The sequence below is a fragment of the Epinephelus lanceolatus genome, chromosome 21 (genome assembly GCF_041903045.1).
Source record: "Epinephelus lanceolatus isolate andai-2023 chromosome 21, ASM4190304v1, whole genome shotgun sequence".
NCBI lineage: Eukaryota > Metazoa > Chordata > Actinopteri > Perciformes > Serranidae > Epinephelus > Epinephelus lanceolatus.
This window is the reverse complement of record NC_135754.1, coordinates 25,194,598-25,258,182: the sequence shown is the minus strand read 5'-3', so window position 1 is coordinate 25,258,182 and position 63,585 is coordinate 25,194,598. Positions and strand designations below refer to the sequence as shown.

The following is a 63,585-nucleotide window of genomic DNA, read 5'->3' as shown; positions in this document are numbered from 1 at the left end:
AAATGAGGACAAATGCAAACACGTGTAATTAAATATTTCAATATGAACTAAATCTTTTACTGCATGTGTGTGTATATATTTTGTTATCTTTTGTTACAAGTAAATAGATTCCGCATGTTTGATTGGATAGATAGATAGATAGATAGATAGATAGATAGATAGATAGATGTAGGTATGTAGGATGGTAGGTGGGTGGGTTGGTAGGTAGGTATGTTAGGCAGGTGAGTGGGTAGATAGGTGAGTAGGTATGTAGGTGGGTTGGTGGGTATATAGGTGGGTGGGTAGGTAGGTAGGTATGTAGGTGGGTGGATAGGCAGGTTAGTGGGTAGGTAGGATGGTAGGTGGGTGGGTATGTAGGTAGGTAGGTTGGTATGTAGGTGGGTAGGTAGGTTGGTAGGTAGGTAAGTTGGTAGGTAGGTAGGTAGGTAGGTAGGTACATGATATCTCACTTTTCAGCCAAAAAGTTTGACTGACTTCAAAAATTTCTTTAGCTTTGTTTTTAACCAAGCTCAGGGAACAATTCAGGGGGATGAAGGGAATGTTTTAGAGATTAGACTAATGGAGTTATTAGTTGTTAATAAGAACAACTTTGTGGTTGTCATTTCACCATTCATCAATAATCAAAGTCAGGATTTTTGAAAAATGAAGACAAATGCAAACACGTGTAATTAAATATTTTCAATATGAACTAAATCTTTTACTGCATGTGTGTGTATATATTTTGTTATCTTTTGTTACAAGTAAATAGATTCCGCATGTTTGATTGGATAGATAGATAGATAGATAGATAGATAGATAGATAGATGTGGGTGGTAGGTGGGTGGGTATGTAGGTAGGTAGGTAGGTAGGTAGGTGGGTGGGTGGGTAGGTAGGTTAGTAGGTAGGTAGGTGGGTAGGTAGGTGGGTATGTAGGTGTTAGGTAGGTAGGTGGGTGGGTAGATAGGTAGGTAGGTAGGTAGGTTAGTATGTAGGTAGGTAGGTGGGTAGGTGGGTAGGTAGGTAGGTAGGTAGGTAGGTTAGTATGTAGGTAGGTAGGTAGGTAGGTAGGTAGGTAGGTAGGTACATGATATCTCACTTTTCAGCCAAAAAGTTTGACTGACTTCAAAAATTTCTTTAGCTTTGTTTTTAACCAAGCTCAGGGAACAATTCAGTGAAGGGAATGTTTTAGAGATTAGACTAATGGAGTTATTAGTCGTTAATAAGAACAACTTTGTGGTTGTCATTTCACCTGTCTGTCTTCTTAGCTACCCCTCTAATTAATCATTAACTTTATCTGTTGTCTCATTAGCCAGTGTGCAACCTGTTATCCCTTTATTAACTGACTTAATTAATATTTATAAATGTAAAAATCTGTGACTTATGAGAAAGAGAAAGGCCGTGACTCTTTATAAATCACATACAGGGGCATTTTTACAATTTGGCAACTAAACACTTGGACTGATTAAAGGCTTATTATGTTATAAAGTATCAGTAAATTGAAACTGGTACCCAGACTTCACATTTAGGTTGTTCTGGTACATTTCACGTAAATTCAAATACGTAAATGAACACATTAAATTAATTTTCGTTTGTTATTTTTTTCCTTTCTTTTTTGTATTTGATAATTAAATGTAATAATTTTAGAGTTAATGGAGTAAGCAGACCTTTTGCTATGCCTTGCACCTATTCCCCACTAAAATCACCAGTTACTGCACTAAAGTGCAAATTTAAGGTACTTATACTTAGGAACTTTTACTCCACTACATTGCTTCATGTACTCCAGGGCATATAAAGGCATATTGATATGTGTAAGATGGGAATGTATGTTTAAAATACAGTGAATCAGATGACCAGCATTACCTAAGTATTAATATGTTTATAGGGGGTCCTACATGGAGTATATGAGGTAAATGACTATATATAGTCACTTCAAATTCAAGATACAAAACATATAATGAACAAATATAATACGAAGCATTAAAGCACTTAAACATCTTGACTGGTTACATCAAAATACAACAATAAAACTTACTTTTAATGCTTTTTTGCTGCTTTAAGTGACATTTTAAATGCAGGAAATAATCTTAATATTATGGTACTGCTGCTTTATTTTGGTCACTTCTAGACAGTTTTCATGTTGAACAGCAGATGGCTCTCTGCATTTCCTTTCTCTTGGCTGCACCAGCACTAATCAGAGTGTTGTCCACCTCCACCCACTACTACATCAGCTGCAACTCTCCTTTCCCACTCCAAGCAGAAGCCTCTGAATGCATCAAACTCTTCATATGACTGTGAAGTCTCCGCGGGGGCGTGTCAGGTCACTACGACTCATTGATTCATGTCACATCCTGAAGGTTTGATGTGTCAGTTTACAAGTTGGCACAGGTGGTTCACGCGCCCGACCCGTCATTGGTCCAGACGGGATCATAAGTCAGGACCTCGCTGCTGATTGGCCGGCTGGAGTCAGACGCTGTAGGGCTGCGTGGCGTGAATGTTTTGGGGTTTTCTTTTGAACTGCAGTAACCTCTCCGCCATGTCAGTGTGGGGTGATGGTAATATAATGCAACTTCGCCACACATCACACCACACAGCAGCGTCCTGAGTCATGCTGAGCTCTGCCTTTATAGGACACCATGTCGTCAGGAGGTTAATCAGGCTACAGGGTGCTGACTGACTGACTGAAAACCTCATGTACTAATGTAACCCTACAACAGGTCACTACTCATGATTTCACCTTTTCTACATGAATTCACCCCTTAAATCACTCATTTTATTTTTTTAAAAAAGTCAAGTTTTTTCTATAAAACTTCCATGGTTCACCAGAATTTTTGTGTCAATTTAAAAAACAGCAGTATCATAGAGCTGTAATATGCTAAAAAGAAATGCTAGAAATATTGGCATTATACATTTATGCAAACCATCTGCAGGTGTCATCATATCAGCGTCTCTAAGTTGGTCTAATATATAAGCTGACTTTCAGCATCAGGATTGTGTGTGGCAAAGGTGTAACCAGCAAAGCACCTGCTAATATGTGCTCGCCTATTTTCTCTGGTAACTTCAAATCCAGACTGTCCCAATACCCACACTTCCCCTAGAAATACCCACTTGCACTTGGTTGTGCGCATTCACCTTTAGGCTAGTAGTGTCCCAAAACAGAATTGAGGTACTGGAAGTGGTTTCCAACACTTAAAACCTGCCCTAGATTCCAAGGGAGCCCCGACCCACACTTTGAACGGAGTGGAAGATGGAATTTCGCAGAACACCTTGCTAAGTCAGCAACTTCGGCAAGTTTTGGAAAACAGTTTGTTACTGCACGATCAGAATGTAGGCTACACAAACAACACATGGTTGGACTAGCGTAAACTCATCAGCAACTCGGTTGAACACAGCGTCAACATATTTAAACAAATCGACTTAGCCGAACAAAATCGATCAGAACTAGAAGACGTCGTAGGCGCCTCCTGTTTTCAGCATTTCTTCGCCGTTGATTCATCAGACGGAGAAGAATAAACATAGCACACGCCACAACACAAGCGCTGTAGCCGCCACTTTCAAACCTGAATGACTACCAGTATCTTGTATCGCTGCTAAGCATGATGCATGCCTGCACGTCGGCCACGCCAATTTGCGTGAAGTGGTGTCTCATTTCTTAGGGAAAGATCTCTACCCTGATATTTCTCACTTCCCTCATCAAGGGTTATCTCGCAAACGAGGGCACTCGGTACCAAGTGGAAGATTTAAGGGGCAGAAATGGGATTGGGCCCGAATTATCTGCAGAGTTGTCTTCCTCTCTGAAACAAACAAACTAGGTGATTTAAACTAGTAACAGTCACTGAATAAAGCAGTTTCACATATTTAAAAAAAAAAAGATAAAAAAAAAATCAGTGTTTGGTTTGTCCATTCTAGGCTACTGTAGAAACATGGCAGTGCAACATGGAGGACTCTTAAAAAAAGGACCCGCTCTGCTCAGTAGATACAAACAGCCCATTCTAAGGTAACATGATTCTTATTTTAGGTGGTTAAACATGCAAGAAAACATACTTTTATTATATTCTATATCTGAAGTATTATTTTAGATTAACCCTAATGAACTCATGACAGGCTAGGCAGCCATGAAATTTAGACAATGAAAACAGTTTTCACCAGATTCAACTCAGTTCCTTTGGCTCGTACCAAAGAGTCTTTGAAAATAATGGGAACAGTAATGAATGTAACGCCACGAGCTGCAACCTTAAAGTGATGCTAACACGTTTGAATCAATAAGTTATCTGAAATAAATGTGCATAACGAGCACTTTTGGGTACTTTAAAGGTCCAGTTTAGGATTTCGGGACATCTGTTGGCAGAAATGGAGTATAATATTCATAACTATGTTTTCATTAGTTTCTAATCACCTAAAAATAACAATCATTGTGTTTTCGTTACCTTAGAATGAGCTGTTTATATCTGCATACAGAGAGGGTCCTCCTTCACGGAGTCCGCCATGTTCTACAGTAGCCCAGAATGAACAAACTAAACACTGGCTCAAGACGGTGCAATGCCATTGTTCATACGGCCCAAAATTCAAAGCCCCATCACTCCAAAAAAAATGTCCCTCTGGACTGAAAGCCCATTTTTCCGACAGCCTGTTATCCCGAAAACAAACACCCATTGCTCCGAAGTTTTGTTTCAGTTTAACTGCAGCGTTTGAGCCTTCGGTGTTTTTAACTGACCTGTCCCTGCTTTTCCACGACTCTGTGCCATGTAACATTGGTGTTTTAAGCCAAAACGAGATCTTTTCCTAACCACACATTCAACACAATGCTGCTGACAAATGTAACATATCAGTGGTTTACAGAAACAGACAATGAGACAACATTTATTCTGGCAAATGAGTGTTTATATTTGGAATAATGAGACTTTGGAGCAATGGGCTTTTGTTTTGGGGATAACTGGCTGTTAGAGAAATGGGCTTTTCAGCCAAGGAGACAGATTTCGTACAAACTTGGCGTCGAAATTTTGGATCGTCAGAACAACTGGCAGTCCCCTTTTAGAGAGGACGATTCGAGTTTTGATGTCAGCCACCATTGTTCTCCAATAACACTTGGCACACAGGACAAGTTTGAGTTCTGCAACTTCACCACTAGATACCAATAAATTCCACACACTGGACCTTGAAGTATTTTTTATGGTGATACAAATTTAGTAGTAGAGGAGTACTCCTATAGCATGGTATTATTACTTTTGCTTTCTTTACTTAAATACCAAAACACTTGAGTACTTCTCACGTTAAATGAGCAGTGTGGTGGAAAGTAACTACTCTGAACCAAAAAAATTATACACTTCTGTCTTTTTAGATCCCATTTTTCACAAGACTTTTTATGCACAGAAAAGACAGCAGCACTTCTCCCTCTCCCTCAGGTGTGACATATCAAGATGCTGATTAAACAGCATGATTACTGCACAGGTGTGCCTCAGCCTGCTCACAATATAAGGCTGATAAAATGTGCAGTTTCTCCTTGACAAAGGACGTTTATAAAGCACTCTGAACTGTGGATTTCACGAGGGTACTTTAGCTCAGTAAAAGTGGCATTTTTATAACATCCACATCCACATTTATAACATCAAACCAAACACGAAAGAGTCTGATGTAATCCAACTAGAGACTCTCTGGTCTGATGTAATATAAACTGGTCTCCAGTCAGCACACTGGTCCCACATTCCTCTCTGCCCTGTGTAAACCATTTATCACATTTTGAGAATGCTTTATTCATCTGCAGCCCAGAGCCAAGAGCTGCAGTATTAAATATATTAAATAGTTGGGATATATTTGCCTTGCACTTTGTGTCAGCAGCAGACTGGACGTGTTGAGTTCTTTACCACAGAAGGTGAAAAACTAGCCAGGGAACAGAAAATCCCCGGACAAGTCCCAGTTGGATCATTACCAGAAAACTGCAGATTGTTATCCTTTGAATTCTCACACTAAACTGAGTGGAGGGGGAAGTAGTCAAGTTATTTAGCTGAGTAAACATGGCAGTACCACAGAGTAAGACTACACCATTGAAAGCAAATTTATATAGTATTATCAGCAGTTCACCCCCAAATCAAAAACACATATTTTCCCTCTTACCTGTAGTGCTGTTTATGAGTCTAGATAATTTTGGTGTGAGTTGCTGAGTGTTGGAGATATCGGCCATAGAGATGTCCGCCCTCTCTCCAGTATAATGGAACTAGATGGCACACAAAATTCTTTCCAGAAATCATGACCCGGTTACTCAAGATAATCCACAGACTTTGTTGTGAGCACTTTCATGTAGGAACTATTTTCTTTCTACCAAACTACAACCCCCAACTGTATCAACACTCAGAAGGAAAGGTGCATCTACTCATGGACGAAAGGCACATGCTTGTGACAGTGCAAGATGTAAGCATTAACTGTAATGTTAGCTAGCTCATTGGTGCTAATTGAGCTAGCAGTAGATGCAAATCTGGTCACACTCCAAAGTCGCTGAAAATCCGGGCATTGACTTGCTTGGCGGCGTTGGGGGGAAACGCGGCAGGACACGAACAACAATTAAGGCGACAAAAGTCCAAATAAGGTGGGTGAGAGTTGTGGTGGATGGGTCCAACAAACACGGACTTTCACCCGAGAGAGTGGTTGTCAAGGTTTGAATGTGACGTTGTTTCTTGTTTTATTTTGAAAGTCTTCCCTTTGCTCTCTGCTAGATTGTCTTGTCCTTCGTGTGAGCTTTCTGGTGTTCTTCTGATTGACCTTTTTTTGTATTTAGACCAGTGAGGGTTTGTCTGTTGATTTGGATACCTCTGCCTGTGCTGACGGCCTTTTGTGTACTGACCCGGACTGGATTGCAAACCCTGAACCTTGGATTTCATCTCAGTCTGCATTTGTGAGTCCACCATTGTGTCCGTTAGTGGTGTTTGCGTCCCGCAAGATTATAAAGCCAAACCCTGTTTTTTCCTAAACCTTACCATGTGTGTTATTTGTTGGAGGCAAAAAAAACATCAATTTGCGATGTTGTACTGACGTAGTGCATTTATTTTGAAAGGGACTGTATGTAAAAAGTAAATTTCCCATGAAAACGGAAGTGTATTTTGAAAGAAGACAATGTATGTAACAGGCAGAACCTGACACAGCGTCCCAGAATGCAAAACACCAACGCACCAAGGGTACCTTTGATGTCGTATCTGGACATGGAAAGTCCATGACCAATTGTCGATATGTGTCGAGGTTGGAGTGAGAATGTGTTGTCCTACATGAAACTGCTCACATTGTCTATGGATTATCTTGAGTAACCAGGTCATGGTTTCTAGAAAGTGACATTTTTCAAATGTGATTTTTTTGGTGCTTTGAGCACCACAAGCCAAGTATCGTCTAGTTCCATCATATGTGAGAGAAGGTGAAATGTGATGATGTGCAAGGAGCACTTTTATGTTGTGTGGAGCTCTTGGTTACAACTTTAATGCAACATTAATAATACAGCTAGATCATGTCTCACTTCTGACTGATCTGTCCATCAGATAACATACAAAAACCCAAATTAAGGAGACAATGGAGTCAAACTGCTGCTGGGTTTTTGTGGTGCTCACACACACTACTGTGCTTATTCCACATGTGAAAGGCTCATTGCATGGTTGGAACATGATCTCACAACTGTCTTTCAAAAACAACCCAAGGCACACTGTAGGATTTGTGCAAAATTGAAATGCCTTTATTTTATGACAATATATATTAAAAAAAAGTCGGCGTTGCAACCAACTTTACAGGTCTTCATCAGGGTCATTGTCAGCAGATGTAAAACAAAGGAAGTGCGCATTGGATTGTTCTTAAAGGAGACTTACTCCATATACTCCAAGTGCCGAACATGGCATATTTGGCATCCTAGGTATTCTGCTTCCCTCCCTAATTGAAAGGAAGATCCTGATGTCAGAATTGTGTTTACATGTGTAGCTGAACCCAATTTTAAAAGCTGTACCTGTGTTTTATCAAAGCCTTCTAGTGGAAATTTAAAAAAAATATCACCATCTGGCATAAATGTTGAGGGGTACAGCCAGTCAGCAGTTTTCAGAAAACTCAAAGACTGTGCAGTGCAGATTTATATCAGAAAGACACTGAGACAAAGAAGAGCAACAACTCTTAATGGAATTACGAGTGTATTGAAAATATTGTGAATTTTTATTTCAGAATAGAATACAGTTGACGTTATCATTCAGACCGACAACCTCTTGATCCTCCACGTCATTGTTAGGAAAATGTTGATTTGGGCGCTCTGGGCTGCAGGAGTTGTTTTGCATGGCTTGTGGATTTTGTTGGGGTTTTGGCAAAGTGCTCTGACGACGCTCTCACGTCCCTCACGACAGCACCTTTGTTGGATCGGAACTACTTGGCACATGAGCGCCTGACCTGTATTTTGCAAATTAAATCTTGTGATTAAACATCTGCACCAGGCGTTATCTAAATAGTCGACTGTGAACCTCGAGCATCTGATTGCATTTACAGTACCTTGTTGTTGTCATGCTACCGTTTGCCTAAATTAAAATGTTATCAGAATAAAAACAACGCTTCGGCCTGTAAACACGGTCAGATCTGTTTTGAGCCTTTTTGTCTTCACTGACAGGACGTGAAGAAAACCAGGAATGGATGCAAGTCATAAGGCATTAGGTTGAATCCTGACTCTTGGGGAAAACAATTTGATATATTTAACCGCCAAATCTTCTTCAGGTTAGAACTTTTTTGGTCAACAAGGAAAAAAACTAAATAAATACATATAAATAACACAACATAAGCATTCCGCGCGTCTGAATAGAAGATGAGCGTAAACATCAATGCACCTGAAGCTTTGTGGGACGCCGAAGGGAAACCAGACCCCGTCTCAGAGATCACCACGGCAACAGTTCTGATGATCCAAAAGCGATGCAGCTCCACACTTAACGTTACAAAAATAGACACAGCTCTGCCATTGGAGTCACTGATAAAACACCTCACTACAACACCGACTACAGAACATCATCATGCACGGGTTGTTTTTGTAACACCAGAACTGTAACGTGACGTCGGCCAATGAGATCTCTGCTTGTTTCTGGACGAAAGGATTGTGGATAAGTGGGGTAGAGGACGCAAAGCCACTGATGCCACCATGTTAAAAAACTTCCACAATGAGTGAAGAAGCAAAATCGACTCAGGTGTGCTCTAAATATGTCGACAGTTGGCATGCTCTTGGCACTATGATCATTAAAACACAAAAAGAGTCAATTAAACGCTGCATGGTTCTGAGTTAAAATTACATTTATCTGTATTTATTGTTGATATTATACGGCAGTTTTTATTTGACGATAAATGCATCTCTTCTATAGTCTTTGAGAATACTTAATCCAATTACTACACCGACTTAAAGTTTGGTTTTCTGCATGAGACAACCAAAATAGACACCGCAACATGCTCTGTTTCCATACAGTTTTGGCGTACCAGCTCTCAGTACAGTTACAAGGAGAAGGTCTGGGTTCCCTCACTCTTCCATCATGTGCCACGTTTCATTAAAGCCAGCAACTTTTTAACAAAAACCCTCATCCTTTGTTTTCTCCAGATCTTAAAGCGCTCAAAAATTGAATTAACTGTGTATCCGAACGGTAAAAACTTGCTGTAAACTGCAATAAAGGCAACCGTCTCCAATCTGCATCGTACCTCATCACTTCCTCCATGTTTTTCAGTGCTTTGTTTCTTTTCTGTTTTGATTAATAATTGAGTAATACTTACATAAATAATGATCGGCTACATGACTGACCTTGCATGAATGATGCACACAAAAGTGGCAAAAAAACAGCAGAGAATGAAGTCGACTTTTTTAAAATGAATCTACTTCAAATCTAATTCATCTTTGCAAGACCTTGGCCCGACCGGACAGTAGAAACCAAGGCCAAGAGCTTAGCAAAGTGTGTTTGGTTTTTTTTTTTATCCGTCTCGAACAATTTGTTAAGTTACAGCTACAAAAACCACAAAAACAAGCAAAATGTGGTCAAGGCCCTCATGAATCCTCGGAGGATGAGAAATGTATAGCTGTCAAAGGACTGTGAAGCTTCTTCTGTTTCGGTTTGTTTAAGCCTTTGAAGCTGACCACAATTCGTCAACCTTAGCCACTCCGGTGGCTTCCGTCGCCTGTGCGCTGTAATCGGGCCAGGACCACCTCGTGGGACACTCTCTTGCGGTCCTTGGCCAGGCCCAGGAGGCACATGGCGTCGATGAAACACGTGGTAAGGTTCAACTTGCAGCCAAACTCGCTGGTTGCATAGTCAAAGGGGAACGTGTGGTGGTAGTTGTGGAATCCCTCACCTGTAAGGTAAAAGACAGAGTGGTGATAAATTCATACTGAAAGCAGGAAACAATTAATTGGACGTGATCATTTTTGTTTGGTTAGTTCACAGGATATCTTGCAAACTAATTAACAGACCTCATTTAAATGTAATGGAAAGATAAGCCATGGGCCAAAAATGATTAGTTCCTGGTGTGTAAACTTTGCCACATTTCATCAATGTTAATTCCATTGACGAAAACTATGACAGAAAATTCCATGATGAAAGCGTTGACGAGACGAGACGAGACGTGACGAAAATGTTCGTGGTGGACTATCGGACATTGAAAGCCAAGAATGGTTTGTAATTATCTTCAAATGCTGCATGAGTGACAGACTGGTCAACTGCGCCAGGATGTTTCGGTAGCCAGCAAAAACACTCACACCTGAGCAGAGTCAGCCGTTGGAGCAAGTTGTGAGCATTAATTCAGCAGTTAATCATCAGCCGTGTGTCTGAACGTGGATGGTGGAGCTGCTGAATGGATTTGTGGAGTTTGTTGGTTGCAGCAGTGGCTGATAGCAGCTCTGCCTGCCGCTAAATGGCTGCGGAGCTAGCAGCCACTTGCTGTTGGACCTCACATCCAGACTGGAGAAGGTTTATGGTTTAATGCTCAGTTATCTGTGAATGTAGCTGTGCTGTAAGGACTAAAACTATGGCTCATGACACAGAATCATGGCCCAAAGTTGGCCTAAGAGTTAAGTTCTTGTAAACCCCTGCAGAGACCTACAGTAGGTTTCAATTCAAACACAACAAACACAATTGGTCTTGATTCATTAATGTTGTTTTCCACAAACAGAACTGGGTTGTGAGGCAATTTTGTTGAAGTGGCCACATAGAGAGCTAGTGCACAGTCATACATGAGCGGGTCACTGTGGCAATATTCATGATGAATGTGGCCTTATGTGACAGACATGCAAAGCTACCTTGCTCGCTAACGTTGGGAAAAATAGAGATAGACTTCTGCGAGACAGGGCCCTGAGGGCACACTTCTCGCACGTGACGAGTTCATACCTATAGCGCTGAACGTGACGAACTTGTTCTCCCTGGGGTTGATGTTCTTGTCATAGGGCCTGTTTCCCCACATGTGAGCCGCGCTGTTGACCAACCAGGTGGCGTTCAGCACCAGGGTGTACCTCAGCAGAGCCGGGATGAAGTATGCCACCCACAGAGACTCCCCCCACAGGTACCAAGGCACGAACATGGGGACGAAGAAGCACATCAGCAGCACAGACGGCTTGTAATACCTGCAGAGGAGACGGAGTGGGTGGAGCTGTTTACTCAGTACGACATGAATATTGAACAATAGGCCTGTTCATTATCACTTTCCCTCTACATGACAGTTTTGAATGAGGCAAACCTTGAGTCACTCTCAATGTGCACAGAAGACATGTTAGTATTGTCACCTTGTTAAACCTGAATGACCACAATTTCTGAAATAAAATTATGAAACTTGATTCTACTTGTTAACAGTCTACACCCCCTGCCAAAGGAGTCACGTGCATATTTTTTTGATTAACTACTTGAAGTGAAGAGCAATCATTGACTGAAGCCACTCACTTCCTCTGAAACATTACGACTTTGTCAGCCGTCAGGTCGCTGAGTTCCAGCTTGCGCCCTTTCTCAATGACGTCAGGGTGTTTGCGCACCAGCAGCCAGCCAATGTGAGCGAAGAAGAAGCCCCGGACGGCGTTGTGAGGGTCAGCATCTGTCTCTGAATATTTGTGGTGAACCCTGTGGTCTCGAGCCCACTCAAAGATGTCATTCTGTGGGTTCGAGTAAAGACAGAGATTACACACACTGTAGGCACAATGTGGTACTTACACGGTAATGAAAACTGATATTATCACGACGGTAAGCGTGCGCTTGTGTGGCTGCAGGTCTGTGTGATCTGTCTGTTTGGGGTACCTGAAATGCCATGGAGTTAGCAACACCGAGAAAGATCCTCAGAGGTAATGAGGCCTTGTAGGATCTGTGACTCCACAGGCGGTGAGCTCCTGCTGTGACTCCTAAAGCACTTATCAAAAAACAAAGAACGGCTGTGGAGAGAAACAAATAAAAAAGAATTAGTGCTGCTAATTATAATACGGCACCTTCAAAGGTCTGTGTATCAGACTTGTACTGTCAGTGTTGGGTGCTATTTCGCAAGGGAGTCATCTATAATACATTATTATATCTGTGTTAATGAAGGTGGGATCACCCTATTAACTGGTAAATAGACTTTTGAAACACATAAATTATTAATGTACTACAGCATTTGTTCACCACACTCTAGTCTACACTGCCTTTCCTTTTCATCAAAGGCAACAATCATCCAAATTTGCCTCTGACTGCACTGGTTTGTCCTGGCCTACTTGTTTCACAGAAGCTTAAACCACCATGAAGGAAGAAGGGCATGTTACATGGACCTGTGACTCTCTCTGGGTAATGTAATTACATCATATCGGATGATGACTGGACGGATAACACTACATCATGATTACATGTATGGTGAGACTGAAAGTCTATTTATAGATGCAGCCTCTGTGGTTTTGGTTCATGAGAACTACACATCACAATGGATTCTGACGAAATGTTATGAGTAATAAAGCAGCATACAGTTTGTTTGATTACTCTTGATTTGCCCTACCATACTGTTACTTGATAGGCTTGAACGTTATCTATTCCGTAATCACATTTTAGCAAGGTATACGGTATATAATGGTCTTTGCGTGAAAATAACAATAATGTGACGTTCTATGTTGGGCTTGACAGTTGGAGAAGTAATAACCTGTGCAGCATCTTTGTACTCAGTATGGGAAGTTATTGCATCGTACACTGTAGCCTGTGATTCAGTAGGTGCTGTCATTGTATAGTCTACGTACATCAAACGTGATGTGGTACCCAAGTTTATTCCTAAATTTATAGGATTATGAGACTGCTAAAATCTTGCAGCCCGTAAGGAGGCTAAATGTTGTCCCCAACACTCACAGCCACCATCTATCTCAGCTCAGCTGCCTGCCCTGCTGGTAAAGACTGACCTCTGGTGGTGATTGCTGTGCACTACGTTGACTCAATACAGCATCTCCTTACAAGTTTAATAGAAAGACGAGCATCTGTGTTTTTGGCAGTACTGAACATTATACCGTCAGGATGTCTAAAAATCCTGGTAAACAGTAATGCCTTGATACTGCCCAAGCCTATTATTTAATTTAAAAACATGACAGTTGGTCATTTTTTAGGAAGTACTGGTTATTTTTCTGACAAGCACACACCTGCCTGCGGGACAGATATGATGCCAGGTGGCTCACTGACCATCCTCTAATTCAAAATAAATTGATACACAGGGAATATTATTTGTACTTTATATGTAAATAAGATGTCATTTTAAAAAGGCATCAAAATAAAGCTTGTTTAGCTAAAAAATAGTTGTCAACAGAGGTCTGGGCTAAGCCCTGAATGTCCTCGAATCCTAGGGAGATGTCCCCGTGTACACCTGACCTGTGTGGGCTGCTGCAGTGGATTTGCCTCTTGTCGAAGACTTGTGAGGGCAGTAAACAGGTTTTATTATATGTAGGGGAGAGTGGGGTCAGTTGGGGCGTTTTTGTTTTGAGGTGTAATAACCCGCTATCACTCAGAGACTACTTGAACAGTAATTAGAGTGAACAGATTTAAGGGTCAGCTAACAATTTATCACACAAAGGAGAAAGACACATTTTGTAAAATGTAGCCTACAAGGAGTGCATTTTCCCAAAATTCAGCCTCTACTGGACGGTTTGGACAGACAAACATGAAATTAAAGTGGACGACATGACAGCTTCCAAAAAGTGAAGCCAAAACATCTGGATGGCCCCCTGGTGGCTGGCTGCAGTATAGGTCATAAACCCTGCCCCTTCCATGTTTGTGGATGGGACATGGGCCAAACTAAAAAATCTCAAAGAACACAACAACTAAATTTTACCCAAAGACGGTTCCTGTCATTTTAGGTAATCCTTGTCACCCTGAAGTACGTTCAAGTGTTTGTTTTACTGGAGTTTAGTCTTAAGTAGTTATTTGATGCTATAAAAAGGGGATTTGACGACATGATAGACAGCCCTGTGGGCCAACTGGTGTGCTTCAGTGATGCTGCACGCAATTGGCTGGACAGGTGTGTGGGCGGCGACCGCAGACTCTGGCTCCAAATGACATCACGAATGCAAGATGGCAGCAGCTGTATCCGTGATATTTGGCTTCAGTTTTGTACAGTGGGACTAAGTGGACATGCATTGTCCATCTTTACATATTATGTTTTTGGGACATCTTATATTCTGGGCTAAAAATGTTTGCTTCTGTTCAACTGATCTCAAGTTCGCTTGTCCCGTAAGTGCGGTTCGCTTGGGAAAATGTTGCATTTATCTTGCAAGTACAATCTTCTTCAACATTTTCTTTATTTCCTGGATTTTTCTCACATAGAAATTCGGGCCAACCAAGAGCAGCTTTATCAGGTCCGCTTGTAACACAAACCAACTCTAGGCAACCATGCAACTTAGTCCCTGATTCAGACCAAAGTAAGCCAATTCTAGTTCTGAAAGCACCCTTATTTTTACAGCGTCACACATTTCTTTAAGGAAACGGAAAATATTTGCAATTTTTTTTCAGAAATTACTGAGATATGGTATTTGGCTGTCTTCCAAGTCTTCATTTCAGTGGAAACTATCAGCTCAATGTGGTAACCACAGGCTACATGTAGGTATAGGTTTATGTAGGCCACTGATTTTGTGTCATTTTGCATTTAAAAAAAACTCAATAGCAACAACCTGAGAGTTAAATAAAGTTTGCACTTTAAAAACAGAACTGCAGGCCTGTATGAAGATCATGCCTGGGCAAAGCAAGCTGAGTATCCCTGCTGCACATTTTGTAGCTTTAAATAACACGCTGTGACATTAAATCTCCGGTGATATATGCCCTCCTCTATAATCCCACTACATGCAGGATACTGGGAGGAGCATGCACAGGCAGATTTTTGCATGCAGCAGCGATGACATAACAGCTGTGGTTTGGCTTGAATACTGTACGTACAAAAAAAAGCCACAAACACTAGGCATGTGCAGAAAAAACAAGAACAGTAACAGGTTTTTGTACTTACACCAAAGCAAGGTCAGAGAATGTGCAGAGGGGATGAGGAACACGCTGTACAGGGCACCTATATGCAACAGAGACATCAGAAAGACATTTTTCCATACGATGATAGTGGGAGGTTTGGGGCCTTCCTTCTCTTTGTATGTGTGGTCAAACACGTCTTCTCTGGGGGCTTCTGCTGGGAGAACATGTCCGTTGCTGGAGTTGCGCTGCTTCTTCTCCAACGCCTCCGCCTCCGCCATCGTGGCTGCGGTCCGGTGATGCTCTGCTGAGCGGTATGAATGAGAGAAAACGGTAACGTCCCTGTTTTGGTGACGAGCTAACGACAAACAGGCTAAAACGGTGGATGTGTTAATTATTTTTGCTAGCTAACTATTTAAGCTAGCTGGTGAGGAAGAGGATGGTAATGTAACGATGATGCTGACTTCTAGCTGACACGCGACATTTGCTGCGTTGCGTAACACTCGTATTACACCTGTAGAGGAAACACGTAAAAAAATAACTCACCAAAAAGACGAGTGTAAAGAGAGTCCGGCTGTTAAAGGTGAAGCTGCTGTATTTCACCCCCAAACTACTGTAACCCAGAAAGACAGACGAGTCGTTGGCTCCGCAGCGCACGCATCAATATGAGCTGGAGCTCGAGGTGCGACTGGCCAATCAGCGCTCGGATGCCGCCTCAAGCTCGGGCTGTGATTGGCTGCTGGTTTATCTGCTGTTCACCTTTTATTCATTCTGCAGCCAGATGTATATTTACCACCTCTGGAGAGCCGCCGCAGCTGTCTAGACATGTAGTGAATTAGGCTGCGCGCGTAGTTGCGTTCACGCGTGGATTTCAACAAAAGCGACACGAGTGACGAGGCGTTAAAAAAAAACGAGCTCAGTGGACATCAGTATCCCAGCTGCGGAGTGCAGAGGACCCCCGCCCGTCCACACACAGGGGAGATACAAGGATGCTTGTTCTGTCACGTCATCCTTACTCCCACCCTACATAAGTTCTTATGAAATAAATAAGTAAATAAATAACTAAAATAAAGTAAAATAAAATAAAATCAGATTAATTTAAATTAAACAAAATAAACTAAAAAAAAAAGATAAAATAAAAAATTAAATTAAATAAAAAAAATAAAGTCAAATAAAATAAAAATAAAATCAGATTACATTAAATTAAAATAAAGTAAAAATAAATAAATAGAATAAAGTAAAATAAAATTAAATCACATTAAATTAAATGACACAAAATAAAGTTAAAAAAGATAAAAAAGTAAAATAAAATAAAATCAGATTAAATAAAATTAAAATAAGGTAAGAATAAATAAATAGAATAAAGTAGAATTAAATTAGGTTAAATTAAATTTAACAAAATAAAGTAAAAATAAGATAATAGAAAAATAATATAAGATAATATAAACATTCAAGCAATATTAGACCCAATAAAAATACTATAGCATTATTTTTGTATTGTGTGTCTTGTGTGTTTGTTTATTCATGTATTTATTTATGAATAAATAAACACACAACTTTTGCAACTTTTTTATCCTCATGCCCCCCTAAAAACTATTTTAAAAGGGGAGAAACTCAAATAATAGAAAAATAATATAAACATTCAAGCAATATCAAAAATAAAAAAATAAAGATAATATGAAATAAAATTGAATAAAAAATAATAGCAAAATTAGACCCAGTAAAATACTATAACAGTATTTTTGTATTGTTTGTCTTGTGTGTTTATTTATTTATTTATTAGTACAACTTTTTCATCCTCAGCCCCCTAAAAAAAATCATTACAAAAGAATTTTTAAAAATCAAATAATAGAAAAATAATATAAACATTCAAGCAATATTAGACCTAGTAAAAATACTATAACATTATTTTTGTTTTGTTTGTCTTGTGTTTATTTATTTATTGATACAAGTTTTTCATCCTCATCCCCCCCTAAAAAATCACTATAAAAAAGAAAAAAAAATCAAATGATAAAAAATAATATAAACATTCAAGCAATATTAGACCCAGTAAAAATACCATAACAGTATTTTTGTGTGTCTTGTGTGTGATGTGCTTTTCTGTGTAGTTTTATATTGCATTGGCTGTCTCATGTTCCTCTTTGTATCACTTTATATTGTGTGCTTTGTATTGTATTGTTTGTCTGCTGCAATATTCTGTGCAATTATTCAACTATAGATTTGAAAAAAGTAATCTGAAAAATATGAAGAAATACTGTAATAAAAAATGTACAATATATATGAAAACAATTTTTTTTAAATGCAGTGCTTTTTTTAGACGTGTGCAGAAATGTGAAAAATATTGTCAAAGGAATGTGCAAAAATTCACAGTATTATGTGTACAAGGAATGTGTATTATGTACTGAGATAATAATATATTGATTTATCATTCATTATCTGAACTCCAGTCTGCATCTACAGCTTGGAGTAGTAAAGTACAAAAATATCAATTGTGCAGGAAAAAGGTGATGTTGAATGAGGTCACAGATATACGTCACAGGAACCAAATTATAAAACAAAAAAGGAATGACAAATCCACCAGTTGTTACCCTCATGACTTACAGGCAGACGTTTTGTCTCTATCTAGTGGAGAAATGAAGCAGCACAGGGAGCCCGCACATGTTCATGTTGTGCAAACAGGGTTTACGTGTAACTATATTTATGCTCTTTATTGAACAAGAAACTGACAAACAACGAGGCAGGTTGAACACAGTTTTAAATAAGGTAATGAATCAAGGTGCTTAGTGTAAATTTTTATATATTATCTTCAGTTAAAATAAAGGTTGGTATATTCATACTCTATTTATTTGTACAGTCTTACACCTCTTGCCAATTCCTTTGCAGAGTATAAGGGAGGAGTTAGGGAGGATACATACTTTCGGAAGCTACACTTAATTATAGAAATCTAGATGTAGTGGTTGGTTCACTAAAGTTACTTTGAAAAAGAGAAAAAGAAGACTGAATTGATAATGTACATACAAAATTAGGACAAAATACAGCCTAATACAAAAAGGTCACATGCAGCAAAAAATGCCACTCAGTTGAGTTTATTGCAAAACCAAAAATGAATTAATAAAACCCCACACTAATCATAGGAAAGTGCTAGTTTTGTATACAGTGTCCATTAGTCAGTCAGTCAGTTGCCTTCAGACACCAAAGACAGGTGGGAGGTTACATCAAGTTAGCCAGGTAAACTTCTAAAATAGTGTGCAACAACTAAACATTTGTAAATAAATAGTAATAATCAATACGTATGACAAATTGTGTCCAAAGGGTGTTCAATTACAATAGAGAAATAACTGCAAATAAATAAAATATATTATAAATTAAATGAAATTGAAGTAAATTAAATGAAAATAAAATAAAATAGAATAAATAAAATAAAATTGAAGTAAATTAAATGAAAATAAAATAGAATAAATAAAATAAAATTGAAGTAAATTAAATGAAAATAAATTAAAATAAAAAAGATAAAATAAAATAAAATGAAATATAATGAAATAAAATAGAATAAAATAAATTTGAAGTAAATTAAATTAAATTAAACTAAATTAAAATAAAATAAAATAGATATAATAAAATAGAATGAATAAAATCAAATAAAATAAATTTGAAGTAAATAAAAATAAAATAAAAAATAATTCCTGTCCCTTAATTGCCCAGAAGTGTTTGTAGTTTCAGTAGTTAACTCCACAAAAACCACTATGCAAATATGAATGTAGCTGAACTATAAGCAAGCTGCTGCAAAATGTAGTTAAACTTCTAGGTTAGTAACATGTAGTTCATTAATCCCCAGCACAGATTTTAAACATATAACCAAAATTATTTCAGAGAATTACAACAGCCAAGGCAAAATTTGTTACAAAAAAGCTTAAAATGTGTGGGATTTTCATAAAGTTGTCTTTGTGTCGATAATAAAATCATGTAAACTGTGTTGATTAAAATCTTATCCAGTCCATACATGACACAACATATGTAAAATTCCTAATATAAGAGTGACAACAGGAAAAGTGGTTTCAATATCTGCAAAAAGGAAAGACATTACTCTCAAATCTAACTGCAAGGCATTGGCTGGAATAGTAAATAGGCTATTATTGATTAATTTGAAATTAATTTCTGTAGCTTTGGGTATTTTAAAATCATGTTAACATTCAGGTTAAATCTATGTAGTTAAAAAACACCCTACTATCAGTTAAATTGGTTTGGGTATGTTAAAAGTCATGGGCAGTATATCACCAGCATCCCCAGCTGCCAGAGGTTTGCAGCAGCAGCAGCAGCATCCTCAGCACGTCATCAGCAGGCGCCTGTATTTACTTCTGGTCCAGTTCGCCCGCTGCTGCCCGCTGCAATGGAGGTAAACAGGGACGAAGCGGAGCGCTGCATCGACATCGCGACTGCGGCGCTGACCAACGAGCAGCCCGAGAAGGCGCAGAGGTTCCTGGAGAAGGCGCAGAGACTCTTCCCGACAGAGAAAGCCAAGGGTGAGTTAAGATGGCCGAGCCCAAGTGAGGGGCGCTTCAGCTGGGGAGGATCGCAGCATCATCACCTGCAGCATCACCTGCATCCCGGATGAGCTCTGCGGCGCATGTAGCCGGGCCTGTGGTGGCTAACGAGCTAGCTGATGTAGTTAATGTGTCCATCATACCAGCTCCTGTTTGTCATGATGTCATGGATTAAACTGTAGAGCATAGCTATGAAATATAGCATGAAACAGATGTGTTAAATGTGGTGTATGTTATTATATAAGATGGCTGAGGCTAGAAAGTATGTCAACTAAAGGGCAGGAGTGGGAGAGTTTGTCACAGACCTCTGCATCCCAGAGAGCCAGCTTCTTATGTGTTAACATTACACTCACTGGCCACTTTATTAGGCACACCTTGCTAGTAGCAGGTTGGACCCCTTTTGCCTTCAAATCTGCTTTATTCTTGGTGTCATAGATTCAACAAGGTGCTGGAAACATTCCTCAGAGTTTTGGGTCCATATTGACATGATAGCATCACACACCACATCCCAAAGGTGCTCTATTGGACTGAGATCTGGTGACTGTGGAGGATGCTGGAGATGATTTGAGCTTTGTGACATGGTGTGTTATCCTGCAGGAAGTAGCCATCAGAAGATGGGTACACTGTGGTCATAAAGGGACACGGTCAGCAACAATACTCAGGTAGGCTGTGGTGTTTAAACCATGCTCAGTTGGTACTAAGAAAATCTCCCCCACACCATTACACCAGCAGCAGCAGCCTGAACTGTTGATACAAGGCAGGATGGATCCATGACGCCAAATTCTGACCCTACCATCTGAATGTTTCAGCAGAAATCCAGACTCATCAGACCAGGCAACGTTTTTCCAATCTTCTATTGTCCAGTTTTGGTGAGCCTGTGTGAACTGTAGCCTCAGTTTCCTGTTGTTAGCTGACGTTGCTGCCACGTGACTGGCTGATGAGCTATTTGTGTCAACGAGCAGTTGACCAGGTGTACCTAATAAAGTGGCCAGTGAGTGTATGTCCCTAGACCCACCCCAAGAGATACTAGACAGAACCGGCTCGCCAAAGGGTCCAATCCTGCCCACTATATGACTTTGCACACCTAATATTGATGCACTTGTGAAGGCTGAGAGGTTTCAGGAGCAACTTAAACAGTGAGTACATACTTGTGACCAAATAATTCATCCATCAAACACTTTCTTTGATTGAGGAGCCCGTGTCACAACCTCTGCTAATGTGTCTTAATATGTTGCCTACTACTGCAGGGAATTCATGTGTAATACCTGACTGGCTCATCTTAGTCGGATAAAAAGACAGATGTTCCTTTTCAGCCATTCCCATGTTGGATGCACGTCTGAATGTTTCATGTTCACCACGCTGATATTGTCTCTCCTCCAGTGCTGCTGGAGCTGATAGCAAAGAATGGATTCACACCTCGACAAGGCAGCGGCCACTCAGACTTCAGCGGGGGCTCTGGGCCTCGACAGCGGCAGACCAACAGCGAGGACACCAGACCAGAAGAAAAGCCATCAGACACCTCAAAATCCTACTCGGCAGATCAGCTGGAGGCTGTGAGGAGGTAAGGGAATAGTTTACTTTATTGGTTTACTGGAGATGTGGTTGACGCTGACACTGAGAATTGTGTGTTCTCTACGCAGGATAAAACAATGTAAAGACTTCTATGAGATCCTCGGGGTCCAGGCAGACGCCTCCGAGGATGAACTCAAAAGATCATACAGAAAACTTGCTTTGAAATTCCATCCAGACAAGAACCACGCTCCAGGTGCTACGGAGGCATTTAAAGGTGACAGAGAGCCCAATTAGAGGTCATAAGTACGGTGTCTATTAGCCCCTCTTTGTGATGATTTGACATCTTAATTTTCCTTTCCAACAGCTATTGGGAACGCGTACGCTGTTCTGAGTAACGCTAACAAGAGACGACAGTACGATCAATGTGAAGAGGAGAGGAGGCATCCCTCAAGACACGGCCCAGACAATGGAAACTTCGAGCCAGATATTTCACCTGAAGACCTCTTTAACATGTTCTTTGGAGGAGGTTACCCGTCAAGTTAGTGTCACTGCTTTGTGTTTTAATACCAAGCTTGTGATATACTTATACTGTATCTTCTGCCTATCCACCAGAGTATAATTTTGGCATTATACATTCCTGCAAACCACGCCACATTTGTATGTTTCATATACATCATATCATCATTTCTGAAGTGAAATACAACATGTACATGAGCTGAGTTTCTCATCACCAAGCCAAGACAGCTGTTAAGCAGCAGACAACAACAGACCACTGTATGAGACAGGGTTTTGTTAACATGTTGGACATTTCCAGCCGTGTTCATGGCAACAAAACCAGGTTTTTGTCAACAACTTGTCGAACATTTCCAGCCATCTTTGTGGTGAAAAAAAAAACAGGTATTTTTTAGGAACACGTCAGGACATTTCCAGCTGTGTTTGTGGCAACAAAACCAGGTTTTTGTTAACGACATGTCGGACTTTTCCAGCAATCTTTGTGGTGACAGAACTGGGTATTTTTTAATGACACGTTGGGACATTTCCAGCTGTGTTTGTGGCACCCAAACTGGTTATTTTTTAATGGCATGTCAGTATATTTCCAGCTGTGTCTGTGGTTACAAAACTAGTTATATTTTAATGGCCTATCGGAACATATCCAATCGCGTTTGTGGTGACAAAACTAAGTATTTTCCATCAACAGTTTGGGACAACTACAGCTGTGTTTGTGGTGATAAGACCAGTTATAGTTTGAGAATGCGTCGGGACATTTCCAGCTGTGTTGGTGGCAACAAAACCAGGTTTTTGTTAACGACACATCAAACACTTCCAGCCGTGTTTTTGGCGACAAAACCAGGCATTTTTTGTGAACACATTGGGACATTTCCAGCTGTGTTTGTTGCAACAAAACCATTTTTTTAACAACATGTTGGTATATTTCCAGCAGTGTTTGTGGTGACAAAACAGGTTATTTTTTAATGGCCTGTGGGAACATGTCCAACCGTGTTTGTGGCAACAAAACTGGTTATTTTTTTAAGATTATTTTTTGCCTTTAATGGATAGGACAGTGTGTGAAATGGGGAGACAGAGAGAGAGAGTGGGGACTGACATGCAGCAAAGGGTCGCAGGCCAGACTCGAACTTGCGCCTGCTGCAGTGAGGCAATGCCTCTGTACCTGGGGCGCCAGCACTATCCACCATGCTACTGAAGCCCCGTAACAACTGGTTATCTTTAACGGCATGTCAGGACATTTCCAGCTGTGTTTGTGGTGACAAAACTAAGTATTTTTTATCGACAGTTTGGGACATTTCCATCTGTGTTTATGGCAGCAAAATTTGGTATATTTTAACAACAGTTTGGGACAACTACAGCTGTGTTTGTGGCGACAAGACCAGGTATAGTTTGAGAACACGTCCGGACATTTCCAGCTGTGTTTGTGGCGAAAAAAACAGGTATAGTTTGAGAACGCGTCGGGACATTTCCAGCTGTGTTGGTGGCGACAAAACCAGGTTTTTGTTAACGACACATTGGACACTTCCAGCCGTGTTTGTGGCAACAACACCAGGCATTTTTTGAGAACACAGGAAATTTCCAGCTGTGTTCGTAGCAACAAAACCATTTTTTAACAACATGTTGGAATATTTCCAGCCATCTTTGTGGCAACAAAACTGGGTATTTTTTTTTAATGACCGGCGACAAATCAGGTTATATTTTAAAGGCGCTTCATAAAGTTTCCAACCACCGACCAAACCGGTAATTTTTTAATGGCACATTGGAACATTTCCAGCTGTGTTTATGGCGACAAAACCGGATTTTTGTTCACAACATGTCAGGACATATCCAGACATGTTTGTGGTGACAAAACAGGGTATTTTAACAACAGTTTGGGACATTTCCAGCTGTGTTTGTGGATTAAGCTTTTAAAAATTTAAGATTTTAACACATGATCTCTTTCTAGTGGTTTTGATGCCTTAATCTAATCACACGCTAACCAAAGCGTCGTCACAACATAAATTGAAACCTAAAGAAATGTAAATATTCAGCATACCTGCTACATATGAAACATAAAAATGTAGTATATTCATGGTTTGCAGAAATGTACAGTTCCCACATTTATTTTGGCGACTGGGTTGATTCATTGTAATACTTGTTATGATCTGTCTGTTAAGTGCTCCATGTGCTCCATTGATCCAGGTAATGCTAATGTGTACACCAATGGGCGGATGCGTTACCCAAGGCGAGAGAGAAGAGAGCGACAACGGGATGTGAGTTTGATGTTATTATTAGAGCTCCTGCAGATGTGAAGAGATATTGTTGAACAGCAGGGGGAGACAATGAGTTGTGTGTGATTTTATCTTTGGCAGATGTGTTTGACTCAGCTGTGAGGTTTTGACACTGCATTGTTCTCTCTGCAGGGAGGCCTCGCTCTGTTCGTACAGGTCATGCCCATCCTCATCCTGGTCATTGTGTCGGCCCTGAGTCAGATCATGGTCAACAGCCCCCCTTACAGCCTCAGCTTCAGGCCGTGAGTGTGATCCCCTGATCTGTATGCCTGCCTAAGAAGGATGTTAAATAACAGGGCTAATTGTTGTTCAGCAAAATTTCAGTAGACTCAGACAAAAGATTATCGACACAATCCCAGCACAAGTCTGTTTCATAATTGTTGTATTTTCTTATTTTTGTACAAGCCAGAGAGCGAAGAACAGTGTTTGAAGTGCCACTGCCCCAAAGTAGATTTACTTTCATAGTATTACATCCTAAGACAGATCCATTGTTTTGACTTTTCAGTTTCTTGTTTGATTCTGACAGCATCTTGATGCTGCCTCCCAAATCCCAAGTAATCTCAGACCTCTTCTGTGTTGCTGGCTCCATTCATCTGGCCTCCCTCCACGCTGCCTGCCTTTGTGTTTCAGATGCACTTATCAGCCATGAGTCATGTTGACAGAGACAGGCGGTGCCAGATCTGTCATCTTCGTGCTGCGGTCGGTCACATGATATCTCTCCCACGCTTTGTCCTATCTCCACGCAGGTCAGCAGGTTACACGCAGAAGAGGCTGACGGAGAACCTGAAGGTGCCATATTATGTGGGGGAGCACTTCTCCAGGGAGTTCACTGGCCTGAATCTGAAGAATCTGGAGCGGACGGTGGAGGATGATTATATTTCCAACCTCCGCAACAATTGCTGGAAGGAGAAGCAACAGAGTATGTTTGCCAAGAAAAACAAATTACGCTTATTTATTTATTTAACCATGAATATTGACTGCTCTTTCTGCCGTTATCAGCTCCGGGGAAATGATTAAAGACGCATTTTGATTTATATCACCCCTCATATATCTTTCATGAATTGTTTCTTGTGTTTCCTGCAGAGGAAGGCATGCTTTACAGAGCTCGCTATTTTGGAGACACTGATCTGTACCAAAGAGCGCAGAGGGCTCGCACACCAAGCTGCGCCAAGCTGTCTGAGATCTCAGCTTCATTCCATGGTTGATGCTGCTTTCATAATTAAAAGCAAGTCCTCTGCATTTTTCTCATTTATAAACACATTTTGTAGCGACTTCTAGGCTTGGGTGGTATCATGTTTTTTTGATATACCGAATTTAAAAATCCTGAAGGTAAAAATACAGACGCTCATCTTTCAACAGCTCTTTTTACACAAAGGTTAAAATGACACACCTATCCCACCCATGGTCCCGTCCTGCCGGCTGTCCCAGTGCTGTTACCACCTCCGTTGCCTGCTTAAACTGGATTTATACTTGTGTGTCAGCTCTATGCAGAGCCTACACCGTACCCTACGCACGTGGCCTACGCTGTTGTGAGCATTTATACTTGTGCAGTGGTGTTTCTGTGTCATTCTGCAGTTACACCTCCAAAACATGGTGGAGGTTTCTGTGGAGTGCTGTAAAGTTTAGTTGATTCAAAACACACATTAAACACACATTAAACATGGCTTAATAGAGACAATTTCAAACACAAGTACACAAATCAGCTTCACTATAACTCGCAGCATTCACAGACAAACACTTGTCTTTAACTAGACACGTTTTCCCCACAAATACAACATGCTAACGTTATTAGCACAAGCCTATGGCATTTTACATTTTATAAATTAGCCTAGTGGCTAGCAGACTTTTCCTCTACTTATATGAAGCCAGGAACAACAGCAACATTTAACAAAGGTAACGTTACAAGCAGCAACGCAGACCTCCTGTTTAATTTTTGTAAGCAGAAACCATTTCCCTCATTGGAACCAAAGTTTTTATTTACTTTAATTTCACAAATAAGTTAAGTCTTCCCAGATAGCACACATACATCTGGCCGACGTCGGCCCGATGTATCAAGTTTAGATCGTTAAGACGTAGCAGGGAGAGCGTTTGCTCATTGCCAAGACGTCGCTGAGACGTTGGCCTTTAATCGAAAATGACCACCACGCGACGTTCAAACGATCAATAAAATAAGCTGCGCTCAGTAGGCGTTCCTTCATTAATATTCATATGCTTTGTTAACTACGACCTTTATTCATTTAGGTCGGACCTTTCAAACTACAAATATTTCACCATCCAATGTGAGAAATCAGTGCTAACATTCAAAAATAGCTGACTGTTACCCTATTTCATGTGTAAGTGTGCACAATGAAGAGACGAAAGTCAATTTGACAAACTTTATTTTCAAATTTCCACAAACAATATCTGACGGCCAGTCCACTTCTCCTGGCAGCCTGCAAGACACAGAAAAGACGATGAGCACATAACTTCAAGAAACAAATCCCAACTTCACCACTGTATTTTTTTTAGCATTTCAGCTGTCTTTTAGCCAGATTGAAGGCTTTGGGTCCGTCACTCTGCTTAATTTAGTGTTGAAACGGTTAAATAACAGGATCCGTTAACTCCGTTAACTGTTAACAGCAGCTCAACAATCAGTCCTTCATCTCGGAAAAACTGTGGTTTCAAAAATGCTCTATTACCTGTAGCCACCGGGTCAGTTTGCTTTGCAGAGGAGGAGACCTCGACTGATAAATTGCCCATAAAATCACATTAACAACATACTGAAGGCATCCTTAAACTTCACTATTTCACCTCCGCGCTCCTCTCTGCTGGTCTCACCGACACTTCAGCACCCGTTCTGGGATACACAGTGTCGGCCCGCCCCGCCTGACCTCTGTGCTCCTCTCCGCTCCTCTCCCAGACACTTGAGCACACGTCCAGGGCCCCGGAGTGCTAATTATGTGTGCTAATTAGCCTAATTTATACAATGTAAAATGCCATAGGCTTGTGCTAATAACGTTAGCATGTTGTATTTGTTTGGAAAACGTGTTCAGTATAAGACAGTTGTTTTGTCAGTGAACCTTGTGAGTTGTAATGGAGCCGAATTATGTGCCGTTACCTTTGTTAAATGTTGCTGTTGTCTCTGGTTTTATATGAGCAGAGGAAAAGTCCACTAGCTGCTAGGCTAATTTATACAATGTAAAATGCCATAGGCTTGTGCTAATAACATTAGCATGTTGTATTTGTGGGGAAAATGTGTCCAGATAAAGACAAGTGTTTGTCTGTGAATGCTGCGAGTTATAGTGAAGCTGATTTGTGTACTTGTGTTTGAAACTGTCTCTATTAAGCCATGTTTAATGTGTGTTTAATGTGTTTTTTGAATCAACTAAACTTTACAGCACTTCACAGAAACCCTGCCGCCAACTAGTGTTTTGGAGGTGTAACTGCAGAGTGACACAAACACCACCGCACAAGTATAAATGCTCACAATGGTGTAGGCTCTGCATAGAGCTGAGGCATAAGTATAAATCCTGCTTAATACGATTACATTTCTTGACATTAACTAGACTGAAAAAAGAGAGCTTGCAAAATGAAGCAGCTTATCAGTCCGGGGGTTAGTGTGTGTAGCTAGCGCCACACACAAATACCGACATACCCCAGTGAAATTTCAGGAAGGTGTTAAAAAATAGATATCGCCCAAGCCTAGTGACTACCTGCATGTTCTGTTTCATTTTACAGCATGATTTTTTTCCCTTCTTGTCTCCAGGTTTCCAGAATCAACACAAAAGATTATCGGCTGTAAATAGATGAGCTTTAACAATCTGGAGACGGAAGATGATTCAACAAGCAACACAAACAAACCAGCACCAACCTGCATCAAAGTGATCACACAAACTGGTTTAAGCCATTTCTGCGGACTTTTAGTATGTTGAATTAAAATATAATATGAATATAATGTTTTGACATGGAAAAAAAGAAAAACACTTAAAAAAGCCAAGCCCCAGTTATGACTGGGAGCTATGAAGCTGGCAGAGGTCACTTCACGGTTTCTGTGAGAATGCAGTATGAAACCAGACTGTAGCAAGGTTAGATATAGTCATACGGATGTTATTTATGTAGCAGTTTATTAGGTACCACAGAGAACGCTTCCTCTTTTATTTCACACGGTCAAATCAGCGGAGTGGACGAGTTCGGTTTGACTTCAAATGCACATTCTGAAACTATGCAGGAATAATGTGAAACCTCTGATGAATTTATAGTCATAACGTCCAGGGTTTGTCAGACACTTGAACACCTGAGATTTGTCTTCTTCTGCTGTGTGTGTGAGAGATAACAATTAGGAAATGTCCTTTTACACTTTGCCTCTTTTAAATGTAGTAGGGATAGAGTTATGTATATTAACATTATGGCACTTCACAATAAAAGCCAAGGGAATGAGAGATGTGCCTACCCACAAAGTGGGACTTTAACAGGTTCTAGTTTTTGAGTACAATGCCTCTGATGAACATCTGTTGGAAGAAGCTATTTTTGTCACACCTTTTGAGTTTATAGTATGCTATTTATGTTTTAATTTATTTAAAAAAAAGGATTATCAGGCTAAGACAACAACACAGTTCTCGCTCACCTTTTCCACCATGTTTTTACTCCCGGATGAAAAATAAAATATGGATGCTTCAATCGTGTTGGACGTGACTCATTGCTCCGAGCAGAACAAGCACAGAACATCAGAGTCAAAAGCTCAGTCAGCACATTCAGCTGAGAGGCTGGCTCGCTGAGAGTGGGAACTGGAAACATGGCTTTGCACACGATCACATTTTAGAGGACGTGCAGCACGTGCCGGCAAGAAGTACAGCGTCACATTCTTTCACCGCAAATGTTCTCAGCTGTTGTTGGCGGATGCTGTGCTGCAAAGAGTTGTGACTCGTCGCAAAACTTTTCCGAGGATGTGGTTGATCATGGCTGGCTCACTTTTAAGTGAACATTGTTACTCTCTATGACACTTATCTTAGTGTTCTGAGATAGTTTGTCAAAGGATGCAGCTTCATATAGATGTTGTACATTTAGCAGAATCAAGCACTTGCATTTTTGCTTCGTGCAGAAACTTTCCTAAAGTTTCATAGGTGTAGATTTCTCATGATTTAGAACAAAATAGACAATGTATACACCATAAGTTGATGCACAAAAGGCACAAGTTGGTGCATACAATTCACCAGAAGGCAGGAGATAAGTGTTTGACTGTCAAAGCACCCCCACAAAATGTTAAAATGAAACCTACACCCCTGCAAATTTCCATAGGACACCTGAATCTGCATGCAACGCTGCAAATGCATGACCCAAAGCTGAAATAAAATGGCAGAGAGAGAGAGCTGTTAAAAAAAATAATTTATTTGCAGTCATGAAAGTACAAAAAACAGTGCAATGTTATGAGTATTTGAATGTCAAATAAATAAGGTGAAAGCAGGACAGGTCTACACAGATACAAGATCAAATTACACTTGAAATCTTAGCTGCAGCTTGCACATAAACTGCACAATGCAAGCAGTGGTAAGCCTTTGCTCATGGATTCAAGCAGTCACTAAGGTCCCTAATGGTTTGCATGGTGTACAGTTCGTCACTTGGTGTACATTACAACTTAATGCCATGTATAAAAAAAAAAGAAAAAGAAAACACAATGGTCTTTAATCATATAGCTAGCTGCCGTTGTGTTTCAATAGAAACTGAGGTACGCACTTCCGCAAAATGCCGGTTTATCACATATATCATGATGTACAATGTAATTGGAAAAGCAACACTTGCTCCAGATACCATGGACTCCCTTACAATGGGAACAATGGGCTGCATCGTGACAAAGTCCATCCGTACACTTCTGAAGGCATCATATACATGTACTAATAGTCATAAGGCCCTTCTGTGAGCTTTACTGGGCGTTTTAAAAACGCAGAAAAACATCAGGTCCTTTACATTTCTTAACATTCCTCAATGAGCAGTTCCTCGGAACAATACAGTTTCTTCTTAATCACACGGAAACCGGTGCTAAGTTTAATAGCTTGTCTCACGACTGGAGTGGAAGGGGACTTTGTACTAAATAGTCCTTGGATCTTTGGCCACAGCCCGCCAGACTCCAGCCTCAACACCAGAGTCAGCTGGAAGGTGGGGACAAGGTAGGGGTCCACGGACAGCTGTGCCATACTCTCGCAGGAGGCCCCTTGCTCCACACAGAGGTCGATGAGAGCCCCTCGTAAGCCGCAGGGCTCACTAGCAGCCAGGTGAAGGAGCTCCTGTCCGATGTGCTCCAGAAGTTTCTCGGGGATGAGCAGTTTGGTACACCGCAAGGCGCAGTCTGAGTCTTTGGCCTCTCTCAGGCTTCCTGCAATAAGGTCCACGACTTCTTTCAGGATTGTCTCCTCCATTGGATCATAAAACAGGTCCTCATTGCAGGGGGGCAGGTCACCGGAGACATCTGACCCTGTTGAGAAGACACAATGAGTTGGAACCATGAAGAAGAGGAGAAGCTAGTTTGAGTCTGATTCATTAATGATTGCAAAGTTGTTTACCTGAGTCTGAGAGGTCACTCCGGCTGCCATTGTTGGACCCTGACTCCATGCTGCTGCTGGCTGATGTGCTGAAATCAGCCCATCTTTGCACCAGTTTGCCCCAGGACAGCCTCCTGGGACTGCTGTCCACTGGGGACGGGGGTGGGCTGCCCATATCAGTGGGTGTAGATAGAGCAGGCATAGTTATCCTCTTTGCAGTATTCAACAGCTCCTGTGGTTGGTCAGCTGTTTGTGAGGAGACAAAAACAACAGATAAGCACTCAAACTCGACATGAATGACACTAATTCAACATTAAACATAATTAATACTAAAACACAAGTGTCGTTTAAAGTGTAGTTTGTAAGGGAATATATGAACACAACAAGTACAGCAACAATAGTTGCTAGCTGCTGTTAAACTGCTCAAATTAGCATGTAAGATAGCAAAAATCAGCAATAATGACGTAATACTTACAGCTTAATCGATAGCGTTGACGTTCAAGTCCGTTGTCGATGCTCCAGATATTTATTCGACTGGTTATTATCTGCAAAAACAACCATCTGGCAACTTCTATCCTCAGAGCTCCTTCTGTCACACACCAGCTGCCGAGCTCTGCGGGTTCGTCCTGCAACAATGTTTATATACTCCCACACTAGGCCACGCCCACACGCACCCAGCCAGCCAATCAAAAAGGGAGGCACGCCATCGGAGCTGTATCTTGCCTGGTAACATGCCAGCAGAGGAGAAAGACAAACAGGAGGAGGAGAAGGGGGGCTGGGGGTGATGAATAGCAGACCCCAGTGTTATGGAAATGTACAGGGGGCTTGCCTGGACTTGTCATATTGTATGTCTTTGTTTCTTATTATTCAAACGCATTAATAAATGGCTGTGCTGTTTGTGCATGGAGCGCACTGGCTGCATTGATTAAAGCCCCTGTGCAGGCTCGGCTTAGCTGGCTCAGTGTTGCAGTGTACATTACGTCACCTATTTTTGCTCAAGCATTACATCAGAATTTTTCATCTGCCTCACAGAGGTGCAAACAACACAGTGGGCTGCATGAGAGGACACAGTGTACGCGATCAAAAGATAATAAATAGGTGTTATGATCGTGGAGACGTGCATCTTTCTACATTTGGGGCAATAAAAACATTTAGAGGAAAGGAAATGCACCAGCACAAACAATGCTATTTAATTATTTGATTTGATTTTTATTTGTCTCAAACAAGCACAAGCATAAAAACAGGCAGTATATGTAATAGAAAAAAAAAAATGGCACACTGTGATAACGTGCAAGTTCGAGAAGGGGCTGAAGGAAGCAAAGCTTATCATGTTCAGCCCCCCCCTTACACTGTCATATAAGCACATACATAATCGATAAATCTGTAAAATCTTAAAAATTTAAAACATTTAGTCTTTAATATGAAATAGAGCCCTGCTTATAAACACACAAGGCTAAATAAAATCCTTTCTAAAAAAAAAAAGTATAAAGTACAAAATAAGCAGTCCAGTTGACTAAGAGTGATTGTTTGTAGTTGTGTTTAAATTGTTTTAAGTTAATGCACATTTTTGTGTCCTCTTCTAGTTTATTCCACAGTTTTACACCACAGACAGAGATGCACATACTTTTCAGAGCTGAAAGGATGGTAGGATGTTTAAAATTGTGATTCCCTCTTAAATTGTATTTTCCCTCTCTGACCATGAACATCATTTGAATGTTGCTTGGTAACAATTTATTACAGGCTTTAAACAGAATTTGAACAGTTTTGAATTTAACTAGGTCCCTGAATTTTAAAATACCCGATTTTAAAAACAAAGGATTAGTATGATCAAGGTACCCAGCGTGATGAACCATCCTTATGACTCTTTTTTGTAAAGTGCAAATCTTTTGTAAAGTGCTTTTGTATGCATTTCCCCATACCTCAACACAGTAGGACAGATATGGATCAATAAGTGCATAGCACAGAATTTGAAGTGATTTCTGATCTAAAACGTGTTTAGTTTTACCCAGTATTCCAATGCTTCTGGATACTTTGGAGCACAAATATTTGATGTGAGGTTTCCAGCAGAGCTTATGATCAATTAAAACACCAAGAAACTTAATTTCGTAAACTCTTTCAATTTCAATATTTTCAATTTCCAAATGTACTTCCTGCTTAATTTGACGATTTCCAAATATCATAAACTTAGTTTTGTTCAGGTTTAACGATAATTTGTTTACATCAAACCAACACTTTATTTTTTGCAATTCACTTTTGACCACCAATAATATTCCTCATGTGATATAGCTGTCACAATATATATTCTGCTGCTATCAGTGTTTTAAAACATTAAAAACACTGCACAGGGAAAATTAAAAGAGTGAATTTGCAAGTGAGTCACATGCCAAATCATGAAAAACTTGTCATGCAAAGCAGAAACTGTCTGAACAGTACATCACATACATAATATGTGCTCAACACAAAAAAAAAATATTTGGAAAGCAGCCAAATATACTGTGGTGCTACACGTGAGGGGGATGGACTGTACTTTAAGTCAGAGAGGAAATGAAAGACATAAACACGTGTGGAAGGCACAGCATGTTCTAAAGGGGGGTGGGTGTTGTGAATCGAGAGTCATCCTCGGAAAGTTTCAACTGAGGAAAATGTATTTGTTCCTTTTTTTAAACACAAAGAATGTGGACAAAAGTGAAAGGCTCCAGTAAAAGCAGACATTTCAGAGCTATGCGCAAACAACTCCTCCAAAGTGGATTCCTAGAAAGTGTGATGCAAAGCGACCTTTTGAACTCCTCGGGAGGAAATCTAAGCTGCAGCCTGGAGGTGTGTCTTGTTATGTCCAGGGCCGTCCTTAGACATTTACTCCCAGAACAGTACATTCTGTACGCTCCCCACCCGTTTGTTTGAAAACATCCATTCACTGAACAAAACAGCAGCGTTTCCTCGCTGTCAACACAGCAGGGAAGTGACACGGAAACAAATCGCATCAGTGGGCATCGGAATCAGAGAAAAACTGAACAGTCAACATAAAACAAAGATTTAGTTGCCTATCTAGAAATTAACTCAGTGACGTTCGTGGGACAAACAACAGCAAGAGAAAACAAACAGTACAAGGAATGTGACAAGTATATGACTTTATTCACAAGCTCTCTTTGTTTCGGGTGCTGCTGCATAGAGCAGCGCCGAGGAGCAGGCAGCAGGTTTTCAGATTTATGAGTTACAGTGCAGCCATGTAGAAACACAATGCCTCACTTCAAGGGATTTATTACCAAAGATATTATTTCCCTGTTACACTGAGGCAAAGGGCAGATTGGAAAACACGTGACAGCCTGCATCAGCTGAAAAATATATTAATAATCTATGACAACATTGTGAATTTAGTTGAGAGTATAAAGAAGACTGGTGACGGAGATTTGTTGCTGTACGCTTTAATAAGTTGCTTTAAAAAAGAGAAACCATGCTCATACAATAGTCATAAATAAAACATCTCACATTCAGTATCTCCAGATAATATTTAAGATATAGAATAAAACTATAAAGACGGAATAGAATATTTATGAACCAAAGGCATCTGGGTCTGTTTATTTAAGACGGTGTGAATCCCAGTAGCTGTTCTATGGGTTTGTACCGCCACTCGTCTGCTTCCAGCTCCTCCACCAAGCTTGCGAGTTTCTCCATCCGTGACACTTGTTGATCTGCGAGAACACACACAAGTGTTACTTGATTGAGGGCGCCAGGTTTGCACGGATCAGCCAAAACAAACATATTTTGCATGAACAGTCAGCGACTCACCGTGTTTAACCTGTTTAAGTGTGGAGGCAACTTGGTAGCTGAACACGGACTCGCACAGAAATCTGTCAGAGCCGTCTGAAAAGAAAAACATCATGATTAGCTGAATATCTTACTTTGATTACAATTAATGAATGATTATTTTGTTTTTGGTTTTTGCCCTCATAGTTCCCTGACAAGGTTTGTACAGCAGATATGCTATGGACTATTAAAGCTGGGATACTTTTTGATTTTAAAATAACTGAAGGAAACACACACAGATGAGCTATTTATGATTTTTTGTTGAATATTTCAGGATTGAAATCAAAGCTTGTAATGAAAATGTCTTACGAAAAGGTTGCATTCTAGTTTTAATGTAAAAAGGAAGTTCTCTTAAACAGTATGAAATAAATAACTTTGATAATGCCATGTCAAAAATAAGAACTAACACTTGCTTTTTACGACATGAGTTGTGCACGTTTTGCACCACAGTTTGGTAAAAAGAAATATTTGGCATGGTGTGTCTTCTGTCGAGACTTTTAAGGAGGTGTTTAAACCCACTGTGCTCCACTGTAGCTATGGGAAACATGTCCCTCGTGATGTAGTAGGAAATGGCGTCACTTATTTCTTTCCATTTTCTTGAATCTTCATATTCAGCAACATGAGTCACGTGACTACACATGCATTGCTATGTTTTTAAGGGGACAGTGCAAGAACAAAGACGTCGGTTTGAGGCTCTGAATGTCGGTGTCGATTATTTTTCGATTAATTGCCCAGCCCTTTGTGCAGCAGGTAGTGACACCTTTAATTTAGGGAGGGGGTGGAACGAAGGCGGTGATGCTGATGAGACAGGTGCACATCTCATCCCATGCTCACGTGTTGGGAAGACTGGGGCGGTGAAGTGCAGAAAAACCAGTAGGCCTAAAGCTGTTGTAATCTGTGTGTAGTGAGTTTGAGTGTTTTTCACATTTATTGTTTCAATGCACTTCAGACATGCTTCCCTGCTGGGTTGAAGGCGGCTGGTAGTCGGTGGGAAAGTAGATTGGCATACCAGGTGTTTTAAATTTTAACCATGTAGTTTAACATTTTTGTGTATATATATATATATATATATATATATATATATATATATATATATATATATAAATATATATATATACTCTGTAATAAAGTGTTTAAGATTATCCATTTGTGTCTCTACAGAGCATCAGTGGTCCATTAGCTGCACTTGCTGTGGGACTGTCCGGTCCACCCTGGCACATGAGCTGGTAACGGGAAAAAAGATGTTTGTTTGTGTTTGTTTGTTTGTTTGATCTGCCTACTCCCCTCACTAATTACCAACTCGCTCAGGTTGACCCCAGTCAGACAGTCAGGGCAGGCTGAAAGTGTCCCGTGGTTGACTGACAGCGAGGATAATCATGTGTGGAAACTTTGGAAATGTGTTAGCACTTTGAGTGCCAGACGTATTGACTGCAGTGTGCACGGGTGCGAAATCAGAACTTAAACCCTGCCTTGTAAGTGATAGCTGGGGGGCAAATCCTGAGGAGGGGGAGGTGGGAGAATACAGATTGTATGTCGAACTTCTGTAATAAAAAGACTTTTTTCTTACTTCATCCCCTGACATTTCTTATACTAGAGCCCATGTTAGTTTATCAATGAAAACGTGACATAAAAGAATGTCCTGAAGAATGAATCCAGTCACCACTTACTTGTTCATTCGTTCTCTCCCTTTTAAATTTCACTTCGCCATTGCCTCTTAAACAGATGCATGTGCGCTCGTGATTTAACTCACCAATGCACATGCAGCACTGTCATGTGCAGCTAATATAGTTCGGTTGCCTACGCTATAACACTTGGAATGACCATGACCTGGATGACTGAGAATCTTCACCAACAGTCTTAGTCTTCCATCTGTGTATGTATTTTCAGGATAATTTCATGCAAGCAATGTTTGTTACATGAGTACAAGCTTCTAAGGCCGTTGAATGTATGACCCTGTTATGTAACTAAAAGATTTCAATGGTGGTGAAGCCTTGGTGTTCACAAGGCTAATAGAAAGTCAAAATGGTGCTTTAGAAGCTACTCCTGAAAGATTCGTTCAGGTTAAAAATTATGCAATTTTCAGCCGTCAGAGTTTTGTAAATAAACAAAGAGAAAAGTTTGAGACCTTCGGCATTTCTGCAATCCAATTCATCCCTTTATAAGCTGTTTTTAACCTTGTAGCACTCAAAAACTAACCACATGAATTGGTGTATTTTGAAGCGGAGGTGCCCGATTGCCTTTTACCTGCACCTGCACTGGTAACCTGGTCACTTTACAAGGTAGCTACTTTGTTTTCAATTGTACTGTGCAGTGTGTATGTGCTGCTTCTGTTATGTTAGGCACACGAATTTACTGTAGTCTGCACTGTACCTTCAATTTTATTTTCATTTACTGCATCTACTTGTTACATGTAGGACTACAGATGGAAATAAGCATTTCTCTAAATCTGGTGCAATCATGTTTTCATTTCTTGTAAATGATTAATGACACTGCACAATGTCCTCTTATAAATCAATAAACTTAACCAAATGAAAAGATAAATGACAGCCAAAATTTTAAAAAGCTGGCAGCCGTAGCTCAGAGGTGGAGCAGGTCGTTCACCAATCAGAAGATCGGCAGTTCGACCCCTGTCTCCTCCAGCCTACATATCTGGCACCTTGTATGGTAGCCTCGGCCACCAGTGTATGAATGTGTGTGAATGGGTGGATATGACTCGTAGTGCAAAAGCGCTTAGAGTGGCTGGATGACTAGAAAGGCGCTATGCAAGTGCAGGTCCATTACCATTTGGTAATCCATTTTGGCATTTCCAGCTTCTTCAAAGGCTGTGGCACAATAACAACGACTTGTCACTAGTTTTCAGCTGTGACTGTTTCAGCTTTTTTAGTTCTAGCTGTCAATGTTTAATTTTGGTGATTCAGTGTAAAAGGAGATCTTTGTTGGCTTGAGCAGCTTGGGAAATGGATTTAAAGGTCTTTACTGTGCAGCCCACCAATTTCATTTCTTCATATATCATAATCTTGTTGCTCCAGCCGACAAAAGAGGCTTTGAGGAATTTGGAAATGTCTTCACAGTAGTTGCAAGACTTGCCAGATCTTTTCAGAGTTGGGCTTGTGTGAATCATTTAGAGACCTGTACTTAAATTCAAATGCACACTACTACAATCTAAGTTAGTACAATAATTGCAAGAGAGGCACAAGCTACTTTGAACTAACTTAGACGGTCCAGCACTTTAACATACAGTGTGTTGTCAGTCTGATTCCTTCAGCCCCTGCTTTGGTGGGAAAACAGCTAAGTAGAGATGCCTTTAGCTGCGTGTTTTCTCATCTCACCTTCCATCATTTCACCTGCTCCTTTAGGATATGTGTACAGGACTTTCCTTGGAGGGATGAGCTCTGAAGCACTGAACCCAGAGCCAGTCACCGAGCTGCCGCTCACTCCTCCCGCAGAGGAGGACGAAGAAGACGCTGCCATCGCCTTGGAAAACTTTAAAACACACACACAAGAAAATATGTTGTACTGCTGCTACAATCTACCAAGCATACATATGGAAGACTAGCATTTTAGTTATCACTATAGCCACACCAGCCCAAGAAAGCTAACGTTAGTATGTTAGCTTTCCTGTCTTTCAGTGATAGCAAGTTATTAACTGCGACTTCTATGCTAGGTGGCTAGCAAAGAAGCTAACTACTCTGGTGGCACCGATGTGCGCAGCGACCATTCACTATTAACGTTGCTAGACACAACATGGCAATAAGTAACCTTAATAAAACAATAAAACGTACCGTCTATGTGCTAGTATTACTATTATGGGCTCAAATCCGCGCAGTTGGTTTTGTTGTTTATATGTTTCTGCTTGCCACTATTCACGACAAAGAAGGCGGTTTACGTTTGAAGCGGCGTCACTCTTGCCGTAGAGTTGAAACTAATGGGGACGGGTCGTTTCCGTTAATTTCCGTTTGTAGATCTACTGAACATGAAACGCCGCCGCTGTGTGTCGTAAAGCAGGGAAACCAACATGTGAACGTCAACTGACATGTACGTTAGGAGAAACTAGCTAGCTAAAGTGTTTAAAAAGCTACAAAAGCTAATTTATACGTCGTGTAGCTAGCAATTTAGAGGGTTATTAGTATTGTTCGGTTAGCTTAAGTTCAGCTAACGTTAGCTAGTTGACACTGGATGTTTAACGTCCAGCTCTTTTCAATATAAATGAGCAACTAGCCAGCTAAAGTGTTGAAAAAGCTACAAAAGCTAATTTACACCATTTATTTCGTGTAGGCAACTTGTTATCGAGCAATTTAGAGGTTTATTAGTCTTGCTAGGTTAGCTTAAAGTTAGCTAACGTTAACTAGTTTACACTATGGATGTTTTACGTCCAGCTCTTATCAATATACATGGAAGAATATACCGGAGGAATGTCATTAAGGAAGAACATTATGAGGAAGAGGAAGATATGTCTTACATGGGACCACCAGGTATGTGAAGTCCCAGGCAGTGCTGTCAAGCTGTGGCCACAATTTCCTATAAAAGAAACTAATAATTTATCTGTATATTTGTTGTTTCTTGACATGTACAGAGAGTGAAGACTTGGCAGAAGATGAATCCTGTGATGCCAACTTCATTGAGCAAACTGATAAGGGATACCGCTGTGCCATTGATGTGCCAAGTGTCCTTTACAAGTGAGATGTTTCCAAAATAAACATGCTGTGATTGTTTTGTATCTCCCCCAAGTTGAAAAGCACAATATGTTTTGTTTGTAAAGAGCATAATGTGTTTGTACTGCAGATACATCATTGGGAAAAAAGGAGAGACACGCAGACGCCTGGAGTTTGATACAAAGACATCTATCAGCATCCCCAAACAAGGAGTGGAAGGACAGATAGGTGTGGCATATAATAAGAGCATCATTTAAGTCAGAGAGCACACTGTGAAACAAAAGACTTTCTCTTGACTTTCTTCCTTTGTCTGACAGTTATCACAGGTTCCCACAAATCTGCGGTCTCATCTGCAGTCACACGAGTCGAGGTCCTCATTGAGAGTTTCCGGAAGAAGCAGCCTTTCACGCACTTCCTGTCATTCCCTCTGAACGATCCCAAAATTCAAGAAGGATTCCTGAGTTTTAAAGACGAGGTGTTGAAGCAGTGCTCACAGGTAGTGTCAAAGGAATATGAAAGTGTAATGATGGGTGACAGTGGTGGCCATGTATTGGTTCAGATCAACACATTACATCCTAAATTAATTCACAGTTTGTTCTGAATTGTGTAGGATAATGGAATAGATGGAAGCATCTTTCAGAACGCCGCAAAGCTTCACCTGACCATCGGCACCCTGGCTCTGTTGAATGACACAGAAGTGAGAAAAGCATGTGAACACCTTCAGGAGTGTCAAAATGTAATCAGGTAGGGGCCAAATAAGGTTATTATATCACGCTAAGATTTAAACTGTGTAACTAAAAACAGCACAGTGGTGCAGTGGTTAGCATTGTGCCTCACAGCAAGAGGGTTCCCAGTTCAAATACAGGATGGGAGGTTTGCATGTTCTCCCTGTGTCAGCATGGATTTTCTCCTGGTACTCCAGCTTCCTCCCACAGTCCAAAGACGTGCAGGTTAATTGGTGACCCTAAATTGTCCGTAGGTGTGAATGTGAGAGTGAATGGTTGTCTGTCTCTATGTGTCAGCCCTGTGATAGTCTGGTGACCTGTCCAGGGTGTACCCTGCCTCTCACCCAATGTCAGCTGGGATAGGCTCCAGCCCCCCGCAACCCCCAACACGATAAGTGGCTATAGAAAATGAATGAATGAACTGTTCTGGTTTTATTGAAGATAAAAACAAGACTTGATAGAATAAACCCAAAAGGATTGCTGTTGAGAATAAATCTGGTGGTATTCTATATTTTATTAATTGTTGAAAACTTACAATGACTTGATCCTACTAACAAGTCTGTGTTGCATGAGCGTGATGTAACTTATTCCGTTGTGCCAAACACACCTCAGTGAGCTACACTGTTGCACCTGGGGACATGTTGGCACTGTAGTTTATTTTTTTAGTCAGTCCTGTGTACACTGTCCTTCATCCACCTATTTCCATCCGCCTATCCGGGACTGGGTCACAGGGGCAGCAGGCCAAGCAAAGCACCCCAGACGTCCCTCTCTCCAGCAACACTTTCCAGCTCCTCCTGGGGGACCCCAAGGCATTCCCAGGTCAGATGAGATATGTAATCCCTCCAGTGTGTTCTGGGTCTGCCCCGGGGCCTTCTACCAGTGGGCTCTGCCCTGAACACCTCTAATGGGAGGCACCCAGGAGGCATCCTAATCAGATGCCCAAACCACCTCAGTTGACCCCTTTTGATGCAAAGGAGCAGCGGCTCTACTCCAAGCTCCCTCCAGATGTCTGTGCTCCTCACCCTATCTCTAAGGCTGAGCCCAGCTACCCCACGGAGGAAACTCATTCCCACTGATTGTATCCGCGATCTCATTCTTTCGTTCACTACCCAAAGCTCATCACCATAGGTGAGGGTTGGAATAAACTGTCCTGCTGCTGTAAATACTTAAAGGGCACCAAATCTACGGCAGAAAGTAGTTACAGTAGTAACAAATACAGTGTTTACTTTGAATGGATTCTGGACTGAGTGCCATAGATGAGTAAATTAGGTACCAACACATTTTTTCCTTGGTTTATTTAAGGGATTTGTTGACAAAAAGCAAACTATAGAATATTACAGGCCAGTAGTGTTTCTGTAATCCTTCTGATAAACTAACAAACAGCACCAAAAACGTCATCAAACCTCCCTGGCAGAGGTAATAAGTAATCAATTTATGTCATTGTACCTTCCAAAGGTTGGATTGAATTGGATCTGAGTAGACTGAATTATAACGATTGGATAACAGGATTACAAGTTAACTCAGTTTCACATACACAAGAAAAAGTTCTTGGAGTACAACAACGTTTTTACAAACAGAACGTTGTATTGCTCGACATTCAGGGTCCAAAAAATATGACAGTAAAATCTAAAAGCAGCAGGATTCTACTCAGCATGTAAAGGTGTGGACTTTGATTTTAGTTATTTCCAAGTCTGGTTCAGTATTGAAAAAAATAAAAGAGTGCAGAAAACTATTTGTGTTTTCAGACTGTTGCCTCTATTCTGTTTTCTAAAATGTAAAATTCAAATCTCTAAAAATAATAAAATGCTTATACAAGCTGAACGTTTTTCATGGCGTTTGGAGCAGGCAGCAGTAAAAATGTTCACCACTGTTTGAGAGTACAGGCCAGAGTGAGCTTGATGTCGTCAAAAGAAGGCAGGAAGTCTGGCGTCTGACTGAACGCACACTCCTACACCTGCAAAACAGCTCTGCCTCAAGTGCTTAATAACTGAAACAAATCCAGACAGGAGGAAAAAGCAGGAATATGTTTAAATTGCACAGATACATAGCACCACAAATGACCAGATTTTAAGCTTGTCTGAACATTTATGATTTATGCTGCAATCAGAAAAGTAAATGGACTGTGTTTACTGCAATTCCCTTTTGGTTCTTATTTATAAAAGAGACCAAAAACTATGGGAGGAAACTATGATATAATATTTATTCAATATGTTAAGAGAATATAATACAGGCATGGGTAACACTGGTTACTTTACTTCCTCTTGGAGCAGGGGTTTGGTCTTTCATGGGCACAATTTTTTGGCAACATAATTGAAGACATTGTCAAAATGGAACGTACGTGTCAATGGTTGGATTTTAAAACTGTTTATTTGCATAATAAACATCCAGCAATTTGTACTCAGATGCCAATTATGATCTAAAAAAATTATGGAGGACTGAAAATTTGAGTCTGGAGAAGTAGGGAACTTTGAAATGGAAAATCTGGAGGAAACTTGTAAACCTGATGTTCCAGGTGAGTCACTGCAATCTGCTTTTTACTGTCTGCCCTTAGGGACATCACAGAAGGGAATCCACTGCAGGTGGAGGTGACGGGTATAGAGTACATGAACGATGACCCAGCCATGGTGGACGTCTTGTATGCCAAAGTCAATGTGAAAGACAAGTCAGACAAGTAAGTGGATCAGACACAAATTCACACTTAAATGAATTTACAAAGTTACTATGTTTTTTTCTCTTGCTGCTCTTAAGGCTGCAGGTGATTGCCGACCGGCTGGTAGAGCACTTTGTCTCAGCGGGGCTGATGGTCAGAGAGTGGGACAGGGTGAAGCTGCACGGCACTGTGATGAACACTCTGTTCAGAAAGGACTCCACAGGTAAAAACATTACATGCAAAAGGCGTATGTGCCAGTAGCTTGAGTAGAAACAAAGTTATTGACGCAGTACCTCCTGTCCTCTGACCACATTCGTACCTCCTGTCCTGTGACCACATTTGCACCTCCTGCCCTGAACCTATGTGACAGTGTCCCCTTATTATCTTTTGGCATGCACCTGAGCTGCAGTGACGACAAAGCTGAATCTTCAGCAGTTACAACAACAAATTCCTGAAGACAGGCATCTGGCAGCTAGTTCTCTGTTTGGCCACCGCTCTGTTTACGTGCACCAAGCGGCGTGTTTTCCAAGTACTCTGACAATGGCCTCATTCATTCTGGCCGTGGATAAAGTCCAGCCCCAGTTCTCAAATTTGTACTGAGCTGACCAACAACACAGCACAAGGGAGGGGCCGTGTCACTGCCGACCACGTTTGCCAGACTGCTGAAGATTAAACTGCAGTGTTTTTCCTCCTCCTTAGTCCCTGTTTCACAACTAAAGTGACCTTGACTGTCACCTTACAATTGCCCACTGTTGCAGCAAGTCAACATGTTTATTTGTTCAGGAGTTAACATGCATGTCTTTGTCCTGTGCTACATTGTTAAGCCTGTCTTTTACACTCCGGTGTTTTTCCAGTTGAAGACACGGGCGTCCCCGGAAGACAAGCCTTGAGTGAAAGAGAGGCTTTTGACGCCAGAAACATTTTAAAGGTTAGAGGAAATTTACTCCTGCCTGCCCTTTCTCATACTGCTGGATTATAGACACTCTGACCTGTTCTCTCTACTTGATATCACATAATTACACATGAGGATTTTGAAAGATTTTTTTTCTGTAGGCCAAATGAAAACGTAAAGGTAAGCTTGATTAAAAAAACTGGGCAGTCAAACTTTATTTGTATGGCACCTTTCATACAGGTTAATGTAGTTCAAAGTGCTTCACAGATGTCAGATAGGCTGGTAATAAGACAGAAAAAGTGTAAAAACATAAAGGCAATTTAACAATTTGAGAGAAAATAAAAGAATAAAATCATGAAAATCTAATAAAAATAAATAATTTAAAAGCTATAATAACAGTGATAATAGTAAAACAAAGTGAAATAAAACATTAGATTAGAGAACTAGATAAAAAGACAAAACAAGAATAAAAATTATGACAATAAAATACTGGTTAAAGCTATAAAATTTAAAAAAAAAATGAAATATATAAAAGCCAGACCAAAAATGGCATAAAATAGATTAAAAAGGCTAAACAAAGCAAAGACAAATAAAATCGGTAAGAGGGAAAAATATAACAAAGAAATAATAAAAAAAAAATAGATAAAATAAAAATAATAATCAATATTCATAGAGAACTTTTCTCACAAGAGATGTAGCTCAAAGTGCTTCACATTAAATATGCAACACATTAAAACTAAAGCAAAAAGGCCAGAAAAATTAGACAATAAAAAGACAGTAGAATAATAAAAATCAGAATAAATAATAAAATAAAATAAAACAAAACGAAATAAAATAAAATAAATAAGATAAAATAAAAATGAAATGTATTAAAAGACAAACTAAATAAAAAGGTTTTCAGCTGTGTTTTAAAAAATGTTAAATGTTCAAAATAACAGAAGAAAATTTACAACATAAGTACAATAAAGTAGGTGAAAAAAAATGAATTATTTTTGCTTAAATCTAGAAAAAATAGGGAGCCTACTATAAGATATATAAGTTTGACTTAATGTTTAACTAAAATATATGTGGAAAATAACTAGCTTCTGTTTACTGTATTCATGCACCTGCAGCAGTATTGCACCACACCTGATGCAACACCGTCTGCACCTTCAGCACACTGTGTATAGGTTTTCAACTGTGGTTACATCTGAGTCTCATTGGGACTCGAGAGCTTGCCGATTAATAGGTCTTAAAAATAGATGGATTTAGTTGTTTGGGGGGGAACACTCTGACAGCACTCGAGCATGCACAGAGGATAATCTGGTTAATTTCGGGGCCGACTCACTGCCACCAATTGTAATGGTGTTATGATTTCAGGCGGGCACTAAATGATTGTGTTCCCAGACCAGCTGCGATGTGTAATTAGACGGTAACCCACCTGATCCACTCAGAAGCCACTTATGGTCGCCCCACTTTCAAATCACAAACACGTTGAGTATTTATACATATCCCCAGTGGGTAATCTGTGTGTGTGTGATGTTCTGTTTTGGGTGTAACTAATAAATAGGCCTTTTTCACAGCAGGCATTTTGATTCGTCACAGTAGGCAAAGCAGCAGTGTAGCTAACAACATTAATGATGTCTCTGTTCTATTAGAGCGTCCCAGTAAGGCGTGATAGCATGACAGCATGCACAACACCAGTACTCTGAAACTGGTGCAGCTAAATTAAATTCAGCCATCTTTAATTCTTTTCTTTACACATGAGCTTTTCCCACTGTGACAAGTCAAATTGTCTTCTGTAATTGTGTAAGTCACATTTCAGGTAAGAATTTTAAGACAACTGCTGTTTGCTATAGGTGCCTGAACAGAGTTATCACAAGTCAGTCAGATCCTGGTCATTCAGGACTTATTATAACAGTAATCTAAATAAATTTTGGTTATAAGGCACTTTTAAAAACATAGTTACAGAGTTCTTTACATGGTTGACTGCAGTGACGCAAAATAAAAATCAGGAAATTTAAAAAGTAATCCAAAAATAAAACACCCAACAGTGATGAGATAAAAACAATAATCAGAATCAGAGGTACTTTATTGAACCCCGAGGGGAAATAGTGATCTGTTACAGTCGCTCCGATGTGAAGAATAGAGAATTAAAAGAAGTAAGAATAAGAGTATGAAATAGAAATATGTAAATATAAAATAATAAATTCAATAAAATCAAAATAAGAATGTCCGTAAGTGTGTAAATACAAATATGTGCATTGTGCTACATTAACACCGTATAAACTAATAATACAATTATTTCCAGTAACATAAAAAGTGTGATATGCAGATCCCTTTGTTATGTTTTAAATTTTACTTTTAATTTCAGCAGTGCTGGTTTAAACATATAATATGTGATATTTCCACTTTTAATGGTGCATTTCATTTTGTCGCCTCTCAGTGGCGCCATAAAACCTTACCGGAGAAACACCAGCTGATATGTATCAGAGTGAGAGAGGAATCATACAAGGCCACAGAATTTTACTCAAACAGTTATACAGTATTTTTCTCAAATGTTGTGCTACGATGCTACTCCAGATGTGCCATGGAATTTTTTGATAACCACACGTTATTATTGCAATATTCAACTGGGCCTATACAAAAAGTTAATTTTTAAGTGACTGTATCAGCATGTTGTGTGCCCCTGTTCCTAATAAAGAGGCAAAGTCTAGCTAAAAAAGTATAATTGAATTGAATTTAAAAAACCTTCATTCACGCGTGGGCATTGTAAGTGTGTGACACATTAAAAGCCTTGATTTGGCACAAAAAGTTTGGAATCCACTGCAGTAGAGATTATTTATTTATATGATATTTCAATATCGATCCAGCTTACTGTGATGTGCTACTATGACACGCTGCTTATGCCAGCCACCAAGCTAACACACACGGTAACATAATAACATTACAACACTCATAAAGTTATTTCTAGTATTATTTTTGCCACGGATAACAACGCTGGGCTACCACAAGATTGAAGTCAGCACACAACTTTACGGCTACAGTAGCTGTAAGGGTATTCAACTTATCTGAACTTAATGATAAGTTAGCAAGTTAACATTGCATTAGCTGAAGTTAAATGCAGCTATTTAATTGGACTGAAGTGACATGACGTGAATAAAAGTAATGTATACAAAACTTCAGTGCATGTCCTCGTCTGTGAGCATAACGTCTGCCTCACGTCAGATTTTAATCGGTAGTAGTAGTAGAGTGCCACGAGAATGAGTCCTAAACCACAGAAATGAGTTAGCATTTTAGCACTCTTGGTTCCTTCGTCTCAGAGTCAGTGGGTTTTTGAATGAATGAATCCCAAAGGTTTTTTAACAAGGCAACCAGGGTGACACTAAATTTTGTGTTGGCCTACAGAAAAACGCCTTCCCTGTGACTTCTCAACAGTAAACACAGCTCCCACAATCCCATGCTACTTCATCATGTCATTTAAGTCTTCTATTATAGTTTTGATTAAGAGACCCCTAGCTGCAGAAATTACATATGGTGCATTTAAGATTTCTACAACCAACAATGCTGAAAAACAGGGTGTTAAAAATCTGCTATCTGGTGGTGTTATCTGCTGAAGAGTATATTGATTAAACCTGTTATCTGAGGGAACAAGAACACTCCTGTACAGCTCAAAGAGTTTTGATTGATTTTTTTTGTTAAAGCAGCACTTGTCAGAGTGAGAGTGTAAAATCTTCCAGGTTCGGTGTCTTTGTGTGTGTGACAACTGAAATGTGACACCGAGTTGACACTGCAGATAACAAAAAAAAAAGCTCTGAGATTCAGCCACCTTTCTTCTGCAGTGCAGAGAGAAAGTCTTTGTTTGAATAACAAAATCCTTCATTTTCTCCTCTCTGAAAATGACACAAGGGTGCCGAACAAATGCTCGGTCGCCCGTCACCATGGTAACACCATGTTTGTGAGTGACAGGTTATTATTTTTCTCCACAAAGTTTAACAAGTTCACTTTTAAAGCAAAGTGCTGCCTATTCTAAATCATTTAGTGGTTAGTTTGTTGTGTTTTTTTTAAATCAGGAAATATTGTTATAATGGAAAAATAATGTGTAATCAATAAATCAGTCAAACTTTATTAGTATAACACATTTTAGGTTAGTGCAGTTCAAAGCACCTCAGGCCAATAATAAAGACAGAAAAAGTGTAGACTGTAAACATAACAAAAAAAATAATTCAAGACCAATACACGTTAAAAGACGATAAAAACTATGAAAATATGAAACAAAACATATAAAAAGCTATAATAACAGTAATGATAGCAAAACACAGCAAAATGAAAACTATAAAAGGCAAAACGAGGATAAAAAAGACAGCAATGAAACACAATAGAATAGATTTTAAAGTTATACAACAATAATAATAATAAAAGTTTGACAAAAAGTAGATGAAATAAATTAAACAGACAAAACATAGCAAAGCAAATTAAATCTATGAGTGAAAATAGTAATGATTATAATAATAATAATAATAATAATAATAATAAAACTGAAATAATTAATAATAATAATATAATAATAAAAGTTAGACAAAACTAGATAAAATAGATTAAACAGACAAAACACAGCAAAGCAAATTAAATTTGAGGGAAAATAATAATAATAATAATAATAATAATAATAATAATAATAATAATAATGATAATAAAAAACTGAAATAATAAAATAATAATAATAATTATAATAATAAAAGTTAGACAAATAGATTAAACAGACAAAACACAGCAAAGCAAATTAAATCTACGATGGATAAGAAAAACCTAAAATGATTAATATTATTAATAATAATAATAATAATAATAATAACAGTAATATAATAGTAATAATAATGATAAAACTAAAATAATTAATAAAATAATTATTATAATACTAAAAGTTAGACAAAAACTAGATAAAATAGATTGAAAAAACAAAACACAGCAAAGCAAATTAAATCTTTGAGGGATAATAATAATAATTACAATAATGATGATGGTGATGATAAAAAGAAAAGAATAAGTAAATAAAATAAAAGATTATAGTAATAAAATAAGGCAAAACTTTCAACATAAAGACAATAATGTTAATGAATATAAAGTAAATAAATAAATAAATTAATGTCTATAAACTATTCATGATAAAAAGCCCGACTGATAAGTAGGTTTTAAGTTTAAAAATGTCAGCTCTTCCAGCGGCTCTCAGATCCTCAGGCAGATTACGACTTTGTAATGATGATGAAGTTTTGTATCATTGAAGCTTTTATTTCATTATTTTAACGCTTTTGCTGTTTTCCTTACAGAAATTTGGCACATATCATTTTGGAGAGTTTGAGCTGAACACTGTCCTGCTGTCCCAGAGATACTCGACAGATTGTACAGGCTACTACACCTCCGCAGGAAGTGCCAGCTTCTCATGAGCTTCAGCAGGGCTGAGCAGACTCTCAGGTGGGGTATTAATAATTAATGAAGTTTCTAGGTTAGCAGAACACCAAAGCGCTGTCGACCACTAGGTGGCAGCATAAGGTTTGGGTTGTATTCTTTTCATTTTTCTGCCTGTATCTGAACCAAAGTCTTTTTGTAAAATCCTCTGGCAACAGTTTATGTGGAAAAATCAAATGATCAGAGTGCAGAATGATTGAAAATTCCCTCAAAAGATGAAACATGCAAAGTCACACTGAAATGCTCCAGGTAGTCAAATTTGTGTTTTTGTACTTCAGTCTCCATACAGTTGGTGTTCCTCAGGGAACCTGAGTCAAACAGCATCAGAATAAATGACACATAATACATTTTAATAGAACAATCAAAAGAAAACTTGAATAAAAAACTTGAAATTTGTGATTTTGAAAGTAGAATGTGTTTACTTCTTTTGGGAGATTGTATTTTGGATGGCAGTCACAGTGTAATTATGTTACGTTAGAGGAGGAGATGATTGACTGACTGTGTGAAATTGGATTGTTAAAGATGTGAAGACAGATGAGAGGGTTTAGATCAGTCCTGGATCAGGTTGTATCAAATATATAATAAGTGACGCTTTGTGGACAAATGACATTTAAGTACAATCTGAGATACTTGTACATGAGTTAATTCATTTGATATAAGTTTGTTGTTGTATACCTCTACTACATTTAGGAGACTGTTTTTCCATCTCTGCTGCTATTACATCTTCTTTATTACTACGTCTCCTTCTTCTTGTTTACTACTACTACATCTTATTCTCCTTCACTAATGCCACTTCTCTTTCATTTTCCTCTTCACTACTTCTTTTTCTATGCTACTATGTCTTCTTCTTTACTACTTCTTCTTCTTCAATGCTGCTTCTTTGTTACTAAGACTACTTCGTCTTTGTCTTCTTCATCACCAGCACTGCTTCTTCTTCACTGCCACTGCTTCTTCTTCTTCAATACTACTACCTCTCAGTCTACATCTTCTTCTTCTTCTTCTTCTTCTTCACTACTACTACCTCTTCATTTCTAAGACTGCCCCTTCTTCTTCGTCTTCTTCTTCTTCACTACTACTACTACTTCTTTGTCTTTATCTTCTTCTTCACTACTACTACTGCTTCTTTGTCTTTATCTTCTTCTTCACTACTACTTCTCCTTCCTCGTCTTCATTGCTACTACTCCTTCTTGTTCTTCTTCACTACTGCTACCTCTTTGTCTTCTTCTTCTTCACCACTACTGGTACTTTGTCTTTATCTTCTTCTTCACTACTACTTCTTTGCGAAGACTACATCTTCTTCTTGCTCCTCTTCTTCTTCATCGTCACTACTACTTCGTTGTCTTCATTGCTACTACTCCTTCTTCTTCTTCTTCTTCTTAACTGAGACTACATCTTGTTGTTCTTCTTCACTACTGCAACTTCTTTGTCTTCTTTTTTCTTCTTCTTCACTACTACTACTTCTTCGTCATCTTCTTCATTGCTACTTCTTCATTGCTAAGACTATGTCTTATTGCGCTTCTTCTTCACTACTACTTTTTTACTACTACTACTACTATTACTACTGCTACGATGTCTTCGTCTTTGTGGTCATCACTAATATATCATCCTCTTCATCTCTACTACTTCTTTTTTTTATTTATCTTTTTTGAGAACTTTCTTCCATCTCTGGATGATCATTTACTTTTTTTATCACCTGGTAAATATCACCATCCAAATGCAGCGTTACCCTTAAAGTTGTCTAAATGCCCTGACTTGTTCACTCTCGGGAGATTATTGGCTAGTACATCTCATATACATTCAGTCCAGTCTCACAGGAAGTCAGTATTAATGGCAGATTATGAATAATTTAAGGAGTCCTGCTGCACCGTCTCACCTGGTGACCATGACAGCTGAAATAGCTGATCAAAGTTTTATAACCGTTTTTCAGCTGATAGTTCGAGAAACTCAGACTTTCTCTTGCAGACTGTGAGACTTTAACGTTTATAAGGAAATAATTTCAAACTAAATCATAAAAACTTTCATAACTGTCCAAAATTCTGGTTTCACCCTGACCATTAATAAGTATCATCCACTTCCTTTCATCTTACTGCCTCATGAATGTGTTAATGCGTCACTGACATGATTTATTACACCAGTCTTGGTTTTTTTTCCCCTCCATCTTTTTTATCTGTGCCCTCCCCGCATGAAGCCGCAACCTCGTTCCCACTCCCGTCTGTCGGGTGTGTCAGTGAATACAGACATCGGACAGAGCCTGTGCCACTTGCTCCTGCCATCAGAGCTTTTTTCAGCCCTCCCCTCAGCTGGCGATGCGCTCTGCTTGGCATGCAGGAGGGCAGTTGCACAGCGGCCAAAAGTTACACTGATGGAAACTGAGGGCGCTTTTTGTTTGTCAGCTCTGCCATCCCTTGCTGTCCACCCTCCCATTTCAGCAGTGGTGTGACTTCTTTTTTTTTCCCTGTTCTCCTGGAGCCATGTCAACAGACGCCATTAGACAGGGACATGCAAATTTCGTCATCGGAAAACAGCCAGCCAGCCAGGCCTTCCATAAAATTTATCTTTTCAGACCCAGGAAAGGTCTAATTATCCACTCCCTGTCTCCTGAGAGCATGCTTGTTAGTGGGTCAGGAGTACACATCCAGCCACAGAACGCCACTCTCAGGTAACAGTGAGGGCTCTGGGATTTGCCGATACTATTGTTCAAAAGCACACGCAGAGCGAGAGTGAGAAGATCATTTGCAAGTTAATGAAATTCATTGAGAACGTGCATCCTTGTTTGTTTTGGCAGTGACATGATTAAGGATGCGCTGGGCAGATGTCTTCACTAATGATGGTACTGAAAACACGTGGAGGAACATACATCATCTGCAGACACACTCAGACACCGAAGACATTTAATTTGTCACCAGATTTCTGTATAAGGCGTTCAGATTACATGTTTATTTAAGTGACCATATGTGTGTTTTGATGCATAGATTAAGAACATGTTGGACTGTAGGGCTGCAACTAATGATTATTTTCATTGTCGATAAATCTGTGTATTATTTTCTCAGTGTATTTGTTTTTTTGACTATAAAATGTCAGAAAATGGTGAAAAAAGGCGATCAGTGTTTCCCAAAGCCCAAAATGACATCCTCAAATGTCTTGTTTTGTCAGTCTCAATCTCATTACTCAATCAGTTATCATATTAGTTGGTGATAAATTTAATATTTGACAACTAATCAGTTAATCATTTTTAGCAAAAGACAAGCATGGTAAAAGTCAGGCTTTTCAACTATTTCAATGGTATTTAATCTTCTGATGTGAAAGGGATACTTTGCTGATTTTCAACCAGGTCTGTGTCACCTCAGTCTGGTGAGTGTGTGCAGATGAACAGTGTTAAGGCGTCCCACATGCCGCCAGCTCTCAGAGTCCACCACCTATCCACTAGCCAAATCTGCTGGATGATGTAAAATTATGGTGCATTTTTGCTTACAGTACAGATGGGGACTTTCTGGCATTGCTTGCACGAGGGAATGCCAAACACGGTTCATCTGTTTTTTGAAATTGGTTTGTTTGCAGCTTGTTTTTGCAGTCTTATTTATTTTTGGTTGCACAGCAGTCTCTACAGGTTGTGCTTGACCGTATATTCACGATTATTTCATTAATGGAAATTCACCGCAATCAACTTATTGAGTTTTTTTCATTGCGATCCCTGATAAAATCATGTATCGTTCCATCCCTGTTTATAGATTATTTAATAATGCTAAGTTCAAGGGTGTCAGCTGGGATAGGCTCCAGCCCCCCCGCGACCCTCAAGAGGATGAAGCGGTTAGAAGATGAATGAATGAATGAATGAGTTCAAGGGTGTCTCTTTAATCTAGTGGGATTTATCAGCAGAAATGGAGTGTAATATAAGTTTCCCTCTGTGTTTTTGTTACTTTAGGATGACCCGTTCATATCTACATAGGGAGCAGGTCCTTGTCCATGGAGTCAGCCATGTTGCACCACCATGTTTCTACAGTAGCTCAGCACGGACAAACTAAACGCTGGCTCTAGATAGGTCCGTGTGCGTTTTCACGTCCGGACTGTAGTTGGCAACAAGCAGTGTTGGAAAAACAGATTTTTTTTAAACATAAAACTGTTATATTCAGTGTTCATTCCAGTTTAAATCACTGGGTTGGTTTGTTTTTGAGATTGACAGACCTCTGTGGATAATTCGGCTCCTGGTAAAAACCTCATGAAGGTCTGGATGTTAAGTTATCTAAGAAAACAGGTAAGCACACATTGGCAGGTGTAAGGCTAGCTGCCAATCTGCGACATGCCAGACAGTAATATGAACATGTAACTGAAACTGCTTTATTCAGTGTTTTTACCAGTTTTTAATCACCTGGTTTGTTTGTTTTGGAGAGGAAGAGACCTCTGTGGATAATTAAGCTCATAATAAAAACTTCCTGAATAATGAACACTGAAGGAATTTTTACCAGGAGATGTTTCAGATCGTTGCAATATGCAATCCTCACCACTAGATGCCACTATATCCCCCTAAATCTCACACTTTGTTCCTTTAAATACTGCTTGTCAGTGCTACGTGCGAATGGGTCTTTAAATCACTTGTTTTGTTCAACTAACAAAATAAAAAGTTATTTAATTTACAAAGATATAAAACAGAAAAAAATGGAAGATTTTTACATCTGAGGAGCCAGCAAATCAGCAAGTCACATTTTATCAGAAATCAAAGTCAGAAATTAACAAAAATACTACATACAGCATTTTGTTTTTTCTAGAGATCTTTTTACGGTGTGGGAAATGATTTGGATTGAACTGGGTGAGCACGCCGCCCGGCATACATATTTTTCTGTCCCTGCCACATCCCTCACCCTAATTAGTCAGCTTCGAGCTTCCTGCTGTGGGAACTTCCAACCTGACCCTTGAGATTTCGAGACTAGCATACATCCCTTTCAATAAGCCGGATAAATGAGACCTCAGTGTCTGTTTGTGTTACGGCAGACCCATTTCCTCTGTGGATCTGCATCCTTATTTCTGAAGATCGGAGGAGACACAGGAGCTGGGTTTTAATTAAAATGTTAAACAGTTTAGTTGTCTGTGCAGGCATGTGTGCATATGTGCTTGTTTACATACATTGGTGAGCCTTACGATTAAATAAAACAACAGTTTATTTACTTTTTCCCCCTTGTGAAAATTGTAGAAAGAAAAAGCTGTGATTTTAAAAAGAAGTGAAAGCAAAGAAATCACTCCAATAAGCTCGTAAAGCTCACAATGAACCTCGCAATAATGAGAATTAATTCATGTTTGGTAAGTCTTGTTTTATCTCAAGCAAGTATTGTTTAGGCCTCCATCCAATTTGCATATTTAATTTCATGCCAGTTTTCACAGTAGCCATTTTTTATGCAGACTCTGTTTGAAATAGGTCTTACTTGATCAGTGTCAAACTTCTTTATAGCACATTTTGATATTCAGAACCGCACTGTGCAATTTCTCAAAGCGTGATTAGAAATTAAGCGTTCATTCAGAGGAGCCAGCGTTAACATCTGCTGGGGGAAACAAAAAAGACGATGTTTGACAGACGTGACCTTTTAATACAGTAGATATGTTTGATTTGTGTGCTCGGAGTAATAACACACATGAAATCGATTAAGCACCTAATTACTTTTTAAGGTCACGGTTAAGTTTTACCCATATGTGCCTTAAAGCTGGAATGCTGATCAGGTTCGTAGAATATTTTAATCCAAATCCAATTAACTGAGAGGGTGAACTTGACAGTAAGGAAGCACTAAGATGACATTTAAGTTGGTTGCTTTGCACTCCTGGTGTCATGTTTTCCACTTAACAAGCTTGAATCATAAGCTTGCTTTAAGAAGGTCTTTTGATCGATCAAACACATCTATCCACGAGAAGCTACAAAGGTGAAAATGATCCTGCCAGACTAAGCCAGCGAATCTTTCAAATTGGATATTGTTAGCGGTGAAATATGACAGCGCGCCTTGCCTTTGATTGTTCTCTCATGTTGGAAGTGACTCTCCAGCTGAGTGTCAGCGCCGTTTGAATGTCACACTAATCACTCTGTCACTTAATGGGCACGAGCGGCCTTGACGGACAGCCAAGGCGAGAGTATTTGAAATGTCTAATCTGTGTCTCCAGCGAGGAGGCAGGTGATCCCTGCAGCAGCTCTTTATCATTCAGAACGCCGAGTCTGGAGGCTGCCTGCAGCTGTCCACGTCTGTTTACTGCTGGAGGCATTCACACAGGGAGGAGAGGCACAAAGCCCGGTGTGTTTGAACAGCAGGTAGTCACTCAAAACGGCTGTTTACTTTATGTACACTTTGCACAAGGAGTTTAAAACAGGGCTGCAACAAATTTTCATTATCGATCCAACTCTATTACTTTTTGGAGATAATTGTTTATTGTGTGAAATGTTGGAAAGCACTGAAAAAAAGCTCAGAACAACGTAGCAGAATCGAGGATGATGTCTTGAATTAGCTTGTTAGCTTGTAGCTTGTTTTGTTCGACAAACAGTTCAAAACCCAAATGTATTAAATTTATAATGACATAAAAGAGAAAGGCATCAAATCTTCCATTTGAGAAGCTGGAACTAGTAAGTGTTTGCCATTTATTAAAAGTATTTGGTTACTTCAATGTGACATAAAAGCAGTTTATTTAGCATCAGTAACTTGAAGTATTTTGGTGCTGGAAATATTGTCTTCTCATGAAACTTTGCTTTCTGTGCAGCAGAAAGACGCAAATACCTTTGAAACTGCCGCATTAAAAACAGAGCAAAAGTGCTGTGGCATTCGCTTTTGCTCAAGAAGTAGAAAACCTACAACTATCGGAATGCACTGCACCACAACGGACCATTGAATTCTCCTGCTGGTTGGTGCGATGAGAGTGATGCGAGGTTACAGTTATAGAGTGTGCTAAAATATGTTTATGAAAACATTTCAGGTGAGAAATAGGCAACTCTGTGAAGGAATCTTGGTTCATATTTGATCAGCACTGCTTTGTTCCATCTCAGTTTTTTTTAGCCTCCATTTTTAGAATTCAGGAAACAGTATGGCACCCACTTCCTGTTCACAAATTCTCATATTACAGCTAAACAGTGCACTAAAGTATGTTTCTTAAGACATTTTAGGTGAGAAATAAGGAACTCAGTAATAGAATTTTGGTTTATATTTGAACAGCACTGCTTGGTTGAACAGTTTGATCGGAGTTTGGTTTGAGTTTGAGCGCGACGCAGAGGCAGGTCTCTCTCTAAATCTGCCTCTTTTCCATTTGTGTCAGTGGTGGCAGGCGTACGAAAATGCAGAAGCACAGTATGTCATCTGAGCAACACTCCTGGAGCCAGCGCGTCATCCAGCTGTGGTTAACCTCCAGCTTACCAGTACATCTCCCTGCTTGAATTTTCATTGGCTCTAGGGCTGTTGCTCGAACTACAGATTGTGCTTTCAAAGTTTTGTACGCTCGCCACCACAGACACAAAGAGTATAGAAGCGGATCAAGAGAGAGACCTCCCCCCTTCTCTCTGTCTCCCACTCACACTGAGGTCAAACTGTAAAACTACTCAGTGCTGATCAAATATAAGCCAAAAGTCCTGTAGTGCATTGCCTATTTCTCGCTTAAAATGTTTTCAGAAAGATGTTTTAGTGCACTGTTTGGCTGTAATACAAGAATTTGTGAACGAGAAGTGGGTGCCATATTTTTTCCTGTATTGTAAAAATGGAGGCTGAAAAACTGAGATCCAACAGCAAAACTAAGCAGTGCTAATCAAACATGAACCAAGATTCTGCTTCTGTGTTGCCTATTTCTCACTTCAATTTTCAGAAACTTATTTTACCAGCATATTTACAAATATACTTACTGCCTCAAGCGAGTCTCTCAGGTCTTGTTCACGAGTGAGGGTAGAATGGTGTGTGAGATCGATCGACGGTTTGGTGCGGCGTCTGCAGTGATGCAGGCACTGCACCAGACTGTCGTGGTGAAGAGGGAGCTGAGCTGGAAGGAGAAGCTTTCAATTTACTAGTCCATCTACGTCCCAACTCTCACCTATGGTCATGAGCTCTGGGTAGTGACAGAAAGAATGAGATTTTGGATACAAGCAGCCACAAAATCAAAGAAAGGTTCCCGCACACTGTATCGCTCTCAGTCAAATATTTATTGGCGTAACGTTTCGGTCGATGTCACCTTCATCAGACAGGTGTGCTGAGATTTTGCATTCACCCTTGGATACAAGCCGAAATGAGTTTCCTCCGTGGGGTGGCTGGGCTCAGCTTTAGAAACTCAGACTTCTGGAGGGAGCCCGGAGTAGAGCCGCTGCTCCTTCGCGTCAGAAGGGGTCAGTTGAGATGGTTCAGGCATCTGATCAGGATGCCTCCAGGGTGCCTTCAGCTAGAGGTACTCTGGGCACATCCCACTGGTAGGAGGCCCCGGGGCAGATCCAGAACATGCTGGAGGGATTACATATCTCATCTGACCTGGGAACGCATTGGCGTCCCCTAGGAGGAGCTGGAAAGCGTTGCTGGGGAGAGGGTTTAACTGTAACTCAAGGTTGTTTGTTCCCAGCTGGTCGACATATTGTTTCCTGTGTCAAAACGTCCATGCTTGCATTTCAACACCTACCAGTGAGGGTGTTTATTGGTCTGGTGCAGCGCAGTGCATTCTGGTTGTTGGAGGTTTTCTACCTTTTGGACTAAAGCAAATGCCACAGCACTTTTCCTCTGTTTTCCCTGGTCATGTAGCTCTAATTTCAAAACTATTTGCATTTTTCTATTGCACAGAGAGCCCAGTTTTAAGATAGGACCATCTTTCCAGCAGCAAAATACTTCTTTAAGGACTGTGGAGGTGTCTGTATTTAAATTTCAAATGAACTTCGTCGGGACTTTAAAGCAACATTTATTGATTTTCTGTCTGTTTGGGGGGCAGCAGAACAAGCTGGACACACAACATTAACATATTATCACCTTTCATTGTGAATATGGCAAATGTTTTAGCAACGTTGCCTATTTCCACTCAGCAGACAAGGAGCAGCATTAGCATTCATTTGGAGTCGCGTCTCTGGCCACCTGACAAATACAAGTCCAATATTCTCTCTTTTTAGTTCTGTTTTTGATCTCCACCAACTCATGGGGGAAATATCTGTCTCTTCAGCTGCTAAATGCTCCACTATGTTCGCCAGCTAGTCTCTACCAACATGATCGATTCAGTTTTAATATGCAGACGCCGAGCTTCACCGCTGTAAACTCTCTCTGTATCGGACGCTATAATCTGCTACACAAATCCTCCATCTGACTTCAAGTGTTTTATCCATCCACTCCAAAGTGTTGTGGTGTTAAATCCCTTCACACAGCACTTCATGCTGTTCATTAGTAGTAGGAAGTAGAGTAGTGAAACTGATGAGGATTTGTCATTTATAATAGTGGGTATAAGCTGGATATGCAGCCTAAAAATAAATCATCTGTAGAGACTGAGCATGTCAAGAGTTCAGGATATTAGCCGGCTTCTGTCTGTTGAGTACGTTTAATTGAAAAAAAAAGGTGCTGCACTCTGTGCCACCCCTGCCGCAGCTGCCTGCAGTGCAAAAACAGCAGCTACAGTACTTTTGCTGGCAAATGCAAACTGCTGCCAGACTGCTCTCAACTAACTTTGCACTTTTAATAGCTGTGTGACCCAGTTTGAATCCAATTGAATTAGATCTATACGCATTTAGAGCAGCTCCACTTACAGCTGTAAGTCACTCGAGATTACTTATTAAATGCCTCCCGATGTGGTTTATTCTCTCCTCCACTTTCAAAATAACTTCCTTTGACGTTTCCCCTATCCAGGAACTCACTCTCAGACTTCTTTTTTTTTCCTCATGCACACTTTACAGTGGCAGCTCCTATCACAGGGAGTAACTGCTCCACAAACAAGCAGTGGTGGCTGCTGTAGTGGAAATGTAGCTGCACCATTTGTTTGTTTTATTGTCATCAATATTTAATGCCTTAATGTACAATGTTCGCAATAGCTGCCAGGTATGCGCATGCATTCACACGCACACAACCTCACAAACACTTGACCTCCATGGCAGATTTAAGCTTCACTGATAGAAAGCTGCTGTTGCTACAGAGTGGGCACAGCTTTGTGGACAAACAGAACGAGATACAGACCCGTTGGTCACAGCTTAAAATGCTCCACTCGTTTTAGGCGTCACATGGAATTGTAAACTTCCAGGTGCATCAGGAGTTATGAAGGCGGTGTGGTAAAAGTGTAGGGGCAGGGTAAACCATCACCAATGGGAAAGGAACTCTGCTTTGTCCAGGGATGCCTCCCACAAGTGTCTACGACAATGGCGGTGATCAGCTGTTGCTGCCCCCCAACCCCCCATCCATTAGAAATAAATTCTAATTCTGTGGGAAACACTGCATGCTCATAGTAATAAGCTCAGAGTCTAATGCTGGGTTCACACTACACGACATTTTTGTCTGTTCTGAGGAGTCACTATGTCAGATTAGGCGAATGTGGAGTCATAAAGTTGTCCCGTGACTTGGCCTGACGGACATGATAGACTACACATTGGTCCACGACCAATCATAATGGGCCGTCTTTCGCCATTATTTTCCTTTTTTACTCTGTGTGGTAACGTCCCTAGAGGAAATATCAAAAGGTCGGGGTGTTGTTGGCGTACAATTGTCTACAGTAGCAGTTTGCTCTGTGTTTCTATCGGTCAAAGTGACGGCTGTGACGAGGGAAGTCGTGAACGACAAAAAGAAAATCAAACATGTTGGACTTTCTGTCAAGACGCCGTGAGGCATCCCAGACATGGCGTCGGTTGTCGTCTAGTATGACACCCTGCAGGAGATAAAACGACGGATTATCGCTTACGACACTCGTCGTTCATGATCTGAGACAACACCGTGCGACGCTGCGTAGGGCTATAATAATCGGGCTGATATGATGTAGTATGTACCAGGCATTAGACAGCATCACAACTATTATTGCGATTTTCACTTGCCCTACAATTTCATTACAAAAAAAATGCCTATAAATATCACAACATGCATCACAACTTGAAAAGCTGCTATGAAATCAAGCATTTTACACAACAATCCCAATAACATTTCGCGAAAACCTAAAGGGACTGATTGTAATTAATTGCTCATTAATTTCATTCATTTTCTCATTCATTTTTTTCCATCTTGAGGTGCGCTCTCCCTTTATTTTCTTCCTTGCTTGAGGACGTCCTGCCCAACATCATAGTTCATTTTTATTTCGCTCCACCCTTAAAACCCCAGCAAAACCAGTAGGCCTTTGTTGGTGGGGCAAAACTTAACATGACTTAAGTAAATGAGCTGGATTTTTCATCTATTTTTCTATTTTGTTTGTGTGTCTTTCTTCAAAGTGTGATTATGTTACGTGACTCAGTTAAGGCGCTTTCCACGTACATGTTATGGGCCACCCCACTGCCCAGCTCGCTTATAACCAATTGGTATGAACACAAACACACAGACACACACACATACATACACACACACTTGACCTCCATGCTGAATGTCGCCTCCTAAGGCTACATCCACACCAATATGTTTTTGTTTTAAAATGCATAACTATTGCTACATTTACGCTCACACTACTCCAGCACTTTGAAACTCCTAAAACAGAGACCTTTGAAAACACTGCTGCCCGCTTTTTTGTTGTAAACTCCTGGGTTGCATTTCAGACTGGACGCTCAGAAATGGAGACATTTGAAAATAATAACTCACGCGCCCACGTTTGCCTTCTGATTGGGTCTTATCAGTTAGGCTGCTACCGGTCAAGCCAAAACGTAGCTAGGTCACCACACCTTCTTGTGTTGGTACTACTTTCTCGTTGCCATGACTTTGTCTAGTGATGGATAATGCCACTTGTATTGCTCTGATAGGTCACCATATTTGCTCTGCACTTCCCATCTGCTGTCTGTCGCAGAGACCACCTTATACTGATGTAATTGTCAGTAACAGTTCCACCTCCTCATCGGTGCGAGCAAAGAAATCTCTGGTCTTACTTACTGCCATCCCCTTAGTTTTTTTTCTGTTGCTAAGCAAACAACTGCAGAGTAGACAATCTGCTTCACGTCTACATCAGCACGCACACGCCCAGTGTACATGAATGATCATGTCATATGCGTTTTAAGGCGTGTTAGTACGGATGTAGATGATTTCTGAAACAGTGCTAAAACGCTAGTGTGTATCTCAAAATCTGTTTTAAAATAAAAATGACCTAGTGTGGATGTGATCTAGGGCAAAAACTGTGGCCGCCAAAGGATGGGGAAATTTTGGGGACCGACTACCTGACAGAGCGAGCTGTAGAGCTGCTGGCTGCAGCTAATAAAACATTGGGGTGGAATATACACAAGTTAATTAAATAACAGAACTTAAAGGCAGCGATGTGATTTGATGCAGCAAAGTCATTTAACCCACTAACATTTTAAGTCAAGTTTTACTAATATTGAAAACGATCTTGTTCTGTTATTAGTCAGTAGCACATTATACTATTACTTCATAAACAGAAATTGAATCAAGAATTATAATTGATCATTTTAGCCATTTATCAAGGACACATGTCAAACACTCACTTGCTCAGCTTCTTAAATGTGAGGATTTGCTGCTTTAATTTGTTTTACATCATTTTAAATTGAACATCTATGGGTTTTATGTTGTTGTTCAGGCAAAACAAGCAATTATGAAGATGTCACCCAGGATATTTTTCACTGTTTTCTGACATTTTATAGACTACATAATACATTGAGTCATTATAAAATAACCAACACAGTCAGTGAAGATGAAAACAATCATTAGATGCAGCCTTAGGGTGTTATAAAGTACAAATATTGATAACTGATTATGTGTTGCAGGTCATGGATGAGGATTTCCCATCAGATGATGAACACGAACGGACTCACAACAACGTCTCTTTGCATCTTTGCTGAATCTTGTTGAAATCAGTCGGAAAATGAACATTTGTTTGGGTTGTGTTTTTCTTTCATGGTGACAGGAGGTGCTACATTTTAACATTCTGCTTAAATCTGGCGGGGATGAATAAATAAATGTGTAAAGCATCCACCCTTGGCCTTTTGCAATTAATTGTTGTGTACCAGGGATTCCTGAAGCGATCCTCGCGGAGTTGTTACATCAAGTGAGAATACGTACTGCCACGATAAGCGGCGGAGCTCGTGTTGGGCCTTATGAGCTGTTTGTAAGACATAAAACAGGATGTGTTTGCTTTGCAGATGGCAAATATTTACAGATAAACAACCTTTTAAATTTTGCCGCTTGCTGTCTTGTCTGATGTTATTCAAATGAAGCTTCCCTTCTCCTGTACTCCTTTTGTGTAAACTGATTATGCTTGGTGAACAGGATAGATAAGTTCTATCAACATCTGCCTAGAGAGGAACACGGGGAGCTGATGACATCAGTTAATCCCCTCACAATTAAAGGCACTCTTCCACAGCGTAACTCTGATATGTAGAGATTTCTGACTAGCTGTGTGGAGCTGCCTCCATTTTTTATACATACTAGAAGAGGACTGTTTTGTTGCTGTTTTGTCCAGACAGTTTTATTCATTTTTCAAAAAATATATAATAACACAGTACGTACACAGGAAGACAAGCAACATGAAACAGTAATGACTAGAAGGGCACTCAAATAAAACAGACCTCCGCTAAGGCCAATAGTCCTGTCTTCTTTAATATGCAAATCTGAGAGCACAACCACTTTACATGTAGTCACAGAAATGTCTCCTAAATTGCAGGTGATGAACATTAACTGCCCCTTGCAACTGTCGTAAAACAGGTTAAATAAATATACAAGTAGTAAGAGACAGTGTTTGCAAGATTTTTAGCTTTTATTGAAGTTGTACCTGTCGCTGTTGCATCCTCTGACAGATGCTGATTAAAAACCTGGAAATATGGTATGTATTATGCATTATTGTGTCTGTTCATATTTTAGGATGGATAAGTCTTTACCGCTGTTCTCTGCAGGTAAATTTGAGCACCTTGTCATTTTAACATGAAAAAAAAATCACAAAATACAGAAAACAACATTGCATGAGGGGCTGTCAGAGTGTGTCGGTGAAGATTCTCAGTCATCCAGGTCATGGTAATCTTAAGTGCTGTATCGTAGGCAACTGGACTTGCTTGAGTTTCTTGAAAATGTTTCGTCTCTTATCCATGAGGCTTCTTCAGTTCTCTAGATGTTCTTTCGAATTCCCGTACCGGCAGAGTCGGCAACATACAAACCCGCACCTGAACCGCAAACCCGCGCATCAGGCCAATTAGTACCGCAACCCAGTCTGACCCGTTGAAACATGACCCCCAGCCCGACCCGTAACCCGGATTTAAAGTAATCATTTTGGGTCATATTGGCTGAATATTGAACAGCATATCGCCACAGTTAAGGTGCCAGTGAGTGAACAACGACCTGAATGAAGCAGCTCTCACAATAAAAACCTGACTTCAGCTCCATCTTCAACCCTCTGTGTTCTTCTCCCATACGAGTGTAAAAGCACTCGTTTGTTACGTTTAATGCTTTTAAACTTTTAATCTATGTAAAGGAACTTTACATGTGTAATAATAGACTTACTTTCTGTCCAGAGCGACGTTCAGCAGTTACAAGCCGTCACGTGTTTTTAGAATCCATCAAGGAGAGAAGTAATCCATCAGGGAAACACTTCAGAAACATTATAAAGTGATAGTTGT

The 63,585-nt window shown here is 40.0% G+C and overlaps 5 protein-coding genes across 8 annotated transcripts; 2 read left to right on the top strand and 3 right to left on the bottom strand.

Moving 5' to 3' along the window:
* Positions 1-8,109: 8,109 nt before the first annotated feature.
* On the bottom strand, positions 8,110-16,250 carry scd (stearoyl-CoA desaturase (delta-9-desaturase)). 2 transcript variants are annotated; one of them, XM_033611939.2, is made up of 6 exons: positions 15,921-16,250; positions 15,421-15,681; positions 12,225-12,355; positions 11,877-12,082; positions 11,331-11,563; positions 8,110-10,299 (listed from the first exon to the last, which is right to left on the bottom strand). In XM_033611939.2, exons 2-6 carry the CDS (start codon positions 15,653-15,655, stop codon positions 10,100-10,102), a joined length of 1,005 nt encoding a protein of 334 aa, XP_033467830.1. In that variant the 5' UTR covers positions 15,656-15,681; positions 15,921-16,250; the 3' UTR covers positions 8,110-10,099. The 2 variants fall into 2 exon arrangements, with proteins under 2 accessions (XP_033467830.1, XP_033467829.1); XM_033611938.2 differs by having other exon boundaries at positions 15,421-15,678.
* Positions 16,251-19,723: 3,473 nt separating this feature from the next.
* Positions 19,724-28,860, top strand: dnajb12b (DnaJ heat shock protein family (Hsp40) member B12b). Its single transcript, XM_033610806.2, has 9 exons — positions 19,724-19,894; positions 21,296-21,476; positions 21,556-21,701; positions 21,792-21,965; positions 24,116-24,186; positions 24,337-24,446; positions 24,951-25,123; positions 25,288-25,429; positions 27,950-28,860. The coding sequence occupies exons 1-8, from the start codon at positions 19,762-19,764 to the stop codon at positions 25,407-25,409; spliced, it is 1,110 nt and encodes a 369-aa protein (XP_033466697.1). The 5' UTR covers positions 19,724-19,761; the 3' UTR covers positions 25,410-25,429; positions 27,950-28,860.
* Positions 28,861-29,550: 690 nt separating this feature from the next.
* On the bottom strand, positions 29,551-31,330 carry ddit4 (DNA-damage-inducible transcript 4). Its single transcript, XM_033610786.2, has 3 exons — positions 31,192-31,330; positions 30,738-30,962; positions 29,551-30,649 (listed from the first exon to the last, which is right to left on the bottom strand). Exons 2-3 carry the CDS (start codon positions 30,916-30,918, stop codon positions 30,150-30,152), a joined length of 681 nt encoding a protein of 226 aa, XP_033466677.2. The 5' UTR covers positions 30,919-30,962; positions 31,192-31,330; the 3' UTR covers positions 29,551-30,149.
* Positions 31,331-33,827: 2,497 nt separating this feature from the next.
* On the bottom strand, positions 33,828-38,450 carry anapc16 (anaphase promoting complex subunit 16). Its single transcript, XM_033616665.2, has 4 exons — positions 38,303-38,450; positions 37,850-38,003; positions 34,503-34,577; positions 33,828-34,405 (listed from the first exon to the last, which is right to left on the bottom strand). Exons 2-4 carry the CDS (start codon positions 37,989-37,991, stop codon positions 34,296-34,298), a joined length of 327 nt encoding a protein of 108 aa, XP_033472556.1. The 5' UTR covers positions 37,992-38,003; positions 38,303-38,450; the 3' UTR covers positions 33,828-34,295.
* Positions 38,451-38,528: 78 nt separating this feature from the next.
* ascc1 (activating signal cointegrator 1 complex subunit 1) lies at positions 38,529-62,156 on the top strand. 3 transcript variants are annotated; one of them, XR_004500809.2, is made up of 11 exons: positions 38,529-38,992; positions 39,094-39,196; positions 39,303-39,400; positions 39,490-39,668; positions 39,783-39,916; positions 42,449-42,568; positions 42,646-42,770; positions 43,402-43,475; positions 48,746-48,890; positions 52,807-55,167; positions 61,744-62,156. XR_004500809.2 is itself a non-coding variant. In XM_033611531.2 (10 exons), exons 1-9 carry the CDS (start codon positions 38,878-38,880, stop codon positions 48,860-48,862), a joined length of 1,065 nt encoding a protein of 354 aa, XP_033467422.1. In that variant the 5' UTR covers positions 38,530-38,877; the 3' UTR covers positions 48,863-48,890; positions 61,744-62,156. The 3 variants fall into 3 exon arrangements, 1 of the variants encoding a protein (XP_033467422.1); XR_013488334.1 differs by lacking the exon at positions 52,807-55,167 and adding an exon at positions 51,670-51,714; XM_033611531.2 differs by lacking the exon at positions 52,807-55,167 and having other exon boundaries at positions 38,530-38,992.
* The last annotated feature ends 1,429 nt before the right edge of the window (positions 62,157-63,585 follow it).

What these genes read in the sequence shown, in the direction of transcription:
- dnajb12b (XM_033610806.2), top strand. Translation starts at nt 19,762, where the DNA reads ATGGAGGTAAACAGGGACGAAGCGGAGCGCTGCATCGACATCGCGACT. An exon ending in CCCGACAGAGAAAGCCAAGG is followed by an intron (nt 19,895 to 21,295) that starts GTGAGTTAAGAT and finishes TCTCTCCTCCAG; the next exon opens with TGCTGCTGGAGCTGATAGCA. An exon ending in CTGGAAGGAGAAGCAACAGA is followed by an intron (nt 25,124 to 25,287) that starts GTATGTTTGCCA and finishes TGTTTCCTGCAG; the next exon opens with AGGAAGGCATGCTTTACAGA.
- ascc1 (XM_033611531.2), top strand. Translation starts at nt 38,878, where the DNA reads ATGGATGTTTTACGTCCAGCTCTTATCAATATACATGGAAGAATATAC. An exon ending in GTGCCAAGTGTCCTTTACAA is followed by an intron (nt 39,197 to 39,302) that starts GTGAGATGTTTC and finishes TTTGTACTGCAG; the next exon opens with ATACATCATTGGGAAAAAAG. An exon ending in TGTTGAAGCAGTGCTCACAG is followed by an intron (nt 39,669 to 39,782) that starts GTAGTGTCAAAG and finishes TGAATTGTGTAG; the next exon opens with GATAATGGAATAGATGGAAG.
- ddit4 (XM_033610786.2), bottom strand. Translation starts at nt 30,918, where the DNA reads ATGCCTGCTCTATCTACACCCACTGATATGGGCAGCCCACCCCCGTCC. An exon ending in GAGTGACCTCTCAGACTCAG is followed by an intron (nt 30,650 to 30,737) that starts GTAAACAACTTT and finishes TCTTCTCAACAG; the next exon opens with GGTCAGATGTCTCCGGTGAC.
- scd (XM_033611939.2), bottom strand. Translation starts at nt 15,655, where the DNA reads ATGGCGGAGGCGGAGGCGTTGGAGAAGAAGCAGCGCAACTCCAGCAAC. An exon ending in TTCTCTGACCTTGCTTTGGT is followed by an intron (nt 12,356 to 15,420) that starts GTAAGTACAAAA and finishes TTCTCTCCACAG; the next exon opens with CCGTTCTTTGTTTTTTGATA. An exon ending in CGTCACGTTCAGCGCTATAG is followed by an intron (nt 10,300 to 11,330) that starts GTATGAACTCGT and finishes TTTACCTTACAG; the next exon opens with GTGAGGGATTCCACAACTAC.
- anapc16 (XM_033616665.2), bottom strand. Translation starts at nt 37,991, where the DNA reads ATGGCAGCGTCTTCTTCGTCCTCCTCTGCGGGAGGAGTGAGCGGCAGC. An exon ending in AGCAGGTGAAATGATGGAAG is followed by an intron (nt 34,578 to 37,849) that starts GTGAGATGAGAA and finishes TTTTCTTTTCAG; the next exon opens with ACGGCTCTGACAGATTTCTG. An exon ending in ACTTAAACAGGTTAAACACG is followed by an intron (nt 34,406 to 34,502) that starts GTGAGTCGCTGA and finishes GTGTTCTCGCAG; the next exon opens with ATCAACAAGTGTCACGGATG.